Below are 72,089 nucleotides of genomic sequence, written 5' to 3' on the forward strand. Positions count from 1 at the left end.
ACAAATTCAGTGTTTAATGAGATTTCATATGATAATAACAATAAAATTTAAAGGCGTTGCACTTCAATTGGCAATCATAGGGGGAATTTTGCTTCTTAAGAATGTTGGAAGAGAACATATGAAATTGTAAACAAGACAGATGAAAGTATAAGTACAATGAATAAAAAGATATAGAAATTTAAGTAAAAGAAACACAACTGAATAAGAAGAAAATGAGATAACCATAAAAGAAAATTAAGGGAAGTAAAGGGAGAAATAGTGAGAAGTTGGAAAAAGAGTAATAAGATATGAAGTTGAATACATAAGATGAATATGCATATGAAATTGTGTCTGTATGGAAATGTGAGAACCCGGAACCATGCTGTACTCAAATAAGATGTTTTATTTGCTTTGTTAAAACTCAATAAAACTTTATTTAAAAAAAATATTGGAACATTGCTATCCTATCTCCCAGTTCTTCTTTTCACCAGACTAGACATACCCAATTCCTGCAACTGTTCCTTATATGTTTTACTCTCCAGGTCTCTAATCATCTTTCTCGCTCTTCTTTGCAATATTTTACCACAAAGAGGAAAGGGTTGGGTGGGGGGAGACAGGCCTTGCTGCTCACTCCATTGCTTGCCCTCTTCTACCTATTCCTTTTTTAATGTCTGTCTGAAGTCTGCTCAATTGCAATTATAAGGCAGCTGCGCCTGCATTGGTATAAATCTAATCGATTTTTTGGTCTTGTCAGATTAAAACCTACCTATCAACCCACTGCAGTCTTCTAGATCTCTCTAAATCTGTACTTGACAGAGGATTTATGACCAGGGTTTGCATTTTGCAAAATGATTAAAGTTACCCAGCAGCTATAAAAACCTGCAGGAACAAACATCCGGTTTTTGAAAGACTGTTGAATTTATAGGAGGTGGAAGGTTTATTGTCATCAAAAGCAATGCAGGAACTCTGTATTCTGTTGTAAGACAAATGTGCAGGCTTTTCTAGTTTATTGGTAGGGCTGACATTCTCAGTGGTTGTTTTTGTCACTGAGAAAAATGCAACTTCAACCCAAACTGTTTTTCCAAGCCCTGCTTGCCAGGCTAGCTAATGACTAGATTAGGACTAGCAAACCCTGTTTGAAGCTCACCTTCAGACTTCAAAAGTTAGGAGAGGCCTTAGGGCCTGGCTAGCCTGCTTAGTGGTCTGTTGCAGGATAAGATAACCTATAAGCCACCAGGGCTCTTTGAAGAAAGGGGAGGGTATAAATCTGACCATGGGAGATCATCAAAGGACAACGATGTCCTGGTCTTTATAAGGGAGCTAATCAGGAGCCCAAATTGACCTGGGAGTAGAACCTGGGCCTTTCAGAGGCAAGGTAGACAGGGCTGTGGTCAGACTTTCTGCCAGACTTGCAGAATATGAGTGCAAGAGGCACAGTCCTCAGGCTAGTGGTAGTATGTATACCAGTTCAGCCCGGTTTGGCTGAACTGGTAGCCAAAATTGGGGAAGAATTGCATTCTGTCAACATTTTTTGACCAACCAACCTGATGTGTGTTTCTTCAACTCCCACTTTGCAACACATTCTTGCTTTGAAAATTACATACAAAATTGAACATATTGGGGAAAGTTGCACATAAGAATATATGTGATTTTCTGAGAGTTTCAAATATAGATTAGTACAACATTAGGATAGAATAGAGTGCATGGTGTTGATGGGGGATTAGGATAGTAGGAACTTCTAACATTTACAGGTAGTCCTCAAGTTACAACCATAACGAGTGCAACATTTCTGTATTAAGTGAAACATTTGTTAAGTGAGTTTTGCCACATTTTGCGACCTTTCTTACCTCAGTTGTTAAGTGAATTGCTGCAGTTGATAAGTCAGTAACTGGTTATTAAGTGAATGGCTTCCCCAATGACTGCTTGTCAGAGGTCGCAAAAGGGGATCACATGCTCTTGGGACACAGCAGGGATCATAAATAGGAACCAATTGCCAAGCACCTGAATATTAATCATGTGACCAGGGGGATGCTGCAAAGGCTGCCACTGTGAAAGGAGGTCATTAGTCACTTTCTTCAGTGCCATGCAGGGGTGGTGGATTCAGTCGGTTCTGACCAGTTCTGGAGAACCGGTAGTGGAAATTCTGAGTAGTTTGGAGAACCAGCAAATGCCACCTCTCCTTCCCCTGCCATGCCCACAGAGCCAGTAGTAAGATTTTTTGAATCCCACCACTGGTGCCACCACTGCAACTTTGAACGGTCACTAAATGAACTATTGTAAGTCAAAGACACCCTGTCTCTTGAAGTCCTTCTGACATACCTGAAGCAGGAGCCTCAGAGGCAGGGAATTCCCTCCATTTGCTTCAGGTCTGCATGAGTTCTCATCTGACTACAGACGCTTATTGTAGAGAGGTTGCTAAGTCATTCGGGTTTTTGCTAAGCAAACCAGGAGGGTTCAATGATTGTTGAAAGGTCCAAGTTGGTCCCAAGGGTGGCTCTTTTTCTCTTTTTCCCTTGTTGCCTGTTTTTTGGACCCTGCTATTTTTCCTCAAGGACAGCAAAGGTTGACTCGAGACTTTTAGAAATAAATTTTGCTGCATTTCCCACTGGGAGACAGATAGAAAGATTTCATGCGGCAGGGGTGGGATTCTACCGATTCTGACCGGTTCTATAGAACCCCTTGTTAACTTTCTAAGCAGTTCGGAGAACTGGTAGTTAGAAGCAATCTCCTTTTGTTTTGTTTTTTCCACCCTTATTACATTCTTGCCAGTATGCCTAGACTTCCTGTCTCTGGAGCTTCTGGGGCTTGACTTTCTTAAAAGGTTAGGGTTGTTTTAAGATTTTTACACTGCTGTTGGGAGGAAATATTTCCCTGGTCAATCAGCACTTTGAAGAAATAATTGAATAATGAAGCAGAGCTGTCAGAAAGAAACTTTTAATGACAGGGAACCAAGATGAGTGACATTCAGCAAGGCTTCTTGGCTAACTAGAAAGATTGACATTCAAACGTGAGTTTACATACCCTTTCTGAGTTTTCGTCTAAAACTAGTTTTTGGTGAAGGCTAATTCTGTGCTTGGTGACGTTTAATCCTGTATTTATTGATGGGATAAATTATCCTATTCAGCTTCAAGGAGCAACAGCTACTGTTGTGATTTAATTATTTGTATTGTGTTTGATTTTTTTTTTTCTGCCTCATGGTTTCTTTTTTTATCTGGGGAGTGGGGTCTTCCTTCACTGCTTTAGTGGTATCTGGCACTGTCCTTTTGGGGTGTACTTCCAAGAGATGAAAGCTTGGCACTGATTTTTTACTGCCTTTCTGGGGGGCATGTGACCTTTCCTTAAATCTGGATGATTTTCTTACGATATCTTTGAGGTCAGTGAGAACAGGTGGTATCTTTAAGTGGTGCAAATGGTTCTAAGGATTGCTTTTCCTGGTTGTGCTCTTTCTGGAGAGCTTAAGTGACCTCTCTGCTAAAGGGTTTCACTTTATGAGCAAGAGTTGGCTGCTGATAGTTATCACTGCATTTTAACTATTTTAATTCCTCAAGGTGCTCTGGCACCCTGTGTCAGATCTGTGTATCTGTCATTTCTTCAGTGGAAGAAGAAAAGGGGGGGGGAGACTGATAAAGAAATCCTTTCTTGATGTAACCTGAATATATTTAATCTTATATCGAATAACCCACACATGATACAATGGAGGGAGAAAACTCCGATGGCCGGAACCTATCACCTTTAAGAGGCACAGCCAGGAGATGAAAAGATCATAAAAATTCCACAGTGAGATGTGTCCTGGGAATCTCTGGAAAAGTACGTTCTAAAAAGGAGGTTGGGGGGGGGAATTAGGTATGCCCTGGGAAACTGTGAAAAAGATTGTTTCTACAGAAGGAGTGGGGGGGGGGGAATTAACATATTGGCTTTTGTTTCCACTAAATACACATCAAGATAAGGGGAGGGCTTCCCTTACCTATCCTTGTATGCCTGAGGGACCTCAGACGCTGCTTTGAACTCCTACATGAATTGTCTCATCTCAATCAAGGATTCCTTTTGATACGTTTGGTTTTCAGAAGTTCATTCTTGTTAATTGAATGGGAAAAAGTTCTGTAGCCTGACACCCTGCCTGATTTGTAACTCCAGCTTGCAGGTATTTTTAATCTAATGATTGGTATTTAGGGCAGCTTTTTGCAAGCAAAGAAGCTTTTTGTATTTTTGTACAGGTACTCCTTGACTTACAACAGTTCATTTAGTGACCATTCAAAGTTATAATGACACTGAAAAAAGTGACTTTTCACACTTATGACTGTTGCAGCATCCCCACTGTCATGAGAGGCCAGGCAAGAAGAAGCGCCCCTTGACATGAGTGATGTCGAGTTGGCCATGCCCACCCAGTCACATAACCACCAAGCCACACCCACCAACTAAGCCACGCTCACAGAACTGGTTGTTAAAAAAATTGAATGATGAGATACACAAATGGCTGGATCTCACCAGAATTAGACAGGAAGATTCTCTCTCTGCCCAGCCAAAAAAATTGTTGCATCATTTAGTCCTTACTTCTTGGAGGGCTGTTTCAAGCCTAACATTTAATTTTGGTCAGTTTGAAGTCCACTGATGAACTCAAGGCTCTTTCGCCACAGCAGGTGGGATCATAAACTGTGCACTTCTTAGAGCTTGGAAGCCAGTTCTCTTCCTGCCCATTCATCACCTTGACATCTCCCTTGGCTCCGATCCTGCTGTGAATCTGTAGAGACAGGAACTCAGATACACTTATTTAAAACATCTGAAGCAAATGTTTTCTATGTTCTAATTATGGCATTACCTCAAAGAATTGCTTCACTCTCACTGAAGGCAGGAGAATCAAACTAGGTAAAACATACATCTAAATAAGAAGTGTATGTGTGTGTGTGTGTGTGTGCACGCACGTGGGTGCATGCCTTCAGGTCAGTTTACTCCTGGACAAGACTGGTTTGCCTCCAGAAGTTGTGGGTGCCCCATCCCTGGAGGCTTTTAAGAAGAAACTGAACTGCCACATGTATGAAATGGTTTAGGGCAGGGGTCCCCAACCACCAGGCCCCGGACCGGTCCTGGTCCGTGGATCATTTTGTACCGAGCCACAAAGAATGAATAATCGTGATTAAAATATATATAAAAATATGTTTTTGCTTCCGGGTGTCTTATTTTGAAAGACAACCACTTCCGCCCTCGCCTAACTTCCGTGCGTGACTCTTTGGCGCATATTTATCCTGCATCAGCAATGCAAGCTAGCCCTCGCAAAATGAGCCAGAAACAGAATTCACTGGAGAGGGTAAGTTATGGGTTCATCGCTTATTTATTTACTGTTATTGGAACCTTCAAGCCCCTACCTGGTCCTTGAAAAAGTGTTTCTGCATGAAACTGGTCCCTGGTACAAAAAAGGTTGGGGACCACTGGTTTAGGGCAGTGGTGACTAACCTTTTTGGGCTCCTGTGCCAAAAATTGTGCGTGTGTTTGCACACTCGCATTCACGTGCCAGCACCCAGAAGGCAATGCACGCCCCCCCCCCACATGCATGCACAATTTCCCCACCGCCGCCCCCTTACCTGCAGTGCACTTTACAGCTGATTTTTGGCCAGTTTGAGGCCTTTTTCAGCCTCCCAAAGGCTTGAGGAAGGCTTCTGCAGGCTTCAGCAAGCTTTGTAGGCCAAAAACTAGCCCCATTTCATCACGTCCTGTTTTTCCGGAAATGCCGGAAGTGATGAAACGCAGCTAGTTTTCGGCCTACAAAGCTTGCTGAAGCCTGCAGAAGCCTTCCTCAAGCCTTTGGGAGTCTGAAAAAGGCCTCAAACCAGCCAAAAATCAGCTTTGAGTTGCAGTGAGATAAGTTTGCCTGCAGGTCATGTGCCGGCACAAATGGCTCTGTGTGCCACCTGTGGCATGCATGCCATAAGTTTGCCATCATGGGTTTAGGGTCTCCTGTTTGAGCAGGGGGTTGGACTAAAAAACCTCCAAGGTCCCTTCCAACTCTATTATTATAAGTCCCTGAAGTTTTCTTGGCAAGATTTGAGTGGCTTGCCTCCTCCCTAGAGCTGAAGGAGAGTGACCAGCCCAATGTCACCCAGCTGCTCTAGGCTAAGGTAAGATTAGAGCCCACAGTTTCTCAATTTCTTGCCTGGTACCTATTACACTACACTACTCTACACCAAGCTGGTTAAATGAACATAAATTATAAAATTGGTCTCAGAACTTTCCACAACAGCTGCTTGTTGCATCTATATAAAAGCTTCTTTCCTACAATCTAGCTCTCAAACTTACATAGGATTGGAGGGGGAGCCAAGCAGTGATAGTTTATTGGTTAAAATAATAGGTGTGGGCAACTTTTAGATGGAGTCTTTCCAGGATTGTTTGCAACACTAACATTAATGTAGGAAAAGTGTAAAATAAACATGCTTAAAATTACTGTCCCTCAATAGTTAAAACAACTAACACAATAAGAGTAAAAAAAAAGATCAAACCAGCCAGCCAATCATCATAATTTATTAAATGCATATAGTACCTGACCCCATTTCTGGCCAGTTAGGGATGTTGCTGAAGGAATCAAGTTGTCAGGCTGACTGTAATTGGTCTTTGATAGCAACCAAGTCCCCAGCTGAGTCCTTCAAGGCTTCCAACAGTGGTGCTATTGCCACTGTATTAAGTCCCTTCCCCTGGCTGCCAGTCATCTTCCTCTTTTCTTCCCAGAATCAGAGCTTGCTCCCAAAAGCTGGATCTTGGCATCAGGTGTTTGAAATAAGACAGCTGGAGCCTGGCCATTTGTGCCTTGAGGAAGAATTCTGAGTTCATTTGTTCAATGCTTCATCACCTGGTTTTCTTGTCCATCAAACAATACCAACACCAGCTGTCCAATACTCTTTCCAACTCTGTTGTTGTATTTTTTGAACGCTTTCCATGGCTTGAAGACCTTTTTATAATCAGTGAAGCACTTGGTGTCAACTTAGTGAGGCAGTCCTAGTTGAATCATAACCAAATGGACTAATTCTACTTTATTATACATTAACAGAATTTTGAAAATCTAGTGTTTTTCTCTATGGCCCCAAGAAACAAGGGAGCCCTTCTGAGACATTTGCACCGCTGGAATGCTTTTGCAGGCTCAGCTGCCTCTTATTCAAGTGTTTCTGCTGGCTATGGCTCTTCCTCTTGCCTGCCAAGGTCATTTCCACAGCCCCTCACATCCTCTTTCCCTCCCTCCTCCCTCCTTCCTCCTCCCTCCCAGATTCTCAGGGGAAACTGAACATGAGTGCAGCTGTGTCCCTCCCTTCTTCTCCCCAGATTACAGGAGACCTCCCACAACCCAGGCACATCTCAAAGGGATTTCTGCCTTCTGGTCAGAAAGTTCTGCCCTGCCACATGTTCTGCTTGCCTGATGTAGAAAGATCTGGGTAATTTCCCCTATTTGTTCTCTTATTTGACCACCATACCATAGAAGAACATGTCTTGCCCATTTTGGTCAGCTTTAAACCTATGCAAGGCTGGTAATTCTCAAAGACTTGTCAGGGTGACTTGTCAGGTGTCAGTCATGAAAGTGGTGCACCAGTCACAGAGCTCTAACAGATTAACAGAGTTGGAAGGACTTTGTAGGTTATCTAGTCCAACCCCCCACCCAAGCAGGAGACCCTACATCATTTCTGAGAGATGGCAGTCCAGTCTCTTCTTGAAAGCCTCCAGTGATAAAACTCCCACAACTTCCGAGGGAAAGCTCTTCAACTGGTTGATTGTCCTCCCTGTCAGGAAGTTTCTCCTTATTTCCAGATTGAATCTCCCCTTGATCAGTTTCCATCCATTGTTCCTTGTCTGGCCTTCAAGTGCCTTGTAAAATAGCTTGACCTCCTCCTCCTCCTCCTCCTCCTCCTCCTCCTCCTCCTCTCTGGGGCAGCCCCTCAAATACTGGAAGGCTGGTCTCCTGTCTCCCCTGGTCCTTCTCTTCACCAGACTAGCCAAGCCCAGTTCCTGCAACCATTCATCCTATGTTTTATTGTCCAGTCCCCTCATCATCCTGGTTGCTCTTCTCTGCCCTCCCCATCTGTTGATACTTTCCACAACTTCTTTGACTCTGGGTAGCCCTTCCAGCAGATCAGGTATTCTACCCCCTTCCCATGTGAAAGTCCAGCACCATCTCAATCTCATACTGTTCCTCCCTGTTTACCAGTAGGAGAGTTGGGATGCCATCTACAAAGATAGAGTACAGTGAGATTCCATTTTTCCTAGCACAGACCAATAGAAAACCAGATGAAACTTCATCAATGCTGGCAGTTGCAATGAAAATGCTACTGTTCATTTGTTTGATCACCAAGAAAGGGCCAATAAACTTTGAGTTTATAAACTCTTTTCTGGAAAGTTACATAGAAATCAAACCCTTCTGCAATTCTTGCCTCTTCCTGTCTAGGTGCACCTGCTGCTGTTTTGTAGGCAGCTTTTGCAAATTATCACTGCTCTTTTAGAGGCTTTGGGTTGCAACACCAGACAACAAAGATTTTGCTTCCTAGATATTTTGGGTATCTCTTATAGAATATAGATTTTTGGCTGCTAATCACAAAAATAACCTGTAATGTAACCTATCACGTACTGTTTTATAGAAATCTTTATTTTTTTACTCAGTGGCAATGTATATCCTCAAACATATAAAAACATGAAATGGTTATTGAAGGATGCCCAGTACAACTGGAATTATCTGTGGGGATCTAAAAGTAGTGGCTCTGCTGCTTGGAAAGCTGTTGTTGGTATTGGATTGTTGTTACATATGTGAATGGGACAGCCGTGCAAGAGTGTCACATTACATTAAAAAGAAATGGCCGCTCCAAAAGAATTTGGATCCAGGACAGAAAAACATGGCACATGAACCATTTGTTGATTCAAAGATACATTTGCCCTTGCTGCACATAAAGCTTGAACTAATTTTGTGAAAGCAATGAACAAAAAAGGTGAGGATTTTTGTTATTTGAGACACATGTTTCTCAAGACAAATGAATGACTGATACTAAGATTAAGGAAGACGTTTTTGTCGGTTCACAGTTCAGATATGTCATCCATTAAAAGCAGTTCGAAGATCTGTTAGTGGAGACAAGAAAATGGCCTGGAAATCATTCAAATACTGTATGAGAATTTTCTTGGCAACTACAAAGAACCAGACTAACATTCAGCTTGTTGGCAAACTTCTTACAGCATTTAAGACCACAAAGTGCAAACAAACCACATTGATCTTAGAGAAGGCTTTGGTCAGGTACTGGCAGATGTTAATTTCAGAGAGGATTTTATAAAATTGGTAATTGATTTACACTTCACAGAAGCACAAATCTTTGCTAATGGAGATCTAACAAAACCATGTGGGTTACAAAAAGGAAGAAGGCGAGGCTGCCCTTTGTCCCATTGCCTGTTTATTCTTGAAATTCTGAAGAGAGAAATAAGAGGATGAGGGGATTGTGTGAGTAAAGATTTTAAAACGAGACTTGTAAGTAAGGAGCTTTTGGAGCTTTTGGTTTTGGAAGATCATTTTTAATGGGTAAATTAAAAGAATTTGATACATTAACAGCTTTAAAATTAACAGAAAATGAAGATGATAACAATATGAGAATATAAGGGATTTAAGATTAAGAAAAAGGTAACAACAAGTTATTCTGGGTATCACTGTGACAAATATGAATTGTGTAATAATTCAGATCAATTATGTTAAGACATGGAAAGAAGTTAAAGAATATGTTAAGATGGGACAAAGTACAAATGTTTTAGCTAGAATGTGTTTTTTTTTCAGGCAATACCTGTTTTGACAATTGATGCACCTTTTAAACAGTGGTAGAAAGATATTTCTGATTTCTGAGGTGGGGGAAAAAACCCACAAATTAAAATATCAGGTGCTACAAGATGCAAAAGAAAAAGGAAGTTTGTTGTATCTATCTGATTTGAAATAGTATTTTGCTGCTTGCTATTTGGCTTGGATGAAAGAGTGGGACTCGCTGAGAAATCAAAGGCTTTTGGACCTGAAATGTGGGTGGCATTGGCCCTCGTGGTATGGCAAAGTGGGTTTTAAAAACCATGACTTTGCCTAGGCCATGTTGAGAATATGGAATAGATAGAAACCTCAGTTGTGCCCCAAAATACCCTTGTGACTTTCAGCATAAGAAGCCTTTTATTTGGTCAAAGAAGGGTATACTTGTCAATGGTTTTCTTATGTGCAGTTATCAGAAAGGTTTAAAGTGGATTTTGTTGTTTTGAACAATGTAAGTACTACAGATAGTCTTTGACTTATGACCACAATTGACCCCAAGATTTCTGTTGCTAAGGGAGACAGTTGTTAAGTGATTTTCTCCCATTTTATGGTCTTTTTTGCCACAGTTGTTAAGTGACTCACTGCAGTTAAGTTAGTAACACAGTTGTTACATGAATCTATCTCCCCCCCATTGATTTTCCTTGTAAGAAGTTCAAAAAAAAATGGCCCCTTGTCCCAAGGATGCTGCTACCATCATAAATAGGAGTCAGTTCTGATGCCAAGCACCAGCACTTGGATCTTATGGCCATGGCGATACTGCTGCAAAAGCCAGGGCTGGTGGGGTCTCTTCAAATGGCCCATCACAAGTTCTTACCCTGTTCACAACAACCACATCTTCCATCCACTTTACGCCTTTCCGATCATTGCACATGAGGAAACCATGAGACGTGTGCAAAATCCTTTCTTCCTTCCACAGCCCCCTTGAGGAGGTTCCCCATGGCAGCACTCCCGTGGTCATGGGATCAAATTGGAGGCGGTTGGCAACTGGCTTGTCCTTATGATGGCCGCAATGTCCCTGGACCACATGGTCCCCTTTTGTGACCTCCTGACCAGCAAGGCCAATGGGGAAGCCACGTTCATTTAAGAACCATGCTACTAACGGAACAACCACTGTGGTTCACTTAAAAACAGTGGCAAGAAAGGTCATAAAATGGGGCAAAACTCACTCAATGACTGTCTTGCTTAGCAACAGAAACTTTGGGCTCAATTGTGGTTGTAAGTTGGGGATTGCCAACATCCCATGTAAATCTTCGAAGAACCAGCAACAATCCATATTAAGACAACCCCTGATGAAGCCAGTTTTCCCTAAGATGCCATCTCTTGGTGGAAAGAAACAATTCTGTGGCTACTGAATGGAGCAAATCTTCCTCCCAGTTGAGCTTAAAAGTTCCTTCTTGCCGATGTTGGGCCTTTTCTTAGCTTGCATTCCACTGAAGTCCATAGTGGTGGGCTACTCCTTCCCCTGCAAACCTGCCGTTTTGCTCCCCTTCACTTGTGCTTTTGGACAGCCATCTGTGGAATTCAGAAGATCTGGGAACAAAAAGTTGTTTACAGCATTAAATATTTATGTAGCGATGTTAGGAAGGTGTGTGTAAATTATAAATAATGTAAGGCTGGATGGGTTGTGGTTAGAGCTAAGAGACCCAAATTGTATCATCGTAATACATTATTTACAAATAATGCATCTATTCTTCTCCTTTCTTGTTTCGTGCAAAAAGCCTGAGTGCTAAACCTGAATTTTGACGAGAGTAATAAATATGAGAAACAAATAGAGGTAAAGATGCAGATGTAGTTAAACAAGTGCAAATTGGAGTGCGTCAGTCTCATTCTGCCCAGCCTCTTCTCAGTTAGAAAATAGCACAGCAAGAGTTCCAAAGAGAAGACAGAGTGTGATAAATCCAAATTATCTAAATTAATTTGACTGAGTTCCCATCGGAAAAAAACCTAACAGTAAAAGTCAGAATTAAATCATCTAAACATATTGAAAATTAACAATATTCTCTTCCAAAATTTGTGGCATATAAATCATTTTGGCAAGTTAACAGGTTATTCTATTAATTAGAATGAATCTAATATTCTTCCAATTAGGTCCAATGTATGCCTGGTAAGGTCCTAAAACATAGGAAAAAAAAAACAAATGCAAAGGTATAGTGTTAAGTTCGAGTAATGAGAGGCTGAACCAGGGCATGGATGCAACAAATACTTTATTAGAATAATAAAGGACTGAACGTGCTTGCCAAGCCTGGAACTGGCTCGCAGCGATCAGCAACTGGTTGGACCCCGCAGCCTGCTTTTATAGCTGGCTGCTGGGGAGAACCAACCAATGGGAGAGGGCAACCGCCCCCGCAGCGCGAACGGACCTGGGTGGGAACTTCTTTAAGTTCCAGGGACATAACACCCCTTCCCCCCAGATGCGAACACGCATAGTCTTTAAGGTACGCGGGAGGCTTGTGCTGGCGCCCAGAACGGCGCAACTCTGGGGAGTTGTCTGGTAGATCAGAGTCTGCAAGGGAAGGTTGGACCGGTGGGGTGTCACGAACGCGTTCCTCGGTCAGTGCCGGTTCGGGACTCGTAGGGCTGGTCACCGGGGATGTGCTTCCGTTGACTGGTTCGGACTGGTCAGTCATCTGGTGGTCACGGGTCGTGTTCGGGGTCCCCGACTCGGCTGCAGGCGTGAACTGGTCCCTGGAATTGGTGCTGATGTGGGGTTGATGCTGTAGCCCTGCACCGGTCTGCAACCACGAGTCACTGCTAACGTGAGTGCCTTGGTGCTTCCGCAGCTGATCCAGGTGCCTTCTCCAGATTCGGCCATCCTCCAGTCTGACTCGATACGACCTGGGTCCTGTGATGGCCACGATCTCGCCCGGGATCCACAGAGGGTCTCCAGTGAAGTTCCTCGCGAACACGGGTTCCTGTAAGACAAAATGCCTAACCCTCGATGTGGAAGCGAGCGGAGAGTCAGGGCAGTAATGTGGGTGAAGCCTGTCCAATACAGTCCGCAGGCGTCTACCCATCAGGAGTTCAGCCGGGGACTTATTGGTGACTGTGCACGGGGTTGAGTGCTGGCTCAGCAAGAAACGGGAGAGTCTGTGGTGCCAGTCTTCCTTGCTGAACCTAGCTAGAGCTTCTTTAGTGGTCCTAACGGCTCTTTCTGCCAACCCGTTGCTGGCAGGATGAAAGGGGACCGTGAAGATGTGGCGGATGCCCAGATTGGCAGCGAAGCGACTGAACTCGGCCGATGCGAACTGGGGGCCATTGTCGGAAACAATTGAGTCTGGTAGCCCGTGCGTTACGAATAGGCGAGTTAATACCTTGGTGACCGCTTGCGTGGTGGTTGTGGACAGTTGTGCCACGTCAATCCATTTAGAGTAAGAGTCCACGACCACCAGGAACATTTTGCCGTGCATCGGGCCCGCTAGGTCGATGTGAATCCTGGACCAGGGTGCGCTGGCGCTTTCCCACTTGGTGGGGGTGGCAATTGGAGGGATGGACGGGATTCCTGGCAGGGATGGCAGGAGCTTACCCATCTGATGATGTCATCGTCGAGGCCGGGCCACCATACGTAGCTGCGTGCTAATGCCTTCATCCTGACGATGCCAGGGTGGCCCTCATGCAACGCCTCCAAAACTCGGGTACGCAGTGAGGTCGGGATGACCACTCGTGTGCCCCACAGCAAACAGCCCTGCAAACTGGATAACTCCTGTAGGCGGGTCTTAAAAGGCGTGAATTTGGTTTCAACATCACTGCCCGGCCACCCCCTCCTCACCCAGTCCAGTACCTGGGCGATCGTTTTGTCTGCCTTGGATTTGGCGGCAATGTCAAGGGCAGTGATGGGGAGGTCCAGTTGGGTGACCTCAAAGATAGCATGGACCGGGGCAGGATCCTCAGCTGGAGCAGGTAGGGGGCAGCGTCTGAGGGCGTCTGCGTGAGACAATGTTTTACCTGGACGGTGTATGAGTCTATACGAGTATGCCACGAGGAAAAGAGTCCACCTCGTCATTCTAGGCGACAGGACTTGAGGGGTCTGTTTGTCACCTGCTAGTAGACCCAGGAGAGGCTTATGATCCGTGACCAGCTCGAAAAAGTGGCCAAAAAGAAATTCATGGAATTTCTTCACAGCTGCGACAGCTGCTAAAGCTTCCTTATCGATTTGGCTATAATTTCGCTCTGTTGCAGAGAGCGTCCTGGAAAAAAAAGCGATGGGGGCCTCGGAGCCATTGGGGAGTCTGTGGCTTAACACTGCCCCAATTCCAAAAGGGGATGCGTCCGCTGCTAGCACTAATGGAAGGTTGGGGTCAAACTGAATAAGGACCGCCTCCGACGTGAGTAGTGATTTGACTGCGCGAAAGGCGGAGTCTTCCTTGTGTCCCCAATGCCAAGCCGATTTTTTATCCAAAAGTCTGTGCAGGGGTTCCGCCACAGATGCTTTATGGGGCAGGAATGACGCATAAAAATTCAATAGCCCCAAGAAGGCCTGCAGTTCCGCTTTGGAGGTTGGAGTGGGTGCCTCGTGAATTGCCTTAACCTTGGACTCCAGGGGTGAATGCCTGAGGCGTCAATTTTATAACCCAGAAAGTCCACCTGTCTAGTGGCAATGGCACATTTTTCTTTTTTTAATTTGAGGCCATGCTGTCTGAACCTCTCTAACACTGCTCGAACTCTCTGGAAGAGTTGGGGTCTGTCCCTGGCCGAGACTAAGATGTTGTCAGTAGGGTACTACACCAGGAGGCCCTGTAAAATCCGCTCCATGAGGGATTGAAAAATGCCTGGGGCAACACTTACGCCAAATTGGAGACGCTTGCACGGAAAGCACCCTGTGGGTGACAATGGTCTGGAGTTCCGCTGTTTGGTTGTCAACAGGGAACTGTTGATACGCTTGAGACATGTCCAATTTGGCAAAAATGCTGCCAGGTTCAAAAGTGTGTAATAAATGCTGAATGACGGGCACTGGGTAAGCGCTAACTTGTAAAAACTTATTAATTGTGGTTTTGTAGTCCGAGCAAATTCTCAGGCTACCGTCTTTTTGAGGGTGTGACAATGGGCGTCTCCCATTTGGCGAAATCTGTTGGCTCAATGACCCCTTGTTTTAATAATTTATCCAGTTCCGCATCTAATTTAGGCCGAATAGCGAATGGGACTCTCACGAGGTTTTAGCCTGATTGGGACTGCTTGGGGGTCGACTGAGAATGAGATGGGGGTACCGTTATAACACCCCAGTTCATTGCTGAATACGTCTGAGTAATCAGCGAATAAGGAGTCAGTGTCAGAGGTTGAGACAGCATGGACTCCTGTTAACCCTAGGCCGAGATGGGGAAACCAATCAAGCCCCAAGAGTGTGGGGAGATTTCCGTTAACTACCACTAGAGGTAGGTGGCCTTTGAAAGTTTTAAAATTAACAAGAAACTTGCCTCTGCCGATTACAGGAATGTCCTTCCCCTGGTAGTCCTTCAGGTTAAACTGGCACTTCTGGAGCCGGTTTCTGGATAGACTGGGCTGTAGTCTCTTGAGGGTGCTCCAAGAGATAATTGAGAGCGCTGACCCCGTGTCAACCTCCATGCGACAAGGTTTACCTTCTAACAAAATGGAGAGAGAGATTTTACTAATGGCATGGCAAGCGTGCTTAGCATGGTGGTGAGTGCGACAGTTCAATACTTGCCTTTGGGGTCCAGAATGTGAAAAGGAAGGGTGCCTTTGCGCCGAGTTGTGAGCGGCTTGACAGACTCTAGCGATGTGCCCCTTTTTGTGGCAAATGTTGCAGGTGGCTCCCTTGAATTTGCAGGTGGTCCTCAGGTGAGATCCACCACAGGATAGGCACAGGGTGATGTGCTTGGGTGGACTGACGCTTTCTTGCTTGGCTCCTACCTGCGGGTGTCTGGCGTGGGCGAGGCGGTGGATGTCGGCCGCATCGCTGGGGTCCTCTTCGATGACCACCTCTTCAGAGTGGACTGAAACTGCACTTTGCTTGGAAGCAGGACCTTGGATTTCGGTGGCTGAGTGTGCTGCCAGCTCTGCTGCCAGGGCTTCCTCGACGGCTTGCTGCGAGGTTGAGGTCCTTCCTAGCGAGTAGGCGCCTTTGGAGGTGAAGATCCTTGACTCCGCAGACTAGCTGATCGAGGAGCATGTCCTCCAGGTAGGTCCCAAACCCACAATGGAGAGCTGCAGTCCTGAGGGCAGCCATGTACTGGTTGATGGTCTCTTTGTCTGATTGCTTCCTCATTCGGAAGGTGAACCGCCTGGCAATCTGTGAGGGTCTAGGAGAATAGTGGTTAGTAAGGATTTCTAACAGTTCTGTCCAGGGAACGTTTTTTTAACTCACGTGGAGCCACGAGTGCTGTGGCAGTATCAAAGACGATGGCTCCACAGTAGATCAGAAAATATGATTTTTCCGGTGTTCCCTGCATCAGCCAGCCCAATTGCGTCGATGTAATGGTTAAAGCGATTCTTGTATGACTCCCACTTCTCCTCATCCGGCTTGAACGCTGGGAAAACTGGGTTGGAGTTCATGATGAAAAAAATCAGATTGGATAATCTGTTGAGAAAATCTCTCTGAGGCAGCAGCAGGAAGGTTTTTTGTGCCTGTGGCAGGCAAGTGACTTCAGCTCTGGAGAGGCTTTTCACAACTCTCTCTCTCTCTCTGGGTTAACATGAGGTTAAGCTGCAACGGTCGTTGGCAGCATTTTGAAATTCGCACCTGCGTGGGCGTCAGTGACTTTGTAATACAGCACTGCGCTGTACTTCTTGGGCGGAAATTCAAATGACAGCCGTTTGAATTTCGCGCCTAAAGAAACGAGCGGCTGCGGCTCGCAGCGCTCCACTTTCCCTGTAGCTTGGCTAACTAGCGGCTACAGACGCTTCTCACTCTCGCTGTTTGCTGACCGCTCTCTCTGGCTGCAGATCAGCGTTCGCTCTCGTTGCCTGCTGATCGTTCTCTCTAGCTGCGGATCAGCGTTTGCTCTTATTGCCTACTGATCGTTCTCTCTGGCTGCGGATCAGCGGCTAGTGATTCAGCGGTTGCATTGTGCCTCTGGTAGCCATCCCACCCTCGTTGCCAGTGTTAAGTTCGAGTAATGAGAGGCTGAACCAGGGCATGGATGCAACAAATACTTTATTAGAATAATAAAGGACTGAACGTGCTTGCCAAGCCTGGAACTGGCTCGCAGCGATCAGCAACTGGTTGGACCCCGCAGCCTGCTTTTATAGCTGGCTGCTGGGGAGAACCAACCAATGGGAGAGGGCAACCGCCCCCGCAGCTCGAACGGACCTGGGTGGGAACTTCTTTAAGTTCCAGGGACATAACATATAGTATAGGCGGTTCCTGGCCCAACAGCAGTAACTGTGAGAGGGATCTAGGAGTCCCAGTGGAACACCACTTAATGTGAGTCAGCAGTGTGCTGCAGCTGCAAAGAAAGCCAATGCAGTCCCAGACTGCATCAATGGAACAATAATATCAAGATCACTAGAAGTATTAGCCCTGCTTTATAGTGCTTTGGTAAGACCACACTTGGAATACTGCATCCAGTTCTGGTCACCACGATATTAAAAAAGATGTTGAGGCCCTAGAAAGAGTGCAGAGAAGAGCAACAAAGATGATTAGGGGGCTGGAGGCTAAATCATACAATGAACAGTTGTGGGAATTGGGTATGTTGAATCCAGCAAACAGAAGGTCTAGGGGTGGCATCATAGCAGTCTTCCTCTGCTTGATGGGCTATCTCAGAGAAGAGAAGGTCAACCTCCAACACTGGAGGTTTTCAAGAAGAGGTTGGACAACCATTTGTCTAGAATGATACAGGAGACCTTCTTTCTCCGTGTTTCATTTAAATATGGACCACACAACTCCTTTGGTTGCTTTGGCTCTAAACTTGGTCATAATAATTAACAGTTGCTATTATTGCACTCTTGCATATTCTTGTAGCAACCCCCCCCCCGCGCATGCACATACAACACCCCCCAACCCGCACAGATGGTGAGCCCCAATCAAACTTATCTGCACTGCACATGCGTGTGCCTCCCAGCTGATTATTTGGCCCCTTTGAGGCAGTTTTTGCCCTCCGGGAGGCTCGAGAAAAGCCTCGGGAGCCTCGAGAGGCCGAAAGCAGGCCTTCTGGAAATACCAGAAGTGCCCTTTTTCAGTCTCCAGAGGGTCTCTGGAGCACGGGGGAGGCCATTTTTGCCCTCCCAGAAGCTCGAGGGAAGCCTTGGGAGGCTGAAAAATGGGCCTTCCGGAAATACCGGAAGTGCCGAAACAGGCCCGTTTTCAGCCTCCCTAGGCTCCAGAGGCTCCCCTCAAGACTGAAAACGGGCATCTCTGGTATTTTTGGAAGGCCTGGTTTTTGGCCTCCTGAGGCTTCTGTCAAGCCTCTGGGAGGGCAAAAATGGCCTCAAGCAGGCCGAAAATCAGCTGGGACTGCACGCGTGTGCAATGCAGGTAAGGAGGCAGGATGGGGGGTGTTGCACATGCATGTGCAGAGGGTGTGCATTGCATTGTGGGTGCCGGCACACACGCTTTCGGTGCACCATAGCAAAAAGGTTTCGCCATCACTGGCCTAGCAAATTATTAAATGCTGAAAAGAAAATGGGGGCTATGCAGGAGATGGCAGGAGAGACAGAACTAAAGAAAGCAGTCGCCAAAAATTGTGGTGATAATGCCAAAAATGTCATGGTTTGGAATGAGCTGTGCTCAGAACAAGAGCAGCTACTGTGAGGGTAAAGGTTCATTCTCCAAGCTCAGGTTGGTTTCCAAACATTTCCTTACCAGGCTAGGTAACCTCTTCAGCTGAATGTAGGGGATGTCAGTGTCAATGTTCTGTTTATAAGGGCTTCAGGTGTGGGTATATCAAGTGAGGGTCTTGTGATGAGTCAGCTGTGAGTCTTATGATGGGTCTTGTGATAAGGTTACTTCAGGTCAGGGTTTTTGGGAAACTCATGCAATTCCCCTGCCACACACACCAGCAGTTCACTTCCCAATGACCTTGACCCAAGGGAATCTTCTTATCATCAGATCTTCATTTGACACACCCTCACCTGAAGCCCTTATAAACAGGAGAACAGAGACATCCCCTAAACTCCACTGAAGATGTTACCTAGCCCGGTAATGAAATGTTCAGAAATCAACCCACAAGCTTGGAGAATGAACCTTTGCCCTCCTCCTACACCTGAGCTACAGATATTTGCCACTATTGCAAAACAACAGCTACTACCTAAGAGGAACAAAAGGGAAGGGAATGAGCCTGTTGGTCTACCGCAAGCAAAAGAGGGCAAGAGAGTCCCAGGCCAGGGTAAGAAGATAAAACTACTTAATTCGTATTTTATCTCTCAAAAGCCCCACTCTTGTGGCACTGGTGGAAGGAAGGCGTTGCAGCTCTGGGCAGATCAGGAAGTAAAACATCCCTGAGCCAATTTAAATGAATGCCACTTTCCAGGACTTGATGAATTACAGCAGATGTGCTTATTATGATGTTTGAAGAAGAGAGTCAATATCATTCTTGGCTTCAAAAAGGAGAAAGAGGATGCAGGAAATCATACCTGTCCCCCTGATGTCTAAATGGGGCAATGGTTTGAGCAGATTAATCAATAGCATATTTCTGAAGATTTGCATAAGAATGCAACAATTAATAGCAACCAGCTTGGTTTTGTCATAAGTCATTCATGCCTAACTAACTTTACCTCAGAGGTGGAAGAATGTAGAAGTCATTTAATCCATCCTCTTGTTCTGTAAGGGCATATATGAAAAATGACTGACAGGTCATTTTTGCCTCTGATAAGTTATTTAACTCTTCCTGTTTTGCAACCCACCATCTCTTGGGTTTTGAATCAAAGAGTCATAGAGTTGGAAGAGGCTTTGAAGTTCAATCTTTTGACCAGTGTGTGTATGGATGAAGATCTCTACTGAAGGAGAACCTAGCACTGATGTTTATCCTCCTTCATTGTTTTAGTCTGGTCCTCTAGGACAATTAAGAATAAACTCATTCCTTCCTCTGTATGACAGCCTTTTTTCTCCTGTTTCATCATATGCTTCTGTAACTCAGAGAAAATTTATGTTTGCAAAGGTGGTTTTGAAACTGGCTAAGGGGCCTTGAAACCTGGGGTGATGAGCTTCTCTAAAGAGACATCAGCCAGCAGATAGTCCTGTTTAAAAAAAAAAAACCTTCCTTCCTTGGATTGGAACCATATCCAACGAAGAGTTTGATGAAAATGTCAAATTCCTAAACCTGAAATGGTTTCCAGCAGGTATGAATTCCTAGATTCACCCAGGAGACAATTGTGCGATCTGCAAAGACACAGCTCCAGCATGGCACCTCTAGAAGGAAGAAGCCCTTGAGGGAAGCTGCAGAGAACTGTCCAGGGGCCCATCAAAGCCCATATCTTCTAGAGGAAATGAGAGATGGCCTTCTTCTCCTTCTGACCTTCATCCAGACACAAGTCTTCTCTAATTCAAGCACTCTTCCACCAACCTATAGAGTGCACCTATAGAAGTTATATGTGATAGGCAATCATTAATATACTACTTAAATGCACTGACAGTTTTTCTTTTTTTTCTGTTATTGATAGGTAACTAATAAAGATGACATAAATAGTGATTTAATTCAATCTTGGCAAGATTTTTCTTTAACGGAACCACACAAAATATGGTAACAATAGCCATAAATAATTTCAGACATTTTATTTTTATTCTTGGATAACCATTTTCATCAGGGTGTTCACAATAAGGAGCCACATTTACTACAGTCAGAAAGATTTGCACATCTGGCCCAGTAGGAATTGCTGAATCTATTTTCATTATAACAAACATTGATTTTGCATTAAAAAGTCTCATTATTTGAGATAATGACTGCTGGGCTCTTTAGTTATTCTTCTGGTTTCTAAATCATTATACCTCTTGCATTTAAACTGCAGATGGGATTGCAAACAGCTCCAGCAACCTTAGAGTAGAGCTGTTTCCATTCAGCAATTTGGGAAGAGAGAATTAAAAAGGAAATTGGAAGAACAGTTTTTAGAAGAAATATGGGTGGTGTTCATTTTTTTTCTAATTTTTTTTAAAAAAAATCTTCATTGCATTCATTATATTCATTTGCAGAGATTTTAAAGAATATTTTTGCTCCTTTTCCAGTCCTCTTGCTCTTCAGGATGGTAAGATTTTATAAAAATTACTGGAAGAATGTTTGGTTGCCTTATAAAAACTGGCTCAAAGGTCTATCACTGCAAAGGAAAATGAATGGGCTCAAAGCCCCAAAAGGCCAATTGAAGTAAAACATTTCTGGGAAATTTCCACCACAGTTAAAGATTAGATTTTGTGTTCCTGTAAAGATCAAAAAACAATTGAGTTTATTGCATAAGCTCAAAAATACAGGTAGTCCGTGACTTCTGATCACAATTGAGCCCAAAATGTATGTTGCTAAGTGAGACATCTGTTAAGTGAGTTTTGCCCCATTTTACAACTTTTCTTGCCACCGTTGCTAAGGGAATCACTGCAGTTGCTTGTAACCCAAAGTTGTGAAGTGAATCTGTTGTCAGAAGGTCACAAAAGCTGGTCCCTTGAACCTGGGATGCTGCAACTGAACCAGTTGCCAGGCCTCTGGATTTGGACCACATGATTATGGGGATATTACAATGGTCGTAAGTGTGAAAAATGGTCATAAGTGCCACTGTAACTTCGAATGGTCCTTATATGAACTGCTGTTCATCGAGGACTACTCGTAAGCTCAATTATTATTGTCCTTTTTTCCCCCTGGAGCTGATACTCACCCAAATCTAGGTCCCAAATCTATTATCTATAGATCAGGGCTCCCCAAACTTGGCAACTTTAAGACTTGTGGACTTCTGGCTGAGGAATTCTGGGAGTTGAAGTCCACAAGTCTTAAAGTTGCCAAGTTTGGGGAGCCCTGATCTATAGGATGCTAACCAGCAAGATTAATAGAAAGCCTCTCTTGATACCCAACCCTCATTCATCCCTTCTGCAAGCACAGAACAGCTCGAAATAATACAGGGTTAGCAATACCTTTGGAATAATTCTGGTGTTTTAAGGGGGAGGGGTAGAAGGATATTGGAAAATCTCATCCATGTATTACTCTGCATGGCGCGGAGGTAGCTGGGCAAATGCCCCTTGCCCTGGCAACTGCAGTAGTAGGAATGGTTGGCTCAGCCTCTGCTCCCCAGAGAGAACTTTCCCAAGTCCATGCATGTATATTCTGAATAAGGCAAGAAGGAAGAGCCTCACTGGCATCTTTAAGACCTCTGGAAGATGTCTTCCTGCCCCGTCTTAGAGCCCAAAGTGAGAGGCAGAAGCCTTGTTGCATGTCATTCCTTATTTTGGTGGAAAAGGAATCCAGGAGCCTTGGCTGAGTCTCCCATTATTTCCCTGGATACGGATGCAGTGGTAACTACCGTAGGTTATGGGTGTAGGTAGTTTTAGTTTTTAGTAGCCAATTAGTACTGGTAGTCATTTTAGTTCTTCACCATCCATTGCCCACAACATCTTGATACGTTGCTCGTCTTTTTACTGATTGTTCTGTTTTGTTCATTCTTCCCACTCTTTTATCCGTCTCCTCTTCTGCTTTGCAATCTATGGTCCTTTCAAATGCCACACTACTAATTAATCTCTAGCCTTTTTTCTTCTTCAAGATCAGCTGTTATTCACTTTTTAAAGCCCTGATTCTTTTGTTTCAACCAATTATTTATCTTTTTTTTTTTTAAAAAAAAGATTTTATTGAATTTACAATTTAAAAACACATCGACAATACATTTACAAAATAGAAAGAAAACGGCTAGGGGGAAAGAAGGAAAACACCCGGCCTATCACACCGGATAAAGGCCGGTTGGGGGCAAGAGAAAAGATATAGAGGGAGAGAGGGGAAGGGAAGGGGAGGGAGAATAGGGTAGAAAATACAATTAAAAACGAATGATATCTTTTTGTGACAGTCTGTAAGGATCATTTCTCTTCGTCATATCCAATCTACTCCTCTTTTCCATTATGTTTAAGTTACTCTTTATCATTTACATAATTTGTCTCTGTGTAAGCCAATTATACCATGAGTCCCAGTTGTCGTAAAATGTTGAGGACTCTTTGTTTTTTAACGCTATCGTTAGTTTATCCATTTCAGCACACTCACAAATTTTCTGAATAACCATTTGCTCTGAAGGTGTATGAGGTGATTTCCAACATTGAGCAAACGCTAATCTAGCCACAGTTAGAATATGGATTATTACATATTTTGTCTTTTTGGATAAATATCTATCAGAGATTCCCTAACAGGAAGAACTCTGGTTTATGTCTATTTGTTCTTTAGTTATCTCCTCCAACCATTTTCTGATTTTTTGCCAAAATTTTTGGGTAGTTTTACAAGACCACCACGTGTGGAAAAATGTTCCTTCAGTGCTTTTGCATTTCCAACACCTTGAGCTCATGTTAGGGTTCATCTTCGCCAACCTCGAAGGGGTAAGTGTCATCTATATAACATTTTATACATATTTTCTTTGTACGCTGCCGATTTCGTAATCTTGATGTTTCTATTCCAGATCTTTTCCCATTCTGTTAATGTAATGCTTCTTCCAATATTCCTACTCCACGTTATCATGTTCCCTTTCACTATCTCTTGCTCTAATTCTACCTCCAATAAACATTTATAAAATTTGGAGATATTCTTTTTATTTGATCCTAATAAGATTTTATCTAAATATTGTAATTTGCTATAGATTCCAAACTCTTTGATATCTTGTTTGTATCTGCTATGGATTTGTATATATAACCACTGGTCAATTTTAAATCCCTGTTTCTGTAAATCCTGTCGAGTTCTTAATTTTCCTAGAGAGTCTAATAAATCTTTATATTTAGTCGTTTTTGTTATATCCAAATTGTTGGGATGAACCATTGCCTCCATTGTTGAAAGCCAAATCGGAATTTTTAAATAATGTTTTTTGCATATTTTTTTCCAATTAGTTAATAATGAATCTCTAATAAGGTGTCTATGAAAATACGACTGTTTAGTTTTCCCCACTTCCCATAGAAATGCGTGCCACCCTCTCTGAAGATCGTGCCCTTCTAAAGCTAAAGTTCTTTTGTTGAGTAAATTAACCCAGTCTTTTAACCATAATAAGTTGGCTTTTTAAGAAAGACTTAAAAAATATCTGAATAACTTTATCCACTCAGATCAAAATGGATTTTTGCCAAAACGACAAATTAGAGACAATATGAGAGTAATTCTGGACACCTTGGAATATTATGAGGCGCATCCTGAAAAGCAAATGGCTTTGATATTTCTAGATGCTCAAAAGGCATTTGATAACGTAAATTGGAGATTTATGTTACTTTTAATGGAACAGATGGGCTTTGCTAGAAGATTTATTCAAGCAATAGAAGCAATTTACAATGAACAAACAGCTAAGGTAATGATGGAGGGAGAACTCACAGATCCTATTAATATAAGAAAAGGCACAAGACAAGGTTGCCCTCTTTCTCCCTTGTTATTTGTATTGACTTTGGAAGTGTTGAATAGAAATATCAGAGAAGATAAAACTATAAAAGGAATGAAAATTAAAAAGGAAGAATTTAAATTACAAGCTTTTGCAGATGACCTAGTCTTTATTCTGGAAGACCCTATAGAAACAGCCTTGAAGCTGTTGGAAAAGATAGAGGCATATGGGGAGGTGGCCGGTCTGAAAATAAACAAAGATAAAACAAAGATTTTGTCAAAGAATATGTTGTTGAGACAAAGAGAAGAACTGGCAGAATTGTTAAAAATTCAAGTTACAAATAAGGTTAAGTATTTGGGGATATACTTGACGTCAAGATGTAGTACATTAAAGGAGAACAATTATATTAAACTTAAACAACAGATAGCTCAAGACTTGAAAAAATGGGGAAACCTACAATTGTCATTAATAGGAAGGATTTCAACAATTAAGATGAACATTCTACCCAGAATTTTATTTTTGTTTCAAACAATACCAATTAGGCTTGGAAAAGAATATTTTGAGGATTTAAATAAAATTGTTTTGAAGTATATATGGCAAGGCAAGAAAGCAAGGATAAAGTTAAAGCTTTTACAGGATGCTAGATTTAGAGGAGGGTTTGGCCTGCCTAATTGGGAGTTGTACTACCAAGCTGCAAATTTGATGTGGGTTAAAGAATGGATAACATTAAGGAAAACTAGATTGTTGACATTAGAAGGTCATGTTGTTGGGTTGGCATGCTTTTTTATGGTATAAGGGAACCAAAACACAGGGGTATTTTAGAAGACATTAGATACGGGAGTCTCTGTGGTTAAATTGGGAGAAGACAAGAAAACAATGTTATTTGAAAATTCCAGTTTGGTTATCGACGATAGAAGCGTTTTCTTACCCTATAATTTATAAAAAGGAACAAACAGTTAGCTATGGGGAATTACTAGATGAAAAGGGTGAACTTAAATCGATGCAAAAATTAGAGGAACAAGGTATACAGATGAATTGGTTTTCATATTTGCAAATACATTCAAAGTATTATGAGGATTCCAAAGCAGAGGGATTTTATGATAAACAAACTGATTTAGATAAGATTTTGATGGGTACTGATGAAAAGGTGATTAAAAAATTATATGGTTACTTATTGGAAATTAAGTTGGAGGAAGAACAAGTTAAAGAAACTATGATTGCTTGGGGGAGGAATTTTGGATATGGGATTGACTTAGAGAAATGGCAGAAATTATGGTTGCAAAATTATAAAATGACAATGTCTACAACCTTTAAAGAAAATTTGTATAAGATGTTTTACAGGTGGCATTTTCCCGACGAGGATAGCAAGAATGTTCAAGAACAAATCCGAAAAATGCTGGAAATGTCATCAGAAACCTGGTTCATATTACCATATGTGGTGGACTTGTGAGGACGCTAGAAAATATTGGACTAAAATCCACATGTGGCTGGAAAAAATGACAAAGAAGCATATAGACTTGAAACCGGAGCTTTTTTTACTGGGAATTTTACCAGATGCTTATAGTAAAGAGCTGAAATATTTGATTGTAAATGTATTGACTGCGGCTAGGATTGTATTTGCAAAAAATTGGAAAAATGAGAAAATTCCATTGCAGGAAGAAGTCATAAAGAAAATATTGGAATGTGCTGAGATGAGTAGATTGACTTTTGAAATCAGAGAGCAAGAAGATAAACAATTTTATATAGTTTGGGATCTTTTCTATCAATGGTTGAATGATGAAATACAAAAATAGAAATGTTAGATAATAAGGAATAATATTGATTCTATTTTTCTTTTCTCTTTTTTGGTACTGGATATTATATTTATATAATATTTTTCTGTTTCTTTTTTTTTCTCTCTTATTTAGGATAGAATTGGCACGATTATATGATTTGTTTTAGAATAAATTACTTAAAATATAGTTATCTCACAAAGGCATGAACGTACAAAAGTCTAGTCAAATTTCTTTTTTTAATAGTGATATTATGATTTATAAGTTTGTATTGGCAATAAGAGTTATTATACAAGGTAATTGTAATTGTGACTATGAGATGAGTGCACAAAACTGATGAACCAACCGACTCACTGTTTGTATATAAATATGGGGGAGCTGATATTTTTATGTTTTGTCTGTTTGTTTGTACGTCAAAAAACAATAAAAAATCTTTGGGAAAAAAAAAATAAGTTGGCTGCCCAATAATATAATTCCCAATTTCGGAGCGCTAGCCCCCCTCTACTTTTTGCATCTTGTAAAGCCTTAATATTGATTCTAGCTTTTTTCCCTTGCCAAATAAATTTAAGTGTTACCTTATTTATATCTTCAAAAAATTTTTTTGGTAATTTAATTGGGATTGTCTGGAATAAGTAAAGGAATTTTGGTAGGATGTTCATTTTGATCGTGGCAATCCTGCCCAGTAGAGAAAGCTGCAGCTTATTCCAGGATTCTAGGTCTTTCTTAATTTGCTGTAATTGTTTATCGTAATTATTCTCTTTGAGCGATTTACTATGTGGTGTTAACCATATGCCTAAATATTTGACCTTTTTTGTTGCCTGTATCCCTATGGTTTTTTCTAATTCTTTCCTCTGATTCTCTGTTAGATTTTTAGTCATTAATTTTGTCTTATTTCTATTGATCTTTAATCCTGCTACTGAACCGAATTGTTCTAGTTCTTTTATTAGGTCATGTCCTTTTTCCATGGGTTCCTCTAGGAAGAAAACCATATCGTCTGCAAACGCCTGTAGTTTATATTCCTTTGCTTTGACCCTTACTCCTTGGATTTCAGAGTTTTGTCTTATCCGCGTTAACAGTGATTCTAAAGCAAGTATAAATAGGAGGGGTGAGAGGGGGCAACCCTGTCTAACGCCCTTTTCAATGTTTAATGGGCCTGTTTGTTCACCATTAATTAGTATGTTGGCCTGTTGGGTGTTGTAAATTGTTGTGATAATGTTCTCGAATTTAGCGCCCAGACTCATGTTATAGATTTTTTGTATTAAAAAGTGCCAATGTAGATTATCAAATGCTTTCTCCGCATCTAAAAACATGAGTGCAAATTGTTTCTCTGGATGAACTTCACAATATTCTAAGACGTCAATAACGGTTCTTAGATTATTTTTGATTTGGCAGGACGGAAGGAAACCATTTTGATCTTCATGAATGTATACATTTAAAACTTGTTTTACTCTATTCGCTATAATTGAGGTAAATAATTTATAATCAGCGTTTAAAAGTGAAATTGGTCTATAATTGTTGATATATCTGGCATCTACATCCTCCTTCGGAATTAATGAAATCAACGCCCCCCTCCATGAGTCTGGCGTTTTGGCTGCCAAAAGTACTTCGTTAAACACTTCCAGCATCAGTGGCCCTAATAACTCTATTGTAGCTTTGTACAATTCTACTGGAATCCCATCTGGACCAGGGGATTTATTATTACTTTGGTTCTCCATTGCAGATTTCAACTCAGACCATGTAATATCCTTATTTAATAATTCTATCTCTCCTTCCCCTATTGTTTTATCATTCGTATTCTCCAGATAAGTTCTTATTTTGTCTTCATTGATTTCTTCCTTTTTATATAATCTTTGAAAATAGTTTAATATAATATCTTTTTTCTTCTCAATCTCATGTTGTGGTATGCCTTTCTCGTCTATTAGTTGGTGTATCAGTCTCTTTTCTTTTTCTTTTTTAAGTTTATAAGATAGCCATCTTCCTGGTTTATTAGCGTGTTCAAAATAATTTTGTTTGGACCTTCTCAAACTAACTTCTATTTTATCTTGTTCAATTAAATTCAGCTTATGTTTGGCTAATATTAACTGTCAACCAATTATTTATCAATGCTGTGCTTTCTTCCAAAACTTTTTCTGTTTCCTTTTCTAAAGCAGCTCTAATTTCCTTGTGCTTAATTTGATTGAAATAAAATTGCAATTTAATTTGATTGTGAGAGTACTCTAGCTCAGTTCTTTAAGTAAAATATTACACATTTTTGTATTGTTCTTTCCATTCCTTTTTATGCCATTTTACTCTGGTTGCTTTCTTTCTATTTTCCCTTTCTTTCCACATATCGTTTTATCAATATTTTGATTATATTTTTCTCTTTGCTCAGCTTGTGATCTTTTCCAGTACTGTAAATTCCTCCTTCCTGTGAGCTCTGTGGTGTGAGAAGTACTTACCAAATTTGCCTTTGACACAACATTAATTGGAACAGGTAGCATTCCAGAAGACAGGAATAGAATTCAAAGTTATGTTGATAAATTCAGAAGCCAAAGAAATAACAGAATTAAAATCAAAAGCACAGATTTTTAACAAATACAGAAGTATCATATGGGGACTATCTGGCTTACCAAGAAACTAGAAAATTATCTGCAGAATAAATACACATTTATTTAAATATAAAATTATACTTTATTATAACCTTAATTAGAAGAGTGGATGTTGATGCAAACATTGCAAACACAATTTTACCCAATCAACAAAATTATCTTTAAAATTATGGTTGGTCAAACTTCATCTGGAGTTTAGTTCTAGTTCAAGGTGCCACAACTCAAGGAGAACTAAAAAATGATACATTTTTAGGGAAGGATAATAAAATGATTAGGATTGGAATGAAATCCTGTGAAAGAGAGATTGGAAAATTGAGCATTTTAGTTAAATATTTAGTTAAAATTTAATTTGATATTTAGTTAAAATTTAATTTGATATTTAGTTAAAATTTAATTTCATATTTAGTTAAAATTTAATTTCATATTTAGTTAAGTATTTTTAGTTAAATTAAAGAGTGACAATGAGAACAATTAATCAGTGGAACAACTTGCCTCTTGGAGTTGTGGGTACTCCACCATTGGAGATTTTTAAGAAAAGATTGGACAACTATTTTTCCAGGATAAAATTGGGCAAGGAATTGGAGAAGAATAGTAGTTCTCAACCCATGGACTGCAGATCCCTGGGGAGTCATGATGTCATCACAGGTGGTCCATGAAGACTTGAAAAAATGTTATGATTTAAGTCTTGTGTTAAGTCTTGGTCCATGGCCATGGTCTGTAGCCACAAAAGGTATTTAAAGGGGGTCCATGGGGAAGAAATGGTTGAGAGTCACTGGAGTAGAAGACCTCCATTGTTCCTTCCGGCTTCCTGATTCTATGATTCTAGCCTTGAACTAAGAAGAAAGAGGTGATATGATAAGAAGGGAGTACTTGGTCCAGCTGCTCACATTGAATCTGAATGCCTCTAGCAACCAGTCAGCCCACCTGTGGCAGAGTTCATGTAGACTCTGCCCAATTGGTAGCAGTTAGCCCTAGAAACTCAGAGATGGCGAGTTCTGGTTCCACCTTAGAAATGAAAGCTGACTGGGTGATTTTGGGGCCAATCATTCAGAGATTCCAAGTTCTAATCCTGTCTTAGGCATGAAAGCTGGCTGGGCAACTTGAGGCTAGTCACTCTCATGCCAACTTACCTCACAGGGTCACTGCTGGGAGTATTGGATATGTTTGCTGTCCTAAGTAACTTATAAAGGTTAGAAAAGTAAAGAAGTAAATACATAAAATAAATGTGGCTTAATCCACCAGTCATGGAGTCTCAGTCATGGTGGCTCTGCCAGAAGAGCTGCTTTCTAAGCCAGGGAAGGAGGGGGAGACACCAATCTCTCTTTGCTTTTCCATGGCACAATTCTCAGAGTGATCAGCTGCTTTCAGACTGCTTTTTAGCACAAATGCAGAACTACTTCAGAAAACCAGACTAAGTGTTGATAGACAGCTAACTGCAGCTCTTCCTCCAGCCCCAGCCTTTGTTAAAGGGGGGGATTGGTGCCACTTAGTAAGAAGGGAGGGAAAACTAGGGGAATCTACCCAACACTCTGCTTGAAGTGCCCCATGCCCTGTGAATAAAAATAGCCACCTTATTTATTTATTTTATTTTATTTATTTGATTTGTCAATTGTTTACAAGATAATAAGTATAAGTGTATACATAGTTTTGAATACATGAAATGGGTACATATAAGAAAAATAAAATAAAAATAAAAGAAACAATAGGACAGGGACGGTAGGCACGTTGGTGCGCTTATGCACGCCTCCTAGAGACCTCTTAGGAAAGGGGTGAGGTCAATAGTAGACAGTCTAAGGTTAAAGTTTTGGGGGTTTGGGGAAGAAACTACAGAGTTGGGTAGAGTATTCCAGACATTGATCACTCTGTTGCTGAAGTCGTATTTCCTGCAATCAAGCTTGGTGCGGTTAACCTTGAGTTTGTATCTATTGTGTGCTCTTGTGTTGTTATGGTTGAAGCTGAAGTATTCATTGACAGGTAGGACATTGCAATGTATGATTTTATATACCATGCTTAAATCAGACCGAAGACGGCGTAATTCAAGGTTTTCTAGTTCTAGAATTTCAAGTCTGGTGGCATAAGGTATGCTACAACGAGTAGAGGAGTGGAGAACTCTTCTTGTGAAATATTTCTGGACTTTCTCAATTGTGCTAATATCAGATACATGATGTGGGTTTCAGACTGATGAGCTGTATTCAAGTATTGGTCTAGCAAATGTTTGTATGCTCTAGTTAGTAGTGTGATATTACCAGAGAAAAAGCTACGTAGGATTAGGTTAACAACTCTTAATGCCTTTTTGGCTATGTAGTTGCAGTGGGCTTTAGCACTTAGGTCATTTGAGATGAGTACTCCAAGATCCTTGGCAGAGTTTGGATCATCAACAAGGTTTTGACTATTCAGCCTGTATTTTATTTTCTGATTTTTTTTGCCAATATGTAAGACAGAGCATTTATTTGTTGAGATTTGAAGTTGCCATTTGTTTGACCATTCTGATACATAGTCAAGATCTTTTTGAAGGGTAGCAGTATTGTCTGTGGTATTGAACAGCTTTACATCATCAGCGAAAAGAACACAGTTGCTCTTAATATGATCACAGAGGTCATTCTTGTAGAGTATGAAGAGAATTGGTCCTAGAACACTGCCTTGGTGGACACCACTATTGACAGGTACAGAATTTGATAGGACGCTCCCAATTTTGACCATTTGTTGTCTGTTTGACAGGAATGCTTCTATCCAGTTATGCAGTTGTCCAGAGATACCATAGGTTTTTATTTTTAGGAGTAGTTTGTCATGTACCACTGAATCAAAGGCTTTACAGAAGTCTATGTAGATTGCGTCTATTGCTTTGCCCTGATTGAGTTGTGTCGTCCATATGTTTTTGAAGTGTAAGAGTTGCAGATTACAGGATAGCTTTTTTCTAAAACCAAATTGTTTATTGGAGAGTAGGTTGTTTGTCTCTAAGTGGAGGATGATGGATTGGTTAATAATTGATTCCATGACTTTACAGGTAACGCAGCATAAGGAGATTGGTCTGTAATTTTCAACTAGGCTGAGGTCTCCCTTTTTGAAGATGGGGATGACCGTGGCTTGTGACCATAGGTTAGGCAAGGAACTGGTCCTGAAAGATTTTTCAAAGATTATGCTTAGAGGTTCAGCTATGGCAGTGGATAGCTTTTTTAAGAAGTAGGCACATATTCCATCCGGTCCAATAGATAGAGATGGTTTTAGATTGACCTTGGGATGGACCTTGAGTCTTTTAGTTTGCTGTTTACAAAATTGTAAAAAGCACGGGTGGAATTGGTGCTTAGGTTTTCCTCTTGTTTAATGTGATAATTGGTGCATTCGGTCTTCATCTGGTGGCATAAATTTTTGTATTGGCTTTTGAAATTGGCAACGTGACCAGATTTGTTTTTCTGCCAGAGTGATCTCTTTTTGGATTGAAGTTTCCTTATTGTTATGGGTAATCTGTTTTTTTGTTTTGTTTTGGGAGTTGTTATTGGTACATATAGTTTGATGACTCTTTTGAATTCAAGTAAGAATATGTTGTAATGGTCTTCAACAGTATTGCATCCAGTGAATAGAGATTGCCAATCAAGGGATGAGAGATCGTTGTTTATAAGATCATAGTTGCCTTTTTTGAAGTTATAATTGGGGATTACATCATTGTTGTGGTTTTTGTGTGGACGTATGTTGAGACAAAAGTCAATCATATTGTGGTCACTGCTGGAAAAGGGTTCTTTAGTTTGTATTCCGTAAGTTAAATTCAAACTATTGCAGAAGATGAGATCGAGGCAGTTGTTTAGTCTAGTGTTGTTGGTTACTAGTTGTTCCAGTCCCAGACTTGTAACAGCATTGTAGAAGGTTGCGTGTATGGTTTCAGTTGTACATTCATTTAGGGTCCAGTCAATATGAGGTAGATTGAAATCACCAAGAAAGATAAAAGGGTATGGGCAGGATGCTGCCCATGTTAGTAGTGTATTTAGCTTGTTTACATGTTCGATGTCATAATCAGGTGCTCTGTAACATAGTAAGAATCGAATTGTGATATTTAAGGATAGTTCACAGATAATGGTCTCAGGAAGAGCAAGCTCCTGGGTAACTTGGATATTTTTTAGATGTAAGGACTTTTTATAGGAGATAGCAACACCACCTCCTCTACGAATTTCACGATCTGATCGGTAAACATGATAGTCTCTTACTGTGGTAATGGAGTCAGGGAGAGATGCGTTGAGCCATGTTTCACAGACAAATATAATGTCGAATTTAGCTATATTTAGTAGGAGGAAAAATTCAGGTATTTTATTTACAAGGCTTCTTGCATTGAGTAGCTTGCATTTAAGGCCAGCGGTAGTTGGAATTGAGGTAGTTAGGGGCGCACGTGCCTAGTCTTGGGTGATGGTGGATTGGTTGAGGTAGGGTTGTGGTTGAAGGTTAAAGCTGAGTTGCGGGATGTGTGACTTACTTTTGATACAGTCAGCATGGTAGTCAATGTAAAGGTCCTTCTCTCCATTGACTAGACGTTTTTTGAGTTCAGTGCGGAGTACACGGGAGCGGGCACATTGCCGTATGGTTAGGTCAGGGCGACAATGGAGGTTCTTATGGTTGGTGTTGGTTTTGGCGAGTGAATTTATAGTGTAAATGAATTTGCATTGATTCATTTTTGCAAATGACCCTGCAGAAGCGTGGGGTCACAGAGCCGTCTCTGTTTTTGAGCTCTCGGCCAATGCAGGAAATGTCAATTATTTCATCAGGGGAGATGGTTGATGCTTGATAATCACTGATGATGTTCGGACAGTTGTGATGTCAACATTATCATTGATGCCCTCTAGACCAAATAAGATGGCGTTTGGACGTTTCCGTTCATGCTCAACAGCTTCTCTGATGAGGATTGGGATATCAATATTTGTCTGGGTTATGTTTTTTTGTGGATTGGGTTGTGGATTGGGTTGTGGTTGTTGGGTAGAGATATGGTTTGTAGCTATTGGATGTTCAGGTTTTTGCGTTGTGTCTTGGTCAGGCTCCTGCGACAGGAGAGCCATCATCATGAAGACAGCTGTTTGCTTGACAGCAGTTTGGTCTTATCCACTCATCTTGCTTGCCATGCAGGCAGATGTTTTACTAACTGTTTCTGAAGGACCAGATTAAGAATGAGGTGTAAATACACTCATGAGGTCTCAACACTTTTTCCTCCTCCGGTGGCAAGGCCGTCTTTGATCAGCTGGAGGGAGTGCTCTGTGGTCTTCTTCTTACTGGATCAATTCTTGGGGAGAAGGAAGCGAGATGGAGAGGGTCAGTGCAGACAGTCCCAAACAGAGTTCAAGTGTTCTTAGAGCTATGTAAGCCAAGCTGCTTGGCAGCAATATTAGCCTTTGGAGAGTTCCCAGCTGCTCCAGACTTCTCAATGAGATCCAACTCCTTTTGCTCAGGTCATGTTTCCACGATCAGGTTGGAGCTCTTGAAACCAACCACATAACTTGAAGATCTCAGATCAGGGTTGGGAGGGTCAGCTCTTCCTGGATGACCTACAAAAACTTCGGTCAGGGCTGCGGCATCATCGGCACTCTGGGTCCCACTGCTCAAATGTCTCTCAGGCAATTCAGGAAGCTTCAGTGTTTTCAATGAGCTATCGGCTTTTAAGGCAGACGGAAATTGCAAGGTTGGCAATAGGAGATCAAAAAGTTGGGCATTATGAGGATAATAACTTGGAAAGTGTCATGCAAAGAATAATTGAATTCAATGGCACTCAGTGCCAACAGTAGCCATGTGGCCACCCACCTGATTCATGTTTAACAAAACAAGGTTAAGGGTCATGCAGTCAGGAGTCCCATAAATAACAAGTTAATGGGATTTCTGAAAAAGCTGTCCCCAAAATGGTTTTTCATCTCACAGAGAGAACATTAAAATGCAAATGAATGCAGGCAGTGTCCTCATAAACAACCATGTTCATTTAACCCCTGACCTTAGTATTTCACAGCCTATTCTGACAATTTATATGGTCCTAGTCTTGTTTGTCACCAGCAGCTGCAAAGCTAGAAAGCCAGTTATTTTTCCTAGGGAAACAGCAATAGCAGCACCTGCAAACATGTTTGCAATAGCATTGCTTTTAGAGAACTCCCTACACTAGTTTCTATCATTTTCCCTGCCTTCCAAATAGGGAATTATATATATAATTATATATAATAGGGAAAGGAAGACAATTTCAGCAGGACTTCTTGCTAAGTTTATTTTTTATTTCTGCCAGCCAACAAGGAGAAGTGATCTCCTAGCTATTGACCTTCTCCCTAAGGGATGTCTCAGAACTGGCATAAACACCCTCACCATCAACAAGGGAGAAATAGTGAGCACTGAAGGAATCAAGATGCCCTATGGAAATAATAACCTCAAGAGTCTGAGTGAAGAAGACCACTACAAATGCCTGGACATCCTTCAGACTGACAACATCAAGCACACTGAAGTCAAGAAGAAGGTTATGAGTGAATATATCATGAGAATGAAGATCTTAAACCCAAGGGAGGAAAAGATACCATGACAATTAACACCTGGGCAATTCCAATCATTAGATACACAACTAGAATAACGGACTGGATTCAAACTGAACTAAAAGCCCTGGATAGAAAGCCAAGAAAAATGATGACATTGCATTGTGCCCCTCATCCTTGGAGCAACATTGACATATTTACCAAATAAAATAGGTGGGTGTGGAATATTGCAAATATACCAGATAGTTGAAGAAGGTAAAAAGAGAACTGGAAGATGATGTGAAAGATGATAAAGAAGAGGCACTAAAGGTAGTAAGTATATCATGACGGCTTGCTGAGTAATGGAAAAACCAAATAAAGAACAGGAAAGAGACACAAACTATCACATGGCCAGTCCATAGAAAGCTAGCAGGCAAAGCAGGTAACAAAAAGACCTGGCAATGGTTAAGAGTAGGAAAATTGAAACCAGAGGCAGGAGCTAATTCTAATTGCCCAAGCCAAGCTGTAAGAGCAAATGCATAGAAAGCCAGAATTGAGAAGGCAGCAACAGACAGCAAATGTCAACTCTTTAGAGAAGCTGAAGTAAGAGTGGCCCCTCTGGTTAGCTGCTGCAAGAAGATCACACAAACTGACTACAAGCAATGGCATGGCAAAGTAGCATCAATGGTGCCTTGGAAGATCTGCAAGAAATACCATTTGTCTGAACATAAAAACTAGTGGGATCATAAAATAGAGAAAGTCATAGAAAATGAATAACTAAAGTGGTTTCTTAGAATTCAAACAGACAAGTACTGGCATATAACAACCCAAAGTTAACAATTATTGACTGGGCAACCAACCACAAATTATTATAAAATCTTTGGTAGCACTTACCAAATATGTTCATTCATAAAATTTTCATCTGTCAATTACAAAAAGCCATGCTGCTTGGATCACACATATACTATGCTGACAGATTATCACCATAATATTATGGTTTGTCACATCATCAGGCAAATGAAGAGGTTAAAATATTCTGGGATTTCCAAATACAAATTGACAGTCTTGGTTCATAACAGCCAGTTTTAACTACGTGCAAAAGAATGAATAATTGATGTGGCAATACCAGGAGGTAGTGGAACAGGACAAAATAACTGGACAAGATCACAAAGCATCAACGTCTGAAAACTGAAATTGAAAAACTATGGCATAAATTGGCCATGTTGGTTCCACATTGGGTGCCATACCAAGAAATCTTGCCTGATACTTAGAAAATCTGAACGTTGACAAAATATCTACCTGTCAGTTACAAAAGGCCGTACTACTCAGCTCCACACATATGCTATGCCGGGGTGTCAAACTGGTGGACCACAGGCTAGATGCCTCATGCACAGGCCACGCCCACCCCAGCTCTGCAAATGGAAAAATCTCACATCACAGGATGGCAATGTGACACAGCGAGTTTGACACCCACCCATATATGATGCTGATATATGAAGGCCAACACCAGCTAAAGAACTGCCAGCTGTGACTTCACATTTTTGGGTATATAATAATTTGTTTCCAATCCTCATATATATGTAAATAACTTTTTTTGAGGGAGGGGCTTTCCTTGGTGCTCTTTGAGCTTGGTTGTTTTCTTGCAGATGTTTTATGACCCAAACTAGGTAACATCATCAATGTTACAACATTGATGACAACAAGCATCAGGAACTGATGATGTTACATAGTTTGGGAAATGAAGTGTCTGCAAGAAATCAACCAAGCACAGAGAGCACCTAGGAGAGCATCTCATTTTAACCCTGAGCTACAAATATTCTCGTTTTTTTGATAAACAACTTTTCTTCAGTAGCCAGGGATGAAATTCAACCACTTTGGGAGTGGTGGTAGGGACAATTTGAATTGGTTGGCTCTGCACACACCCGGCCGCTTTCTTCCTTTTAGAGACTGAGTCCCACCAAGCCACGCCTACCAAGCCACACTCACAGAACTGGTAGGGAAAATTTTTGAATTTAACCATCAGTAGCCCTATTCAGCCAACAATCCTGAGTCCTGTAACTCATTTGTCACTGTTGTAATGACGAGGCAGTCAAGTTGTTTGATCATGAACAACTGAATCATGACGATCTTTATTGGAGTATAGTCTTGCATTTATATACATTTTTAGTTATCTTTTTAGTTATCGCCCAGCAATTTTTTTCAGGGGCGGGCTGGATTGGACAGATCAACGGGCCGGATGTGGCCCACGGGCCATAGTTTGCCCACCTCTGCATTAGAATAAAGATATCCCATGGGTAAGGGTCTAGTGGGAAGAATAGCTAAGCAAAGTCCTATTGTTAAGGATGTTATCCTGTCCACATATCGATGCTTAAACTTATTCAATATTTCTTGAAGGCATGTTCTTTGTGGATCAGTTAATACAACTAGATCTCCTGGTGATTGTGCTCCCTTCAAAGACTGAAATAAGGGCAACATATCACCAGTTGTAATGTAGAAGAATGGGCGTGCCCAATTAATAATGCCAAGTAATTTTTGCCATTGTACTAATGTATATGATTTCTGTACTTGTAATTCAGGAAGAATTGGAATGGAGGAATTGTGCAACATTCTATGTCCTAAGTAGGTATAAGGTTCTACCTTTTGAATTTTGTCTGAGGCTACATACAATCCCTGTTGTGCCACAATATCTGTTAACTCTTTTAACAACTTAGATTCATCAAAATCCGGGGCTGCTATCAATATATCATCCATATAATGATAGACTAAATAGGAAGGAAATTTATTCCGAAAAGGTTGAAGGGCATTATCCATGAAATATTGACAAAGTGTAGGGGAATTAAGCATTCCCTGAGGCAACACTCACCAATGATATCGTTTTGTGGGCATGCTATTATTAAAAACTGGGACAGTAAATGCAAATTTTTCTTTGTCTCGAGGTTGCAAAGGTATAGTAAAAAAGCACTCTTTAAGATCAACTACCAATAATTTATAAAAATTAGGAATTAGGTTAGGATTTGGTAGACCACATTGTAAAGGACCCATGGGTTGGATACATTTATTAATTTCTCTTAAATCATGAAGGAAACATCATTTCCCATTTTTCTTTTTTATAACAAAAACAGGAGTATTCCAAGGACTAGTAGAAGGTTCTATATGACCAGCAGCCAATTGTTCTTGAACCAATTGTTGTAAAGCAGCAAGTTTTTCCCTTGATAATGGCCATTGTTCCACCCAAACCGGTGTAGAACAGAGCCATCATCAGAGGAAGAGCCATCATCAAGAATCAAATGGGCATTAAGAAGAGAAAGGATATCACGGCCCCAAATATTAGTATGAATATCTAGAATGTATGGTTGTAGGAAAAAGGACTTACCAGCAGACGTTGTAACATTAATTTCTTGAACACTCTGCCAAGCAGCTGTAGAACCTCCTATTCCCCACAATGAAGAAACTGTCGTTTTTGGCCACTGTACTGGCCACTGTAAAGAGGAAATGACAGTAACATCGGCTCCAGTATCCAAAAACCCTTGAAATGGTTGTTTATTAAGGAAGAGCATTAACAAAGGATGAGAGGAGTTCAGCTGATGAAGTAAGCCTACAGATAAAGAAGTTGATCCAAATCCTGCATCCCCACGATTACCTATACCAGGAGATGGAATTTCATATGGAAGAAGAAGCAATTGAGCAACAGAAGAATTACAAGGAAGAACTTGAGGAAGATTCACCCAAATCTGAATCATGAGGATACCAGTGTAATCTGAATCTATTACCCCAGGCACAACAAAATAGCCCTTTTTGTGTGCAGAAGAATGAGGCAAAATTAAGCCAACTAATCCCGAAGGAAGAGGACCTTTAAATTGAGATGGAACTATTTTAACTTCCATGGGAAATTAAACTCAATTTCCTCTTGAGTAATTAAATTGATCCCAGCGCTACCAGCTGTGGCTGGGGAGGAGTGAGAGAGACTGCTGGAGGAGTCAGAGTAATGGGAAAGGCACGCTTTGGATTCTGGGTGGGTGCCATACCCATTGGCAAGTTTCCCGACCGAAACCGACATTGATTGGCCCAATGAAATCCCTTTTTACAAATAGGGCACTTCTTAGAAGGACGATTCTGAGGCATAGAAGGTGTAGAACGACGGTCCTTCTGAAAGTGGCCAGGCTTCTTACATTAAAACAGTTACCAATTGGTCGCTGTCCTTTCTGAATAGCAGCTGCTAACATATGCATTTTATAAGTTTGTGATCCAATATCCTGGCAGACTCTCAGCATATCTGTCAGAGTGTAATGAGCAGTAGTCTTTAACGGCTGTAAATCTCTTTTACAATCTGCATTAGCATTTTCAATAGCTAACTGGCAAAGAAGTTCACCAGCAGCTTCCTGATGATCAAACTGCTGTCTAATTGCTTTGGACAGATGCTCAACAAAGTCAGCATAAGGCTCATTGGCATTCTGTCAAATGTTTGAAAAATTTGCTCTAGGTTCTTCAGCTTGGGGTACTTTAAGAAAAGCACGAAAGGCACATTCAGAAACAATAGTTAACGTAGCTGGAGGAAGAACAACTTGAGTAGAAATTGTACCAAACGGTCCAGAACCAAATAGCTGCTCAACTGTATATGCTCCTCCTCCTCCTAAAGCAGCAGCTCGAGCATGTCTCATATACTCTCCCAAACCACATATTGCATGGATGTTAAAATAATGTGAAATATTTGCTTCCAATCTTCAGGGATCATTGTATAACCATTTTTTATTCCTTCTACAAGTCCTCTTGTAAAATTACCACTAATCCCATAGTCTGTAACTGCCCTTTTTAACTCTCTTAAGATCTGATGGCAGACCTTTCTTTAACATTCTTTATCTGAGGTTTGCCATTCTGCTACTTGCAGTCCAAGCTGTGGCCCCTGACCAGGACGATATTGTACTGGACAAACAGACAGTAATTCTGCAAGTTCTGTTCCTGAGGACAGAGGCATCCCTTTTACAAGTCTCTACCATTTTCTGAAAAGAAGATTGAACAATAGAGTCAGGAGGCTTTTGCCCTGTATCTGCAGGAGCTGAGGGAATTGAAGATATATATTCAGGTAAAGAAGGGGGACAAATGACAGCATTAGTGTAATGTGAAGATGGAGGTGTTAAAAGAGAAAGTTCATTGTGACCAAATTTTTCAATTGCATGCCTACATAAATGCCACACATGCAAAACTTCTATTTTTGCTCGAGGTTCAGTATGCAATGTTTTCCCAATACATTCCCAATCGGTTCATTTTAAAGACCCGTTTTCTGGGTACCATAGGCAATGAGCTGCAATCTCCTGGACCAGCCTTAAGAGATTTCTCTGTGGTACCTTGGTATTATTTTTCTTCAACAAATAGCCTAATTCATCTACATGCTTCCTTTGTTCCTCAGAAAGCGAAGACCCCATACTTACAGAAACCAAAAGGTTGAAGAAACCACAAAGGGTTGAAGGTGCACCAAATCCTTGCCGGACGAAGTAAGAGGGTTCCTGTTCATGAGCCACTTGTTGTAATGATGAGGCAGTCGAGTTGTTTGATCATGAACAACTGAATCATGATGATCTTTATTGGAGTATAGTCTTGCATTTATATACATTTTTAGTTATCCTCCCTCATTGGTTAACTTTAGTTACTGCTTAACTTTCGTTACTGTTTAGTACAGTAATCCATACAATTAATTATCTCTAGTTAAAGTCTAACATACGTTTACTTCCCCTCTCTAATCCTCCTTTATCCATAGATTAGTGACTTTGTTTGCCTGAGTTGTATTTGCTTGGAAACATTCTTTATCTGAGGTTTGCCATCTGAGATTGGAACATTCCTGCAATTACAACATGTCACCCCCAACACTACTGCAGACCTAATTGTTCTTGACAGACTAATTGCACCCAGAAACATACCTGTAGAAAGTGTAGCTCATACCATAGTAGTGTTACATGTGATGCATAGTCAACAAATTAAACACAATTTATCACCTATTCAGCTGTTTTCTGTACCCACTGAAGCTTCTGAGTGCTCTTCAAAAGCCCCCTTGTGGATCACATTGCATTAGTCCAAAGGAGGGGATCCCAGACTCCACTCAGGAACCGTTTGATGGGTCTGTATGCATGCATGTTTCTCATAAGTATTATTAACAAGTCCCATCTTATAATTACGCAGTTGATTTCTGTCTCCTAAGTGAAATATTGGCTATTTTGCTTCGTTAAATTTCATTCTGTGACATTTTAGACCATTCTATAATCTCTCAAAATCATGCATATTATTTTTGAATGCTGTACCACTGCTATACCATACCATCTAATGTTACCATTATCTCATTAATTTAAACATTGAAGAGCGCAGTGCTAAAGCCAGTTGATACTCCACCTGATATCTCCAGGATGGAGCCCCAGTGGAGCCAGCTGTGCATCTAATTGTCGTGCCATTCAGTTCTTGGTGATTTAACTCTCTTGTTCATAAGAATGTCATAAAGTTTTTTGTCAAATGCTTGCTGAAATCAAGATACATGCAGTCCTTATTTAACAATGCTAATTGGCCTTATTGTTTACTAATGGCAATTGCAGTCATTAAGTGAGGACTTCACATGATTGCAATCTCTGACTTCTTATTGGCTTCCCCCCTGACTTTGCTTTTGAAAAGCTGGCAGGAAAGTTTGAAAGTTACAATCATGTGACTGCAAGGATTCTGAAATAGCTATAAGTACAAAGATCTGGTTGTAAGTACCAGTGGCATGGTAAGTTGAACAAGTGGTTGTTAAAGAGGACAACCTATATATAAGTATTTCCACAATCTACTAAAGAAACCCTCAGGTCAAACATCTAATATGATTAATCTGGCAAGAGGTAAATCCCTATGTTAAGGAGATCCTTAAAGATTGATTACTCAGGGATCTGCTTCCAGGTATCATTCTCCACACACTGCCCTTCCTCTTTCTACACAACTCCTGGCATTTAGCTCTTTTCCAGGATTTCAAAAAAATAAACATGGAGTTTGGACCAGGCCACCTGCAAGTTCCTTCAACATGTGAAATCAAGGCACTGTAATTATTCTCTGACGGTGCCCAATTTTATGCTAATGACTTAGACTAACTTCATAGCTTTACCCAGCCATCCTGAAGCCCTCTTTTTACTGATGTTTTGGCACAACAATGGTTGTGTAACTCTAAAAGACAATAAAAGGTGCTAATGAGGAAATGCACTAAATCCTAGGGCACAACAGGAAATGAGCTTAATTTGGACTCCTTCACTGACAGTGAGCTAAAATGCACAGCCCTAACCATTCTGTGAAAATAGATTTGGTGAGATCAAAATTAATGAATGTGTCCAAAAATCTAATGAAGAATAAATAATAAAGAGTTCTCCACTCCTCTACTTGTTGCAGAATACCTTATGCCACCAGACTTGAAATTCTAGATCTAGAAAATCTAGAACTATGCCGCCTTCGGTCCGATTTAAGTATAGTATATAAAATCATACATTGCAATGTCCTACCTGTCAATGAATACTTCAGCTTCAACCATAACAATACAAGAGCAAACAATAGATACAAACTCAAGGTTAATCGCACCAAACTGGATTGCAGGAAATATGACTTCAGCAACAGAGTGGTTGATGTCTGGAATACTCTACTTGACCCTGTGGTTTCTTCCCCAAACCCCAAAAACTTTAACCTTAGACTGTCTCCTATTGACCTCACCCCTTTCCTAAGAGGTCTGTAGGGGGTGTGCATAAGCGCACCAACGTGCCTACCATCCCTGTCCTATTGTTTCTTTTATTTTTCTTATATGTATCCATGTATTCATAACTATGTATATACTTATACCTATTATCTTGTAAGCAATTGACAATCAAATAACTAACGAAAGAAAGAAAGAAAGAAAGAAAGAAAGAAAGAAAGAAAGAAAGAAAGAAAGAAAGAAAGAAAGAAAGAAAGAAAGAAAGAAAGAAAATAATGGATTGAATTTCTTGTTCAACCCCATAGCTCTCTCCTTCTTTTCAAAAGAGGTATCAAGCGCTCATCAGAAATCATGATGTTCTCCCAGCACTAGGCATGGAGAAGGAAGACATGATGGAAGAATCTTCTTAACTCAATCCTTCTCTTTACCTGCTGATCTCAAATGCAAGAGGGGTGGCTTTAAACCTGCCATTAAACCATGATAAACAAATGGTTGGAATTTTAATCATGACACCTGAGTACTTTGGGGAGAAATGAACAGGTGCATTATCACAATATCTTCCTTTTAAAAAAAACCCACGTAATTCCTACATTTTATCTGAAAGACAACTGCTGACTTCCTTGTTGACTGACAGGATTTCTCCTGTCATCCATTAGCATTCTCTGCTATTTCTGTGGTGAACACTGGCCTTTAAAAATGCCTTTTTGTCAGCATGGAACAGAGAAGAAAACTTGGTCAGAACCTCTGAAAGGGCGGGGGGACATTAATACCTCCATTGGGCAAAGCTGGGACATTTGTTCTCACTAATTATTATGGACAAGCCGCTTTATTGAACCTCCTCCTCTTATCGACATTAGGATGCATGAGCGGAGGTTGTTGTTTTAAATGCGCTCATTAACCACGCAAATCTGCCCTGTTGACGGAGCGCTTTTGAATTAAACCCCAAACTGTAGTCATTGGACAAGGAGCAATTTATAATGCCATTAGCAACACTTGTGAAGGTTACAGGCTTCAAAAATTGTTCAGCCATAATTATTCTTAATGGATACAAGGAAGAAACTAACGCAGGACAGGTTTTTCATTAGCTTTCAATCAAAGCTGATGGCTCTGAGAAATGTACAGTAAGTGCATTTTGGGAAAAATAATTATGTAGCTGCACCTTTCACTGGAAAATGTTTTCTGTGTAGAACCTAACTTTTAATGTCCTTAATTTGAAACAATTAAAAAAGCCCTCTGGTTTTTCTTTGGAGCTGCTGCTGAAGATTATCTGCAAATTAACCCTTCTATGAACTTTCGTTTTCTGAGCACAATATTTCTTCTTCCCCCAAATGGTCAGAGGTTGATAGTTTGGGGTGATGCTATTTTCTTTTGTCCATTTATTCTCTGCAACTTGAAGGTTTTATAGCTTTTTTTTTAAAAAATATCTCACACCCTACAAGTTTAATCCTATTTAAATCAAAGACAATATCCAGAAAAACGCTTCTCTGTGTGTTTTGTGAGTTCTTGTGCTTACAGAGCGAGCAGCTTTTCATGAAACAAAAGTTGATGTGATTATTTTATTCTTTTTGTTTTAAAAATGGAGCAATGTAGGAGAAATTTTTAAAAATGAAAGTGAGGAGCATCTAGATTGGGAGAAATGGAGAGTCTGGCAAATTCACCTGTCCACTTCAACTTGTGTTCCAGGCTTTTAATAAAGGAACTCCATAGACTCTCCTCCATGTACTCCAAGTTTGGCTAAAGTCTTTGAATGAATCAACTTCAGGCATCATCTGAATTGTCCTCTGGAGGTTCCCCCCCATCCCTTTATGTGACAGCCCTTTCTATTGTCATGTTCCCCCTCGGTCACCTTTTCTATGGACTTAAGTGACTTTCCTCATTCCCCAAAGGTCTCCATTCTCCTCACCCCTTTGATAGCATTCTTCTTACCCAATCCAGTCCTCTTTAGACTGGGGTCCCCAGAACTGGCACACCCAGGGCAGGGGTCAGGCATATTGACTTCTCATGTTCTAAACTCTGTGCTCCTGTTAAAACATTTCCCTTGCCAAGCAGCGACATGGCGTTATTAGCCGAGGTTTAACTGAAAGTTTAACATCCTTTTGACATATGCAACTCCCAAGCTAGACCTCCCCAATCCTAGAGTTGTACTTTTCTGTTTTTCTGTTTTCCCATTTCAGAATTTTGCATTTCTTTTAGTTACAGTAAATCTCTTTATGTTTGGCCACTGTTCAATCATGTCTACATGTTTTAAAATAATATACAGCATATTTATTTAGTATATTTCTAAGAATGCTAATTCACTAAATGACTTTGTGTGGTACAAACTAAGTTTATCAGAGCACCACTGCATACCTCATGGAATATATTGAATGATTTTGTGGTCTAAGACTGGCCAAAAAGCAGTTCAGAGCTATTGATTATTGGCTTGTGCCACTGTTTTGTAGTTGGACAGATTCATCTTATATGATAATATTCAATCTTTACGATCACAAGTAATTCTTAAAAAAACTTTCTGGCCTTATGTTTGAATCTTTAGTTTTTTAAATTCTCTGAGGCTAAGATAGTCATTGGAAATATTGATCATCAAAATAAGAGAGATTTCACACCCATACCTACCTTTGCATGATTTCACCACCCTAGATGAAATTAGCTAATTAGAGCAATTCATCAATTTTTCCAACTCCATCTAGGATCTTCTATAGGATTGGAGACTGAGTGAAGCTACTACTGTATGTTTCATGTGTTGCTCTTCTGCCCACTTTATAACTCTATCTGAAGATATCCTCCTTCTGATATCTCATGTTCCAGGTTCACCAGCTGTTTGTATCCTGTGGTATATTGTCCTACTACTTCCGCAGTACTTCCACAGTTATTGAAGCTCCATTCAATTGATTTCTCCTTTGCTATAACTTAAAGCCAATATTTTGTGTCCTGCATTCTGGAATGAGAGAAAAAAAAAATGCAAGCAAGCAGATGAATTTTATAGCCAACATACATACTGGAGACCAAACATGCTGTGAGTCACATCCACCATGAATAACAATGGTTGTGGTTGGCAAATTACTATACAGAGATTAATAAAAGAAACAAAGTGGTGCAAGGAATAGAATAGCAAATAAAAAAGCAAAATCCAAGACTTAGATCATTATGGCTAAAAGCCCCAGGCCTATGATAGCCATGGCTGCAGCTAATATTTTGGGGACTTCTTGGATGATTCTATCCCTTTGGTTTTACAGCAGCTGATCCATGGACCAAATGATAATGGGTGGAAAAGCCTAATAAAGAGAGCTTTGATAATAAGTTCAAGATGCCAGAAAATTCAGTCATGGGTGACCCAGACTCAGCTTTGGTGTCTCAGCACAGGCTAAGGTGATCCTGGCAGGGAAGTTGTTTATTTATTAATCACATTTGTATGGTCACAATCTCACAAAAGGCGACTTTGGGCAGCATACAACAATCCAATAAAATAATATATAAAACAATTATATAAAAAGATATAACAATCAGTATAAAAGACATATAAGAACAGGGAATGTTGTAACATTTTGTTGTCAAAACTGATGGTGGATAATCCATTCATGCCAATGTAAATGCACACTTGAGCTTTTCTATGGCTGTATTTGTACCTAAGGAGAGGACAATCAATGTTCAATAAATCAGAATCTTATTTGTTTTGTTAAGGAAAATATGACTGTTGGAGAATGTAAGCTGGGCCAAGAATTCACTGCATTTTTGGTGTTTTCATTCCCATTTAAGTCAGCAAAATCTCAGCAGTCCCAAGAGAAATACAGGTGAAACTCGAAAAATTAGAATATCATGCAAAAGTTCATTTATTTCAGTAATACAACTTAAAAGGTAAAACTAATGTATGAGATAGACTCATTACATGCAAAGCAAGATAGTTCAAGCTGTGATTTGTCATAATTGGGATGATGATGGCTTACAGCTCATGAAAACCCCAAATCCACAATCTCAGAAAATTAGAATATTACATACAATCAATAAGACAAGGATTGTACATAGAACAATATTGGACCTCTGAAAAGGATAAGCATGCATATGTACTCAGTACTTGGTTTGGGCCCCTTTTGCAGCAATTACTGCCTCCATGCGGCGTGGCATGGAAGCTGCCTGTGGCACTGCAGAGGTGTTATGGGAGACCAGGATGCTTCAATGGCGGCCTTCAGCTCTTCTGCATTGTTCGGTCTCATGTCTCATCTTTCTCTTGGCAATGATTCATAGATTCTCTATGGGGTTCAGGTCAGGCGAGTTTGCTGGCCAATCAAGCACAGTAATCCCACGGTCATTGAACCAGGTTTTGGTGCTTTGGGCAGTGTGGGCAGGTGCCAAGCCCTGCTGGAAAATGAAGTCAGCATCCCCATAAAGCTCATCTGTGGAAGGAAGCATGAAGTGCTCCAAAATATCCTGGTAGATGGCTGCGTTGACCCTGGACTTAATGAAGCACAGTGGACCAACACCAGCAGATGACATGGCTCCCCAAATCAACACAGACTGTGGAAACTTCACATTGGACTTCAAGCATCTTGCAGTGTGTGCTTCTCCATTCTTCCTCCAGACTCTGGGTCCTTGGTTTCCAAATGAGATGCAAAAGTTGCTCTCATCAGAAAAGAGGACTTTGGCACAGAGCAACAGACCAGTTCTGTTTTTCTTTAGCCCAGATAAGATGCTTCTGATGTTATTTATTGTTCAGGAGTGGCTTGACAAGAGGAATACGACATTTGAAGCCCATGTCCAGGATCCGTCTGTGTGTGGTGGCTCTTGATACACTGACTCCAGCCTCAGTCCACTCCTTGTGAAAGTCCCCAACACTTTTGAATGGCCTTTTCCTGACAATCCTCTCCAGGCTGCGGTCATCCCTGCTGCTTGTGCACCTTTTTCTTCCACACTTTTCCCTTCCACATAACTTTCTATTAATGTGCTTTGATACAGCACTTTGGGAACATCCAACTTCTTTTGCAATTACCTTTTGAGGCTTTCCCTCCTTATGGAGGGTATCAATGATGGTTTTCTGCACAACTGTCAGGTCAGCAGTCTTTCCCATGATTGTGATTCCTACTGAACCAGACTGAGAGACCATTTAAAGGCTCAGGAACACTTTGCAGGTGTTTTGGCTTAATTAGCTGATTAGAGTGGGACACTTTGAGCCTCGAATATTGAACCTTTTCACAATATTCTAATTTTCTGAGATTGTGGATTTGGGGTTTTCATGAGCTGTAAGCCATCATCATCCCAATTATGACAAATCATGGCTTGAACTATCTTGCTTTGCATGTAATGATTGTATCTCATAGATTAGTTTTACCTTTTAAATTGCATCACTGAAATAAATGAACTTTTGCATGATATTCTAATTTTTCGAGTTTCACCTGTACAGCCATGTTGCTGCAGAGAAATGCATGTATAGTTGATCAAGAAATGTGGGAACAGCTTTCAAAAATTTGAATTGAATAGTTTCCAAGGTGGATAGGTTGAGTGCCATATAGCTGTGACTGAAGACCTTAGCTTTAAATGGTTTAATTGCTGCAGGCATAATTATTGCTTTTATGGCTGGCAAATCTGATAATTGCATGGGAAGCTTTTTGTGCAGTTGTTGAGAGCTCACTAATTTGGTGGCTCTAAGAAGTAGAAGGTTGGAAGTGAATACCGAGATATTCAAAGCTCTTAACTTGCTCAACAGCACGATCATTAATTTTCCAGTCATAGGAAAAGTAAAATGAGGGGGACGGATAAAAATTAGAAGCTTTGTTATAAAATAATTAATTTCTAATGTTTCTTTGGAGCAAAAGGAGACTGTTACAGCTGGGCATCTGGAAAGTCCACTTTGGGATATAGATTGCATGCTGACATCATCTGCAGAGGGTAGAGAGAAGACACTGGGGGAGGGCTGGAGCCAGGGCTTCCCGTTGAGATAAGCATTGCATGTGGGGGGGGGCGGCACATTTCATTCCTGCACAGCTACTGATGTGTCCCCAGGGCTTTTGCATCTGATTAGCCCAATCATAAGGAAATCAACCCTGACTGTTCTTTGGAAGGACAGATACTGAAGCAGAAGCTCAAATACTTTGGCCACCAAATGAGAAGAGAGGACTCATTGGAAAAGGCCCTCGTGTTGGGAAAGGTTGAAGGCAAAAGAAGAATGAGAAGACAGAGAATGGGATGGTTAGATAGTGTCATTGACACAGGGAGCAAGAGTTTGGGTGGAGTCCAGGAGTCAGAGGAGGGTGAGGATATGTGGCATGTTGTGATTCATGGTGTCACAAGGAGTCGGACACAACTTAGCAATTGAACAACAAATCAAAGTCCCAAAAGTGCTCCGCATCCAAGAAGTTTCAGCACTGAAGAAGCTTCTTGGATGAGAAGTGAAAAATTTTCAAAGAGGAAAAAACCCAATGTTGTCCAGTTGCCTTAGGGAGAAAGCACTGTTGGAAGTTAGCACCCACCCCTCTCCTCGGAAAATATTTTAGCATATATAAAAAGGCAGAATATTTCCTCTAAATAAGAAGAGTAGAAACTCAGAGAGGCAGAAACTCAGCTCCCCCTCACCTTTGCTATTACTCTGACCTAGGCCAGTCTATTTTACATAACAAAGATCTACTCCAGGTAAAGCTATTGTCAGCCTTCAAGATTTTCTTCCTTTGCTTTGCATTTTTCGGCTGTCATAAGTAACGGGGGGGAGGAGAGGGGAAAAGTATGGGAAGTGAGCTGGAGGGGTTGCAAACTACTACTGTATAAACTGAGGAGAGGGGAGAGTACATTCTTGCTTAGGTTTCTATTTCTTGCTTAGCTTTCTCTTCTCTGCACAGCTGCAAACCTTTATCAAAGTATGCCAAGGTCAACGGACATCACTACCTGAAGATGTCCACATGATGACATCCACAACTTTTAATTGGAAGAACCATTTGAACTATTGGGGGTAGGAACATTGCCATCACTTTGTATATGTGATTTACGCGCCTATTTTCTCAGATTCAGAATTATTTTGTTGCTACCACTTGACTTCCAGTAAAAGATATCTTTTCTATAATTAAAAGAGTCTAAGTATTTCTTTCTTGGATTTTGAATGGAGCACCAGCTGACATTATTCTGAATCTGAGAAAATTTGCAGATGGGATCTATCAAATGATTTGACTGCACAATTAAAAGAGGCTCTAAAACTTGATGACTGGTTCCTTGCTCACTCGAATAATGGTATGGTTAGAGATGGATTGGCCTGGGTGGGAGCCAAGTTATATGTGCCAGAGAAACTGAGGAGCCAAATATTACAACAGGCTCATGATTCTAAAGCGGCTGGTCATTTTGGATTCGTGAAAACGAATTGGTTAAGCGGCAATTTTGGTGGCCTACCTTGAAGAAAGACATTGAAACTTGTGTAGCTAGTTGTTCTACCTGTGCCTCAGCCAAATGGCCTCCTGGTAAGCCAGCAGGATTGTTATAAAATGTGGCTAGACCAATGGCTCCATGGAAGGAAATCTCTATGGATTTTATAGTGGAATTGCCTGAAAGTGGGGGAAACACCGTTATTTGGGTGGTAACTGATTTGTTTTCCAAACAAGTACATTTCATACCTTGTTCAAAGATCCCACCTGCAAAAATGTTGGCCAAACTGGTTATTTTACATGTCTACAGGTTACATGGGGTTCCTGAATGCATAATCTCACACAGGGGTGTCCAATTTACCTCAAATTTTTGGAAGGAGTTCCTGAAGTTATTGGGCTCCGCCCAGGGCTTAAGCTCTGCCCACCATCCCCAAACTAATGGGGCCTGTGAGAGAACTAACGCAGTATTGGAGCAGTACCTTAGATGTTACATAAATTATCAGCAAGATAATTGGGCTGATCTATTGCCATTTGCTGAAGTAGCATATAACAATTCTGTACATAGTAGTACTGGATTTACTCCTTTCAAAGTGGCATCGGGACAAGACTTTGTACCCATACCTGAACTTCCACGTGAGAAGCCTAATATTCAGTCATTAGATGAATGGATAACACAACTCCAGCTTACCTGGACGGTTACTCGTAAAGCATTAGATGATGCGCATCAAGCTCATAAGAAATTTGCAGACAAAAAGAGGACTCCACAAAAACCATATCAGGTGGGCGACAAAGTCTTTTTGTCCACCAGATATTTACAAACCACCCAAAAGTCAAAGAAGCTTGGTCCTAAGTATGTTGGCCCTTTCTCAATTGAACAAATTGTAAACCCTGTGGTGGTCCAACTGAAATTACCAAAGACTCTTTGATGAATTCACCCTGTTTTCCACGTTAGTTTGTTAAAACCCGAACATACTTCCGATTTGAGACCAGCCCAGATTGGTCCTCCTGTACCATTGCTGATTGAAGGTGAACAACATTTTGAAGTTAAAGAGATTTTGGATTCTTGGAAATGGAGGGGTCGACTCCAATATTTGGTTGCTTGGAAGCATTTTCCATCTTTCCAGGTAGAGTGGGTCAATGAGAAGGATGTCAGAGCTCCTACGCTTGTCAAAGCGTTTCGTACTAAATATCCTGATAAACCCTAAAAATGTGATTATTTCATGTTGACTGTTTATTAATTATTACCTTTTATGTTTTCTCTTTTATAGGACTAACGTCCTTTTTCTAGGAGGGCCGAATGTCAGCCTTCAAGATTTTCTTCCTTTGCTTTGCATCTTTCGGCTGTCATAAGTAATGGGGGGAAGAGGGGGGGAAAGTATGGGAAGTGAGCTGGAGGTGTTGCAGACTACTACTGTATAAACTGAGGAGGGGGGAGAGTACATTCTTGCTTAGGTTTCTATTTCTTGCTTAGCTTTCTCTTCTCTGCACAGCTGCAAACCTTTATCAAAGTATGCCAAGGTCAATGGACATCACCACCTGAAGATGTCCACATGATGACATCCACAACTTTTAATTGGAAGAACCATTTGAACTATTGGGGGTAGGAACATTGCCATCACTTTGTATATGTGATTTACGTGCCTATTTTCTCAGATTCAGAATTCTTTTGTTGCTACCACTTGACTTCCAGTAAAAGACATCTTTTCTCTAATTAAAAGAGTCTAAGTATTTCTTTCTTGGATTTTGAATGGAGCACCAGCTGACAGCTATAATAGGAATTGCCCAAAGCCCTTTCATTACATCATCATCCAGCAAGGCTCAGCCAAGCCTGGGACTCAGGACAGCCTACAGAGTTGCCCCTGCATGGCCCCATGGGAGACTGACAACCAATCAGAATACAAGCTCAAATTCAAATCCCAACAGAGGGCATAAAACCAAAGGATTCTCAGCAGCTCTGCCCTTCTTTCTTCACCTGAGGCATGTGATCCTGTCTACCATTAAACCATCTTTCCAAACAGTCACCATGTTTCCAGCATCTTTATTCCCCACTTGGAACTGAACCCAGAAGGATATTTCTTCCAACAATTGGCACCAAGCAGATGGGACTCCAAGCTAAGCTAACCAATGGACCAGGCCCAGGTAAGATTCCCTTGCCAGCAAACAGACCCATTGAGTCTGTGGGTGAGTTTTCCTGGATCTTGGGCATTTGGGAAAAATGGTTTTAAAAGGGTTTTGAGTGTTGAGCTCAAAGTCTGCTTGGAAGGAAGGTGAGTATTTCTAAATTCTAAATTGAAACCATGGGGAAGCATGGGAAATATATGTATGCCTGCATGTGTATGAGAGAGAGGGCCCTTCTCCCAAACACAACTGGATCTTGCTTCCTCTGTGCATTTCCTAACCACAGAAAGACCAACAATCTGGGGAGCATGGGGGGGTTGCCAGAGCACAGGACCTTTGGTTAGGGAAGGAGGAAGAGTGTGTGAGTGGCTTCACCCTTGGACAGCAGCTGGATCTCGTTTCTTTGTTTGGCCTCTAGCTGCGGAGCCATGACCATCAGGATAGGGAAAGCAAGGAGGGGCCATCAGAGTGTGAGACCTTCTGTATACAAGAGGGGAAAGTCAAGTGGGCTGTGATTAAAGGACAGGAAGGAAATTTTGTTGTTTTAATTTTGCCTTGTGCCCCAAAGCAAAGCCTAGTTCTAGAGGGGCCAAGGGGATGAAGGAGGTGCCAGTACTACTGCACAAGGCAGAGGTCCTCCCAGATCCAAAGGGATCTGAAAACCGTGGGCAGGAGGTGCCAGTACTACTGTCAGACGGAGGTTCTCCTGGATCAGAGAGGGTCCAAAAACCGTGGGCTGAAGACGTTCCCAGGGGAAGGGGTGCCAGTACTCCCTTAAGGAAACAGGAGTCCCCTCAGACACTTTTTTTGTCTGAGAACCGTGGGCTGAAGTTGTTGTTTTTTCCTGTTTGTTGGGACTGACTGAGCCAAAGTGAACCCCCACATCGGAGAGGGAACATGGGAAGCAGCAGTTCAAAGGCAACAATTAAGACCCCCTTAGGAGATTTGCTTGAAGCTTGAGATGAATGGCAGATGCCTGTCCTAGCCAGAAAGAAATGGGCTTTGTTGAGGGATGACGCAGGAAGACCAATTTGGATAAATAATGGTACTTAAAGAAAAGGGCAATATATAAAAAAAGGATCACATGGGATTCTTTCTTTCTTTCTTTCTTTCTTTCTTTCTTTCTTTCTTTCTTTCTTTCTTTCTTTCTTTCTTTCTTTCTTTCTTTCTTTCTTTCTTTCTTATGCAACCATGAGGTTTGTTCCTTATGATGTGTGACTTCCCCAATTTAACTGAGAGTTTTATTGTGGGAATGCTCAGTGTGTGTGTAAACCTCAGAGTTTTGTTTTCCTCTCTTTGTCCTTGTTTTGTACATGTGTGTGTGTGTGTGTGTGTGTGTGTGTGTGTAAGTCTTTGTGTCCTTGAGGTAATTGCAACTGTTAAGTGTCTCTGATCCCTATAAAATGTGGATTTTAAATTGTTAGAAAAGAGTTGGAAGCACTGAAAGGAAAAGGAAAGGTAAGGAAACTAGGTCTTCACCTAGTTTGGTCTGGCCAATTAGTCTGGATAAAGAACAGAGTTCAATTTTTCTTTCCTCTGTGCTTTTAAGAAAAGCACAAGGTTATTAGCAAATGTTTTAAGTTTATTACAAAAAAAGTTTCATCCTTGCATTTACTGTGTGTTTAAATGATTTTACATGTTCATCTTTTTTTCTGAAGCATGTTAGTCTAGTTTTTCCTTTCTCATGTTGTGTCTCCATTTTGTTGAAACTGATTTATCTGTTTAGTAACTGCGATACTGATGTGTTGTTTTTTCCCCAAACCCTGCCTGTAAGCTATCTAACCCCCCACCCCACCCCAATCTCTGCAAACAAGGCCATTCCTGGTAAGAATTACCAGCGAAGGAGGGAGGGGACCCTGTTCTTTATCTTTCAGCCTTGCAAAATGTGGAAACAGATGCTGCCCCCTGGAGGAGACATTCCATCCATTGGAGCCAAAGAATTGGGTTTGGATCCAGTCCTCCACTAAAAGTTATCACAGCAACCAGAGTGGGGCAGACCTTCCCAAGCCTGACCGACCACCCATACCACCAGGCCAAGCCTATGCTACCCAGAGACATGAAGGAAAAGACCCTGAGATGGACCAGTAAAAGACTAAAATCAATCCCCAGAAGACAGAAAGATTATGGGGGGTGGGGGTGGGGGTGGGGGGTGGGAATGCATTGTAATGTGAAATTCATTGTAATGTTTTCTTTCTTGTATCATTTATATTGTAATCAGTCTAATGTACTCATGTAAGGATTATATTTGAGTGGCTGGCCCAGCAAGTTCTGAACACTTTGGACTTCTATCTGGTGGGCGGAAAAATTGTCCAGCATGTTTGTATTGTCTGTATTGTAAAAGTAGCTGCATACACAAGCACACACAGAGAGAGACACCATTCAGAATTAGACAGAGATTACCCACTTCACTTACCTCCACACAAAGCTGCTCCTAGCTTCCTTTTTGTGTGTGTGTTTATTATTTATTTATTTTGTTGCTCTGTGGCACTAAGGCCCAAGTAGTCATATCTCCCTGTTAATTCCATGGGGGAGGTGGCATCCCCTCAGGCAATTCCCTCACTTGAAGAGATAGCAGAAAAGAGATCTCCAAACCCCAAACTCTGACTGTGACTCACAAGTGATGTGGCCCAGTAAAGCAGGATATGTTGCACTGGTAGTCTCAGCAGTAGGTGTCCCGGGGCTCATTGTTTGTAATTTTAAAAATACTAAATAGCCTGGATTACACACTGGCTAACCTCAATTTGGCATCACAAACCCTGGAAGCTAAGAGCTAGGCAGGATTAGTAACCATCCCTGGAAATGGGCAGCCTGTAATTTAAAGGCAAACCATTGCTGTGAAGAATGTAGCAGCTTGTGCTTACAACCTGACTGTAAGCTCACAAAAAGTACATCAAACATCTGAAAATTAATTGACATGAAAAATTGGATACTGTAACCCAACCCCCCCCCCCACCCTCCACCCCCGAACTTTTCCTAGGCTGCTAGACCTTCATGGATGAAAACTTTTGGGAGCCACTGAAGGAATCCTTTTCTGTTGCCTCTTTTTTCCGATGCCTTCCCCCTTTGCAGCAGAAAAATTAAAAGCACCCATTAAGTCTCCCTGATTTAATCAATTTTTAATGTTTTGCCAATAATATACGTGTTCCACCCACATATTTTGGCAAAAGGGGGGGATTGTTGGAAGTTAGCACCCACCCCGCTCCTAGGAAAATGAAACATTTTAGGATATACTAAAAAGGCAGAATATTTCCCCTAAAAAAGAAAAGTAGAAACTCAGAAGCAGAAACTCAGCCCCCGCACCTTTGCTAATGGGCCATTACTCTGGCCTAGGCCAGTCTATTTTACATAACAAAGATCTGCTCCAGGTAAAGCTATAATAGGAATTGCCCAAAGCCCTTTCATTACATCATCATCCAGCAAGGCTCAGCCAAGCCTGGGACTCAGGACAGCCTACAGAGTTGCCCCTGCATGGCCCCATGAGAGTCTGACAACCAATCAGAATACAAGCTCAAATTCAAATCCCAACAGAGGGCATAAAACCAAAGGATTCTCAGCAGCTCTGCCCTTCTTTCTTCACTTGAGGCATGTGATCCTGTCTACCATTAAACCATCTTTCCAAACAGCCGTCATGTTTCCTGTGTCTTTCTTCCCCACTTGGAACTGAACCCAGAATGATATTTCTTCCAACAGCATCTTTGGGACAATCGGGGGGTTGAGAATCTTCATAGATAACAAATAAAAATCTAACTATCTTTTTTGTCATCCAAGCTGCCCATGTTGCTCGACAGTGAGATGGGTGACATACAAATTTAATAAACACATACAATCTTGAGAAGATGATGGCTGAGAGAAGCAGCAGCTGACTTCCTCCACACTCTTTCCCAAGGAACTGAAATCAAGAACTATGCAATAGGATTGAATTTGAAATGGGAGGCTAAGGAGAAATGGGGAGGCCCAAGTATTCCCAACCTGCTGCTGGATGAAAGAGCCACAGTAGTGTGTGGCCCAGATACTATCAGATGGTTGGTCCTGGCAGCTGCCTGGGAAAGAAAATGCCAGAGAGGTCATCAAAACAGCTCACTGGAGCTCTCCCAGGTCAGCTGTCAGGAATAACAAAGGACAGAGTTGGAAGGGACCTTCTAGTCCAGTGGTTCCCAAAATGGGCGGTACCCTCCTGGGGGCGGTGGGATGCCTTAAGGGGGTGGCTAAGAGGTGGCAGGGGGGCATTCGAGGTGCCAGCTCCACAGGCTCACCCCATTGACTGTTGCACCAGAGCAGTGCAAGGGGCTCAATGGGGTGAACCTGTGGAGCCGGCGTGTAGAATGCAGCAGCGACAGCACATTGGGAAAGTAGAGCAAAGCCACTCTGGCTTTGCTCTACTTTCCCAAAGTGCTGCCACTGTTGCAGTCTGTCTTTCTGTCAATCTGTCTGTCTGCCTTCCTACCTACCTACCTACCTGCCTGCCTGCCTGTCTTTCTTTCTGTCTACCTACCTACCGATCTATCTATTTACCAATATAGATCTATCTATCTACCTACCTACCTACCAATCTATCCATCCATCCATCCAAAAGATCTGTCTGTCTTCCTACCTGCCTGCCTACCTACCTACCTACCTACCTATCTATCTACCAATCTATCTATCTATCTACCTTCCTACCTACCTACCTACCTACCTGTCTCTCTTTGTCTCTGTCTCTGTCTCTCTCTGTCTCTCTCTATCTAGCTATCCATTCATCCATCCATCCATGTTCAAAGCCCCGCCAGCACATCAGGAAAGTAGAGCAAAGTCAGTCTGGGAAGGAGGGAGGGAGGGAGGGAGGGAGAGAGAGAGAGACCTGATGCATCAGATTGAAATGAGGCTAGTTTAGACTGAGGCCCTTTTCCACATTGAAACATCTTCACCAGCACATTGAAACCTCTTTGGCTTCTATGAAAGGTTTTGTGGATGAAACATGGTCAAGACTATCAGGAAGCTCTCACGAGCTTCCGGTTTGCAGGGCTTCGGCGACAGGCAGGAATCCACAATCGTGCACGGTTTCTTCCTGGGCTCACCACTGGAGCACCCTGAGCCAGTTTGGCTTCGGGGCTAAGCCACCCCGTAGAGGTGGTGAAGATGGGGGAGATCCCAGCAGGGTCGAGGAAAGCCGCATCTCTCCTCCTCAGCTGGCTAAACTCCCTTTCCCGAAGGCAGTAAGAGTGGTGGTCAGAAATGGCCGCCTCAAAGAAGCACTCATCCGGAAAAGAAAGTGCAGGAGGAAGTTAAGAGGTGAGAGTTTTGGCTGACCGGGATAAGAAGCAACAACCAAGGTATCCTGGAATTAAAAATTTGTAAAAGATACATCTCTCCCAAAGAAGATTCGGAAGCAGCGAATGAAAGTGAAAAGGGAAAGGTTTTTTTTTTTCACTCTCCTTCCTTATGGTGACAGCAAAGACAGATGAATGAGAAATCAGAAAAACCCGCTTTGGCACCAATAGGTAATTAAACTGGAAATATAATTAAATGCCAAGGGGACAATAAAGATTTCTGAATATTAAAAAAATCCTTTTTTTTGCTGTAAGTGGGAAGGGAGAGGAAAAGAATAAGAGCAGGATTTGGAAGGAGGAGCCTGCCTGGAATTTAAAAGAATTTAAAGTTAAATCTAAACAAGACTTTTAAAAGATACATTTTAACTGGAACTTTGCAACTAAATAGTAACCCCAGGAAGAGAAAGTGAAAAAAGAAGAAAGTGCTAAAAGAAACAGCTTGCGTGTATTTGGATTGCTTGGTGACTTTGGGACTTTTGGAAATTATATCTGAATGACTAAAAACAATTGGGTGGTTGTTTAAAAACATTCTACTTCTGGATGAACTGAAAATGGAATTTAAAAAATATAAAGAGGAACAAGAAGGGAAGGGCTCTTCTGGCTCCGTTTTTCAATTTTTAGAAATGGCGATCTGTACCTACGAGAAGCTACAAGAAAAGACTACGCAACAAGAAGATTGGGACAAAGAAGAAGCCATCTTTGATAAACAAGTAACTTTATCTGGGGAAGAAAGGGGAAAGGAGGGAAAGAGAGTGGAGAATTTAAGACCCCCAAAAAAACCAAAAAGGGAAAAATAATGTGAAAAATGGATATAATGTTAGAAAGCAACAGAAAAGGGAATACAGAAGAGGGAAATGGAGGTGGAGAGACAAGGGGGTAAAAAGGGGAGAGAGAAGGAAGGGAGGGAGGAAGGGAAGAGAAGTTACAAAGGTTTGGAGCAAGATGTAAAGAAACAGGACTTATTCAGAGATAATATGTGAAAATTTAACTGAAAAAGTGATTCTGCAAAGGTACATAATATTGTGTTGTTATATTTGTATTAGAAATAATGTTAGAAAATTGGAAATAACATATGATTTTAAAAAGGGATAAAATAGTCAGTGTAACTCAGTGAAACTTTTATGAACAAAATAAATGAAATAAATGAGAAAATCGAACTAGGAAGGAATGGGAACATTTTAATTATTCAATGTTTTATAAAATATAAGTGAAGTGGGGGGGAAGTAACTATGGAAAGTTTATAAGTGTTCCCATAGAAGTATGATACCTATTTGAAAAGAAATGTGGAAAATGTTTAAGAGCTAAATGAATATTAATATTAACGATAGAATTGAATTGGTATGGATTATTGTTTTAATCATATTATTTACTTATAATTTTTTCTTTTTTTAAAATACAGTGTGTAGTTTTAGAATGTGCCAAGCAGAATCCGAACAGAAGTTATGTATTATATTAAGTGTTATAATTTTAGGGGAAAGATATAAAGGCGTTATACTCCAATCAGTGATTACAGGAGAAATTTTGTTTAATGAGAAAAGATAATAGCTGAAACAGGACAGAAAAAGAATATAAGTATAATGATTTGAATCGAGATGAAATAAATAAAATAAAATAAAGAAAGTTAAAAGAGGGGAGAAGCTATATAGAAAATGTAGAATGGTAATGAGATATGGAATGGTATATAAAAATGAGCATGAACTTGAATTTGTGTCTGTACGAAGAGATGTAACGCAGGATGAAGCTGCTTTCAAAAAAGATGTTTTATATTTTTATGTTTTATGTTTTATTTGTGTATATTTGTTCTTAAAAATCAATAAAAAAATTTTTTAAAAAGGAAGCTCTCACATTTTGTTGAGGCTTTACACAGGATCCACTGGACCAGATCTCCACCCTAAAAATTACTTTTCCCCAATGTATTACAGTACCAATTCTGAAAAAGGCAAAACCAAAATGTACTGGTAAATTACAAGGAGAACACACACACACACTCCCTTCTAACCCCGCTGGAGCAGGTGATTGGACTAGAATAGATATCTCATTATCTTTCTCCTCCCTCCCTCCTTTATTTCTTTTTCTTTCTGTCCCTTCCTTCCCTTTCTTTGTCCCTTTTTTTTCATTCCCTTTTCTCTTTCTCTTCTTCCTTCTCTCTTTTTCTTTTCTCTCTCTCTCTTTTTCTGTCTGAGGCTCACCCCACTTACTTGGTGCACCGCTCCGCTTGGACTTGCTTGGGCAGGTCCCTCCAGTGCAGCGGGCTCAATGGGGTGGATCTGCAGGGCCGGCACCTAGAACGCGGCAGTGGCAGCATGTTTGAAAAGTAGAGCAAAACTAGAGCTCAGTAATTTTTGCTGCAAAGAATCACAAAAGCTTCTGAGTTGTGCACAAGAAGGGACACACATGTCAATGCAATTCAGCAACATAAAATAAATACAAATAAAATAAATCAACAAGAATTGGCAAAGCATCTCTGATTAGATTCTATTCACTACTAGAATCTAATCAGAGATGCTTTGCTGATTCTAGTCCAATGACCTGCTCCAGCAGGGTTAGAAGGGAGTATGTGTGTATGTGCAGTGGTGGAATTCAATTTTTTTACTACCAGTTCTGTGGGCGTGGCTTATTTGGTGGGTGTGGCTTGGTGGTCATGTGACTGGGTGGGTGTGGCCAACTCAATGTCACTCACATCAAGGGGTACCTCACCTGGCCCCTCCCCTCCCAGCCATTCCTTCTCACCCCCAGCCTCAATTTATCTATAATTGTGTAAAAATGTTGTTCACCTTTTTTGACTTTATTATCTGCATACTATAGATGTACCTTCATGGACCACTGAAAGGAGGAAATGGCTCACATGCTTTACTCAAGAGGGTGATAGGCAACAGGCTTTTAAAGGGCTGCCACAAAGAAAGGGGGACAATGTATTTTCCAAAGAAGCAGAAGGCAAACAAGAAGCAATGGATGGAAACTGAACAGAGAGAAGCAACCTAAAACTAAAGAGAAACTTCCTGACAGCGAGAACAATTAACCAGTGGAACTGCCTGTCTCCAGAAGTTCTGGGTGCTCCAACACTGGAAGTTTTAAAGAAAAGACTGGACAGCCATTTCTCTGAAATGGTATAGGGTTCACCCCAAGGTCCCTTCTAAGTATCATTCTGACACCTTTCTCAGGATTTCTACTCAGAGTTTGGCATCCTCAGTTCTCTTGCCTGAGCTGGGGGTTGTACTAGAAGACCTCCAAGGTCCCTTTCAACTCTTCTTAAATCTGCTTATCTACCAAAAGGTATGCCATTTCAACAAGGCATCTCTGCAAAGGGCCTGGGAGGACTCTCTTTTTAAGCTTTTTTTTCCACTGATTACAACCTATAATAATACTTTATTTGTGGTCACAGACCCAAACACAAGTACAACAAAAGAACAGGGGAAAATTAATCATGAACAATTGGTCACCAAAAACTTGACTAAAGGGAATTACAACATTTTCCTCTGATGGTTACATCTCTTAAAAAAAAAAATTGGAAACCAGAGAAGTGATGTATGAGGAGCCATCCCCTAGACATTACAAGAACAAATTACTAACATTGGGTCGAGAAGGGTCTGTTTCAAGGAGAGACAGTAACTTACATCTGCCTGCGTTATACACAGGGCAATATAAAAGGTCATGCTCCACAGTTTCAACCTCAGCTCTGTCACAGGGGCATAACCGCTCATTTATCTTGTAGATATTGCAAGTCAATGTCCACAAGCTGTTGGACTACCCTAAATTGGGAGTTCCCTCTCCCAATGAGAAATATGAGAGTCAGCAAACGCCAGGGAGAGGTAGCTACCAGGAACTGCCAGAAAGAGCACCTAAAACCACCATTTAAAGGTGTTAATCCATGCCATACATTCGACTGATCGAGTGCCCAGTTCCAGGTACATCGGAGCAAAACCAACACAAGGAGGAAGACCCAGAGGTTTTCTAAAAAAGACAGCCTGGGTTCTTTCAATACAATCCTTGAAGTCCTGTATCCATATGGGAACTCCATAAAGAGTTTGAGCCAAAGTTTTGACTCTGTAAATATGCAAAGCAGAAGGAATAAACTGGACTCCTTGGGTATAAAAAAATCTTAAAATCTGCTGGTGACTAAAGGAGGCCAAATGCAGCACCTGGGTTCGATGTTTAGTCCAAGCACCAGTGTTCTAAAATTGAATACCAAAATACTTAAAATGGAAAACCTGCCTAACAGCATTATCATTGATAGCCCAGTTATACAATTTCCAGGCTCTAGAGAACACCAATACTTTGGATTTGTCATAATTAATGGACAAGTGGTTCTCAGCACAGTAAGACCCAAATGCAGAAAGTAATCTTTTCAGACCTGGCCTTGACAATGAAAGGAGGGCCGCATCGTCAGCACAAAGGAGAAGCGGGATCTTCGTAGTTGACAACTTTGGGGTGTGGGACTCAATATATCCAATGTGAAAGGCCAAGTCAGATAAGAATAAATTAAACAAAAGAGGAGCCAGAACACAACCCTGCCTTATTCCATTCTTAATCGGGATCTCTGCAGACCACACCTGACCTGACTAGAGGTCTGGTTGTACAAGGATCTAATTAGGAACAGAAGACGTCTATCGATAGAACTTTTGAGCAGTTTTGACCACAACAGTCTCCTAGGGACTGAGTCAAATGCTGACTTTAGGTTGATAAAAGCAGTAAAAAGTTTGCCACCTGGTATGGTAGTATATTTATCAATCAGGTGCACTAAGACAAAGCAGTGGTCCAGTGTGGCACAGCCCACTTTAAACCCTATCTGTTCAGCACCAATAATATTGGACTCCTCAACCCAAGTGAGGAGTCTACGTTGGAGATATTTAGCATACAGTTTTCCAATGATGGAGAACAGGCTTATGGGGCGGTAGTCGGCTGGATTGTTCCTATTTCCTCATTTAAAAACTGGAACAATAATTGCTAAGCTCCAGGAGGTAGGGATCCTGCCAGAGGTATTGATATGCGTGAAGAGTCTTGCTAAGAGAGGAATCCATCACTCGGGATTGGATTTTAGCAGATCAGGGGGGATAGCATCAGGGCCAGGGGCTCTGCCTGACTTGAGTTTGGAGATAAGCTCGGGAATCTCAGCATGAGTCATAGGTTGCCAGTCAGGAACTGCAGAAGGCAGCTGTGGCCCAAGCATGGTCGAACTTGTTGACGCCTGGAAAATTGCCAAGAAATGGTTTTCCCAATCTCTGCTGGAAATACAGCAGAGAGGGAGTTCTTGATGACCCGGCAAGGAGCTGTCAACAATTTGCCAAAATAATCAAGTGTTCTTCTGCTGGATAGAGAGGAGAAGTAGATCCCACTTCTCTCTCTCTTTAGCTTTTTTTTTCTTAGCAATTAGTCCTTTATGCTCCCGCTTCAAGCAATAGTAGTCCTCTGGTGGGCATTTATCCCCTCGATTATGATAGAGCAGGTAAACCCGATTAATCTGATTCCTGAGCATCACTCTTTGTCAAACCAAGAATTACTTCTTGAATGATATGGACCACTCGGCCTATGGACAGATCCTAGCTCCCTTTGAACACTATTAATTAGTGATTCAAAGGCCGAGATTGTCCCTGGGCCACTACTTGTTAGGGCCTGATTGTATAGGCTGAGACACTCCGGAAATGATAAAAAGGAGTGGAACTTTCTTTCAGTATTAGAAGACCATTTGATCCTCCTTGTATACGAGACCACAAAGGGATCTAATATCTAGGGACCACTAGGGAGATGTATATTTGAGGAAAGCCCAGTGATTGTAACCAGGGGGTAGTGGTTGCTCTCCATTAGGCAGTCCACATAAAAAACACGGACTGCCTTTCTAAGAAGCTGGGATACCAGCACAAAATCAATAACACTACTCCCACGTGAGGAACTAAAAGTAAACTCACCAGCTAGATCACCTAGGGTACTCCCATTAAGAATTATCTTTTTGTGTTGGGCTGCTAAAAGGGCTAACTGAATGCCAGCAAAATTTGTTAATTCATCCTTAGAATGTCTGGCTGAAATCAGGTGTCCTATGGCCTGGAGGGTTTCTTGGGAGTAGAGTGCCTCAATCAATGGGGGAACTTGGATTCCCAATCAGGCATTAAAGTCGCCCCCTATAAGGATGTACAGTGCTGGGAATTTAGTTTCCATACAAGTAATGTAATTCTCCAGCATGCCCCATTGGGCCTTAGTATCAGCTTGCCACAAAGTCAGGGGAAGATAAACGTTGAACACTAACAGTCTGCTGTGTCCTCTCTTAATTAGGAGCGCCATATCTAAAGAGCCACAGCGGGGCAGCTCCACTGTCTCCACTTTCAAAGAAGTAGACACCAAGCAAGCTAGACCACCCTTAGGCCTTCCTGTCATAGATTGTCTGGTGGCGGCCAAGAAAATGACCGTAAACCCTGTAAGGGATATCTTATTGCATGCCCAGGTCTCCTGAAGAAGGACCACATCAAATGAGTAGATATAGTTGGCGAATTCTGTGGTACCATACCTTCTCCCTCAACCTGCTATGTTCCACGAAAGGCACTTAAGTGTGCAGGTTTTTTTTTTTTTTTGCCAGATTTAATAGTCATTCTGTGCGATTAATTTTTCCCAGAGCGCCCTTCAGATCCGAAAAAATACACCCATTGTTAAGTGGCAAGGTCATCCTCTTAGGAGGCAAAGGCAGGGAAGGAGGGAGGGGAGGCGAGCCTTGTTCATGGGGCTGTAGGGCTCTAAGCACACTCCGGTTCATACTTGTGGCATTAATTAGTTGCTTAGCTGGCAAGTGTTCAGCAACATCAACAGATGGAGTTTGAAGTAGCCCTGGATGTTCAAATTTACGAATTAGACATTCTGGAGAGAGCGCCAAGGGAGCTTCCATTGGTAAATCAGTATCAGTATCCCTAGAGTCCAAGGGAATCCTTATCAGACTTCAGAGCTTGAATTTAACTGCATCCAGACGCTTTATGATTTGGGCCCTTTCTGGTTGAAGAAGTGCACAAAAGGAGTCGAAGAGCTGTGTCTTCTCCTGGTTCCAGAAATTGTCTTGACATAAGTCAGTCTCATAAATAGATGGAATCCCAGAGGCACTGACCTGGGGCTTATCTACTAAGGAACCATGGGTGCCCTGGGCTTGTGTTCCTTCCTTTGGGGCCATTTCTTCCCAGCTGATTAAGTCAAGGGAAGCTTCCTGGTAAGATGTTACTCACTGTGGGGGGGGTTAATTTGACCAGTTGTAGGGGAAACAGTCAGGCTACCATCTGAGAGGACACCAACTGGAGGTTTTGCAGGAATAGGTGCATAATTAGTACATGATGCAGTATCCACGATGGCATTCAAGGTTGGCACATTAATATGTGCTGCTGAGGATCTTTTGGGGGCAATAAATCTCCTGCCACTCACAAATTGTCAATTACTCAAGAGTGGCTTAATCAACATATCTTTGAAGACTCTTCTTGGCAGAATGCCGAAGGATCTTAACAGGGATCCTCTTCTGAAAAATAATTTTGGGGTGTTAGAGTTGTCAAAACTGAGTAACACTCTAGTGCAGTGTTCAGGAGAGGGTAAAGGTTCAACCTTCTTCAAATCATCAGCTTTTAGCCCCAATAACTGTAATATATGGCCCCTCACCAGCTGTGTGAGGTAAGTTGCCATTAATGGGATTAATGATGAGGACCACCTGTTTTGACTGTAAGACCAGGTGACTGTTTGCGTCATGTAAAGTTCGAACTATTGGTAGGATTACGTTGGCCAGTGCTTTTGCTGAGGCTTGGCAGGGAGAACCCTGCCACCGCATCAGGCTGCCGAGTGGTCAGCCCAGGGTAGTCCAGGAAACTAAGTAGTTTAAAGTACTTATTATTTTATCAAGCTGGAGCTGAATGCTCACTGTAGTTTCTGCGACCAAGAAACATTGCTGAGCCAAAAGTTCTGTAAGGGTGGGCTCATTTAAGGATTGGTTGGGGGCCGTAGTTTTAGATAAGCCTTTGTTCTCAACTCAGGGGGTGATGCCCTCAACCATCAGAAGATCGCGACAACCAGCAGCAGCCAGACAAAAGGGAGCAGGAGCTTTCAAACCGAGGCCAAGCTAAAACAAAGTCCTCAATCTTGGATTGCTTCAGAGAAGGTTGAGGAACCAGGTCAGTGAAAGATCTGCTCCTTTTCCTTGTCTTCATTATATTAAGTAGCACAATAGAGGAGGAGCTGTGTAATATAGCATAGAGTCTAGTCACTGAAACAAGTCCTTAATCCAGAGGAAAAGGAATCGGGAGTCAAGAAGAAACGAGTCCTAATGCAAACAATGGTAGAGCTCCTCACAAGTATACCAAGGATCCTGCCTTCCCAACAGAGCAGGGAACATGAGTAAATAAAAATGATAAAATAATAAAAATAATGGATAAAAATAGAATAAATCAGATAAGAGAAATCACATCAAAGCTAGGCATTGCTAGACTTCCAGCTAAAGGAGTAAGATCTTTAGAACAACAACAACAAAGAAGCAGCAGCAAGGCCCTCTGTTAAGTATGGTCGGTGGGTCCCATGAATAGACGAGGCTTGAGTAGTGAACAACAGCTCTTTATTTAATAGATAGATTCTGAGACTGGAAAACCCTAGCGCACGGCAGCTCTTCTTATAGAGCTGGCGTGGCTAGGCAGCCAATGACAACTCTTTGAGTTTGCCGCACTTGGTTTCAGCCAATCGCGGCAAACCCTGTATGAGCCAATCAGGAACGTTCAAGCCATCCAATCACGATCCGACTTTTCTAGACCAATAGGAACGCAGGGTTTCAAGCCTGCTAATATGGAACACCCCTCCCCTCTTGGTTCCGTCCAAGGGGCGAGGTAACATAGTCACGTAAGTAGGCGGGCCTTCGGACCTGCCTACTTGACTTGCGCGGTTCATAATGTCTCTGGTCGTTGTCAGGTTCGGACGGGCTCTGCGTCGCTCTCAAGCTTCTCGATGGAACCACCTGGAAGGGTGAGCTGGACCTGTAGCTGTGACTCCCGCCTGGTGTACCCGGGTTGGTCAAGTCATTCACTCTGTCACTCCCGCCTGGATTCTCTGGGCTGGTTGAGCTTGTCCGGCTGCTACTTCCAGGTGAAGCACCCATCTGCCTCGGTTCCCTGTTTGCAGGTAAGTATTGCTGGTTAAATGTTTGATTTTTATTTAATGTATGTGGGGGGTGTTTGCTTGCGCAGATACTGGTTCTCTTTCTAAGTTTGAGGTCCCCCCCCCCCTGGTTTCTTGGTTAGAGTCTGTGAGGGGAAAAGTGGCCAGCCTAGACCGTAGCTGGTCAATGTGCCATTTCCAGCTCCTCCCGTCAGTGGTCTCGAGCCGGTAGGACCGGAGGCCAGTGACTTGGGTGATCTTTGCAGGTAGCCATAGTGGGTCCCCAGTAAAGTTTTTAGCGAAGTTTTTAGCGAAAACAGTGTCTCCCACGTTGAAGGCTAGTACATCCATTGCTAGACTTCCAGCTAAAGGAGTAAGATCTTTAGAACAACAACAACAAAGAAGCAGCAGCAAGGCCCTCTGTTAAGTATGGTCGGTTGGTCCCATGAATAGACGAGGCTTGAGTAGTGAACAACAGCTCTTTATTTATTAGATAGAATCTGAGACTGGAAAACCCTAGTGCGTGGCAGCTCTTCTTATAGAGCTGGCCGCAGCTAGGCAGCCAATGACAACTCTTTGAGTTTGCCGCGCTTGGTTTCAGCCAATTGTGGCAAACCCTGCATGAGCCAATCAGGAACGTTCAAGCCATCCAATCACGATCCGACTTTTCTAGACCAATAGGAACGCAGGATTTCAAGCCTGCTAATATGGAACACACTCCTATAGCTGAGGCCCAGCTCGGGCTTTTTAAAAATACAGCTAAACCATAGCTGAAATATAACTAAAAGTGCAAAAAATTCAAAAATGTAAAAGGTTTAAAAATAAAAATAAAAATTTGAAGACTATGATAGAAAAATAGCCTTAAAAGCAGGTAATAATTAGAATAGGTTAATAGGTTTCAACTAGGCTGGGGTCTCCCTTTTTGAAGATGGGGATGACTGTGGCTTGTGACCATAGTTTTGGCAAGGAGCTGGTCCTGAAAGATTTTTCAAAGATTATGCTTAGAGGTTCGGCTATGGCAGTGGATAGCTTTTTTAGGAAGTAGGCACATATTCCATCCGGTCCAATAGATAGAGATGGTTTTAGATTGCATAGTGCTTTTCAATATTGTCTTCTGTAAAATCAATATGTATTAGATCATTGTAGTTGTCTGTGGTTCGACTAGGAAATACTGGACATGATCCATTGCTGTTTACAAATACTGAGCCAACGAATGTGTTAAAGAGGTTGGCTTTAATGGTGTCATCATTGCAGTCTTTACCATTAGGTCCTTTCAGGGGTGGAATGGACCTTGAGTCTTTTAGTTTGTTGTTTACAAAATTGTAGAAAGTTCAGGTGGAATTGGTGTGTAGAAGGTTTTCCTCTTGTTTAATGTGACAATTGGTGCATTTAGTATTTATCTGGTGGCATAAATTTTTGTATCAGCTTTTGAAGTTGGCAACGTGACCAGATTTGTTTTTCTGCCAAAGTGATCTCTTTTTGGATTGAAGCTTCCTTATTGTTATGGGTAATCTTTTTTTCCTGGTTTTTGGAGTTGTTATTGGTACATATAGTTTGATGACTCTTTTGACTTCAAGTAAAAATATGTTGCAATGGTCTTCAACAGTATTGCATCCAGTGAATAGAAATTGCCAATCAAGGGATGAGAGATCATTGTCTATAATGTCATAGTTTTGAAGTTTTTTGAAGTTATAATCAGGGATCACATCATTGTGTTGATTTTTCTGTGGACGTATGTTGAGACAAAAGTCAATCATGCTGTGGTCACTGTTGGAAAAAGGTTCTTTAATTTGTATTCCATAAATTGAATTCAAACTATTGCAGAAGATGAGATCAAGGCAGTTGCTAAGTCTAGTATTGTTAGTTATTAGTTGTTCCAATCCCAGGTTTGTTACAGCACTGTAGAACGTTGCATGTATGGGTTCAGTTTTACATTCGTTTAGGGCCCAGTTAATGTGAGGTAGATTGAAGTCACCAAGAAAGATAAAAGTGTGTGGGCAGGATGTTACCCATGTTAGTAGTGAATTTAGCTTGTTTACATGTTCAATGCCATAATCAGGGGCTCTGTAACATAGTAAGAATTGAAATGTGATATTTAAGGACAGTTCACAGATGATGGTCTCAGGAAGAGCAAACTCTTGGGTAACTTGGATGTTTTTTATATGTAAGGACTTTTTATAGAAGATAGCAACACCACCTCCTCTACGGATTTCACGATCTGATCGGTAAACATGATAGTCTCTTACTGTGATAATGGAGTCAGGGAGAGATGCATTGAGCCATGTTTCACAGACAAATATGATGTTGAATTTAGCCATATTTAGTAAGAGGAGAAATTCAGGTATTTTATTCACAAGGCTTCTTGCATTGAGTAGCTTGCATTTAAGGCCAGTTGTAGTTGGAATTGAGGTATTTAGGGGTGTGCATGCCTAGTTTTGAGTGATGGTGGGTTGGATGAGGTAGGTTTGGATGTGGAGTTGTGGGTTGTGTGACTTACTTTTGATACAATCTACACGGTAGTCAATGTAGAGATCCTTCTCTCCATTGTCCAGACGTCTTTTGAGTTCCTTGCAGAGTTCACAGGAACGGATTCTTTGCAGTTTGGATAAGTCTGGTCTTGAGTGAAGTTTTTTGTGGTTGGGATTGGTTTTTGCAATGGCGTTTATTGTATGAATGAATATGTGTTTGCTGGACTCATTTTTGCAAACAACTCTACAAAATTTTGGGGCCACAGAGCCGTCATTGTATTTGTACCCTTGGCCATCTCCGGTTATTTCAGTGATATCTTCAGGAAAGATATTTGTTGTATTTGAGTTGCTTATGATATTACGAACGTTGGTGATATCATCTGATGTCTTCAAGACCAAATACGATGGCATTTGGACGTTTCTGATCATGTTCTATGGTGTCTCTGATGAGTAAGGACGAGTGATTCCATGCTATCAACTGTCAGGCAGGGTACTTGGTTTGTTTAGCTTTGGAAAACACGATGGATATAGACAAGGGAATGTATCTGATGCTTTTAGGAGATCAGCTACGTCTTTGTTTAATTCTAAGCAGGCAAGGTGGGCTTGATTATCACATAGGTAGCATTTGATGTTATTTTCACTTTCATTGATGGTTTTAAGACATCTGAAGCATGTACAGGAGTCTGGGAGGTCATTGATAGAGATTTTGTTGTTGTTGTTTGGTTGTGGAGGATTTGGAATTCTGGCTGGCATGGTCAATGACAATAGTATAGTAAACAATTACAATAGCTAATTAATGTGATAGGTAGACAGTTACTTAATGAATGTTGGTAATTAATAAATGTTAATTGATAAGTTAGAGAACAAATCAAAAGTAAGGTTACTTCTACAGTTGGGTGACTTTGGCCAGTTCCTCTCTATCAGCCCAACCCACTTCACAGGGTTGTTGTTGTGAAGAAAATAGGAGGAGAAAAGCCTATCAGGTATATTCCCTGCCTTGAATTACTTATAACACAATAAAGGCAGTATTAAAATATAATAAATAAATTCAGTATATTGAATGCAGCGGTAGCTATTGAAGAAAGTTCACACCGGCCCCTCTCCTAGAAGAATAAAATATTTTGAGAAATATTAAAAAGACAGAATATTATATTTTCCTAAATGAGAAATGCAGAAACATGTTTTTTTTAGAGGGAGAGAGCAGCCCTCACCTTTTCTTAATAGCCCACAGCAGATGTCAGCACTTAAGAGAGAAAGAGCTTATTGAAAGAAGCCAAGTATCTAGACAGCTCTATTCACAAGCAAATAGCCATCACTCAAGATCCAACACAGGAAATAGCAATTAAGCCACAATAGAAATTACCCAACACCCTTTCAGAAATAAGCCCCTTCATTTGCATCACCCTCAGAAACTTCAACCAAACTTAGCTCAGGCAAACACCTAGGATTTGTGCTTTGCCTAAAGAGCCAGCTATGACCTCTACATAACCCCTCCATGGCCCCATGGGAGTCTGACATCAGCCAATAGAATACATGTTCTTGCAAAGGAACAGGAAGCTCAAGTTCAAAGCCCAAGAGAAGGTATAAAAACCCCCCACTCTCAACTCCATGTGGTCAGCTGCACCAGAACCGCCCATGTGGCTCTGCTTCATCATTAAACCATCTTTCCAATCAGCCTCCATGTTTCCAATGTCTTTCTCCCAGGCTGGAATTGAACCAGATGGATATTTATTCCCACAGTATAAAAGATAACTGGATAGATCATCTGCTATGTTCATTAACTCTGAAAAGGAACCACCAAAACAGTTTCAAGAAATTATCTAGTTATATATCTAACTACTTTAGATATATACTTTAGAATTTTTTTTTACAATCCTTTAAAAAATCCTTTAAAAAATCATGGTTCTCTTCAGTGCAAGATTAAACTGGAAATTAAATTGCAGAATAAAACTTAAATTGATCTTAAATTGCCTGCACTTACTGGGCATTCTTCAGCTATTCCAGTCTGTTCTTTATATTTGTAATTGGTTGTTCCTCTCTCTAAGTCTGTATAACATATTGATGTACTTTTTTGCTTTTTATTTTGTTGGACAAAAAGAAAATGGAGATTCTCTTCTTGGTATCTTGCAGGTAGCCCCTCCATCCAACCTGCTCTTTAGATCTGTATCCCTCAAGGGCTGCTCCTTTCTTCTCTTCCTAAAGAGGCAGAAGTTGTGAGGTCTTCAGGCTGGGCTTTTGTCCTTTCTCTACGCGAAAAGAGCAGCAACCCCAAAGCACGGGTGGGATTCAATTTTTTTAACAACCGGTTCTGTGGGCGTGGCTTAGTTGGTGGGCATGGCTTGCTGATCATGTGACTGGGTGGGCATGGCCATTTCGACATCACTCACATCAAGGGGCGCTTCTCCTCGCCTGGCCTCTCATGACAGTGGGGATGTTGCAACGTTCGTAAGTGTGAAAAATGGTCAAAAGTCACTTTTTTCAGTGCCATTGTAACTTTGAATGGTCACCAGTTTTAGACCAAAACTCAGAAAGGGTATGTAAACTCACATTTGAATGTCAATCTTTCTAGCTAGCCAAGAAGCCTTGCTGAATGTCACTCATCTTGGCTCCTTGTCATTAAAAGTTTCTTTCTGGCAGCTCTGCTTCAATATTCAATTATTTCTTCAAAGTGCTAACTCCAACAGGGAGTATTTCCTCCCAGCAGCATTGTAAAAAGCTTAAAACAATCCTTCCCCTTTAAGAAAGTTACCAGCAAAGAAAAAAAAACTCCTTTGGAGACAGTAAGTCTAGGCATACTGCCAAGAATACAAGAAGGGTGGAAAAAAACAAAAGGAGATTTCTTCCAACAACCCGTTCTCTAAACTGCTTAGAAAGTTAACAACCAGTTCTAGCGAATAGGTGAGAACCAGTAGAATGCCACCCCTGCCCCAAAGTCTCTCTGAAATCTTCCAGGAAGTATTTGGTGTAAAAGGAGGGACTGGGGTCAAAGTTAGCTTTAAAAACATAAAACACAATTGTGGAAAAGTAGTAGATTTCAGCAAAATATTGCTGGCATCTCAGCAATTACCTCTGCTGTACAGTCTTTCTTTT

Source organism: Pseudonaja textilis, chromosome 10 (assembly GCF_049901715.1).
Source record: "Pseudonaja textilis isolate UNSWEBS1 chromosome 10, rPseTex1.2, whole genome shotgun sequence".
Classification (NCBI taxonomy): Eukaryota; Metazoa; Chordata; class Lepidosauria; order Squamata; family Elapidae; genus Pseudonaja; species Pseudonaja textilis.